Here is a 72,089-nt window from a genome sequence, read left to right on the forward strand (position 1 = left end):
CGCTATGGTCTTATTCCGAAGGACTTTATCCTTTCTATCCAGATCTCGCACCGGGCCGTTCCTCATAGGACATATCTCGATCGAAGCCGAAGGCTCTCATAACCGATTATATGAGAGGGGTCTGAAACGTATTTTCTCAACATTGAGACATGAAATACGTTGTGCACCGCTCGATAAAGCTGGAGGCAATGCTAACCGATATGCCACTTGACCTATCTTCTCGAGAATCTCGAAAGGTCCTGTAAATCTAGGGCATAACTTGCCTCTTTTCCCGAAACGTTTAATCCCCTTCATCGGAGATACTCGTAAAAACACATGGTCCCCTACTCGGAACTCAACATCTCGACGTTTCGGATCTGCGTAACTCTTCTGTCTGCTCTGGGAGGCAAGCATTCTAGCTTTAATCTTCTCTATTGCCTCATTGGTCCGCTGAACTGACTCCGGACCTAGGTATTTCCTCTCCCCTGTCTCATCCCAGTGGATAGGGGATCTGCACTTCCTACCGTACAACAGTTCATAGGGTGCCATCCCTATCGTACTCTGATAACTGTTGTTGTACGAAAACTCTATTAACGGTAGGTATTTATTCCATGAACCCTCAAAATCCATAACACAGGCTCTCAGCATATCCTCCAATATCTGAATTGTCCTTTCGGACTGACCATCTGTCTGAGGATGAAATGCTGTACTGAATTTTAGCTTCGTACCCATTGCCCGTTGCAAACTCTGCCAAAATTTGGAGGTGAATTTCGGATCCCTGTCCGAAACAATAGACTTCGGTACCCCGTGAAGTCTCACTATTTCCCTGACGTACAGTTCTGCCAACTGATCCACTGAAAATGTTGTTCTGACCGGCAGAAAATGAGCAGATTTCGTAAATCGGTCCACCACTACCCAGATGGAATCAAACATACCCGTGGTCCTAGGTAACCCGACCACAAAATCCATAGCAATATCCTCCCATTTCCATTCTGGTAGGGTTAGAGGCTGTAACAACCCTGCTGGTCTCTGATGTTCAGCCTTGATCTGCTGACACGTGAGGCATCTCGATACGAATTCTACCAAATTCTTCTTCATACCGTTCCACCAGAAGTACGGTTTCAAGTCTTGGTACATCTTGGTGGTGCCGGGATGCAGAGAATACGGGGTAGAATGAGCCTCCTCAAAGATCTCGTTCCTCAAGTCCACACTGCTCGGGACACAAACCCTGGCTTTATACAAAAGCATCCCACTATCTGACACTGAAAAGTCCTTGGCTTGACCAGCCAATACCTCATCTCGGATCTTCACTAATTCTGGATCTGTCGTCTGAGCAACCTTTATTCTTTCTAACAGATCAGATTGCAGCGTTAAGTTGTGAAGCTGACCTACCACAAACTCAATGCTGGACCTGACCATATCCTCTGCTAGCTGAGGTGAGATCTGAACCATGCTAGCCACTTGCCCGGGACCCTTTCTACTCAGGGCATCGGCCACTACATTGGCTTTTCCGGGATGATAGAGGATCTCGCAATCATAATCCTTCACTAATTCCAACCAACGCCTTTGTCTCATGTTCAAATCTTTCTGAGTAAAGAAATACTTGAGACTTTTATGGCCTGTGATAGATCTCGCACTTCTCCCCATACAAGTAATGCCGCCAAATCTTCAGTGCAAAAACCACTGCGGCCAATTCTAAGTCATGAGTCGGGTATCGCTGTTCATAATCCTTTAACTGACGGGAGGCGTAAGCGATAACCCGATCGGCCTGCATCAATACGCACCCCAAACCCTGTTTGGATGCGTCACAATAGACCACGAACTTCTCCTTGTCCGAAGGCAAAGCTAGCACCGGAGCAGTAACCAATCTCTGTTTCAGCTCCTGAAAACTAGCTTCGCATTTATCTGTCCAGATAAATCGCTGATTCTTCTTTGTAAGCTCGGTTAGGGGCATTGAAATTTTGGAGAACCCCTCCACGAACCTACGATAGTACCCAGCTAATCCCAAGAAGCTTCTGATCTCGTCACCGTCTTCGGTCTCGCCAATCCCTGACGGATTCGATCTTCCCGGGATCCACCTTGATCCCATCTTTACTCACTATGTGCCCTAGGAAGGACACCTGAGACAACCAGAACTCACATTTCTTGAACTTGGCGTAGAGTCTATGTTCTCGAAGTCGTTGCAGTACCATCTGGAGGTGTAACTCATGCTCCTCTTCTGACTGAGAGTACACGAGGATGTCGTCGATAAACACAATCACACAGATATCGAGGAAATCCTTGAATACCCTATTCATCAGGTCCATGAATGCTGCAGGAGCATTGGTTAGTCCGAATGACATAACCAGGAACTCGTAGTGTCCATACCTAGTGCGGAAAGCCGTCTTTGGAATGTCCTCCTCTCGGATCCTCAACTGATGATAACCCGAACGGAGATCAATCTTAGAAAAGACCGTCTTCCCCTGAAGCTGATCGAACAAGTCATCGATCCTAGGTAGTGGATATTTATTCTTCACCGTCAGCTTGTTCAACTCTCTGTAGTCGATGCACATCCTCATAGAGCCATCTTTCTTCTTCACGAACAAAACCGGGGCTCCCCAAGGTGATACACTGGGCCGAATGAACCCTAGGTCAAGCAACCCTTGGAGCTGAATCTTCAATTCCTTAAGTTCAGCTGGAGCCATCCTATACGGGGCTTTAGAAACCGGATCCACCCCTGGTGCCAAGTCAATCACAAAGTCAATCTCCCGATGAGGTGGTAACCCTGGAAGTTCTTCGGGAAAAACGTCCAAAAATTCCCGAACCACACTGATGTCCTCTGGCCGAATGGTGTCTGGCCGAGTGGTGTCCACCACCACGGCCAGAAACCCTAAGCACCCACCGTGCAATAATTCTCTCGCTGACATAGCCGAGATCACCGGGATCCGAGATCCCTGAACCGAACCCACAAATACGAACGGTTCTTCACTTTCTGGTTGGAAGACCACCATCTTCCTCTTGCAATCAATGCTCGCCGAATATTTAGATAGGAAATCCATTCCTAAAATAATATCAAATTCGACCAAGCTCATCTCTATCAGATCAGCGCTCAACTCTCTACCACCTATCCTGATCGGCATAGACCTAATCCACCTATTGGAGATAACCAATTCTCCGCTGTAACGTGGTTCCAAACCCCGACTCATATCTATCAAAGTGGTCTACCCAACTTACTAAAGACTCGGCCGCCACATAAGAACGTGTAGCCCCGTAATCAAACAAAGACCGAATAAAACGAGTCGTTAATAAGAATCTGACCTGTAACAACTGATGGGCTGGCATCTGCATCAGCCTGCGTGATCGCGAATACCCTAGCTGGAGTGGGCATCGCTGGAGCTCTCGGTGCCTCTGGCCGGAGCTGGGGACATTCCCTCTTGAAGTGCCCGGGCATGCCACAATGAAAGCATCCCTGCCCCTTGCACTCTCCCCGATGGTGCCTCTTGCAGCTAGGGCACTCGGGGTAGGAGAAGCGAGTCTCATTACCACCAGGACGACTCCTCTCGTTCGGTTCCCCCGAACCTCTTCGTTCGACTCGAGCCGCCGAAGCGTGGGTGCCCTCTTCCTTCCGATCAATGGCCGAACCACTACTCCCCTGCTTTGAAGCTTGATGCGGGGAGGGGCAGGAGCCCGCCACCAACCGAGTACTAGCCGACTCGACATGCACCCCACCGCGCCCTCGCCCGCAAGGCCTTCTCCACCATCCGAGCGTAGGTGGTGCCGTCGTTCTGTGGTAATCATCGTGTCATGCCCGATCTTGGGATGCAACCCGTCCGGATACTTCTCCTTTCGCCGAAGTCGGTCGGCACAATTCCCGAGGCTAACCTCGCCAACCTGGTCCCACAACCGAGTAGTATACTCAGTGACACTCATGTTCTCCCGCTGGGTCAGGTGAACGAATTCCTTTCTCTTGGCGCTTCTAACCGCCTCATTGTAGTACTTCGCGTTGAAGAGTTCCTGGAACCTCTCCCAAGTCATGGTGGTGACGTCGTGAATCTGAGACACCATGTCCCACCAAACCAGGGCATCCTCCTGGAACTGGAATGTGGCGCACACCACTCTGTCGTTACCGGTGACACCCATAAAGTTCAAGATTCTGGTGATCACCGTAAGCCACTGCTCGGCTTTCGACACATCTGGACCTCCCAGGAATACCGGAGGTGCTTGCTTCCGGAACCGCTCATATAAAGGTTCCAATCTGTGGGCCGCCACTACCATCTCGGCCCGGGCGGCGAGGGGCTGTGCCGCCGGAACTACCTAAGGCACGGAACCGGCAGGAGCACCCCGCCGTCTCAACCTCTCGAATCTCGAGGTCTTGTTCTTCGATCCCGGCTTGCATCTCCGCAAACCGCAACTCCCGATTCGGGGCTCCACCGATCGACTGGGGAGCTGGGCGCAGCCTCGTGGCGGGTTCTCATCACCCCGACCACGAGCCCTGCCTCGGGGACCTCTACCTCGGCCCCTAGCAGGTGGGGGAAACCGAGCTCCCTCTCCCTGATTCGACCCCACTGAGTTGCCTCGACTCCTGGTAGTCCGCCTGGCGTCCATCTAGTTAGAACCGCCTGCGAAACCAAGAGTTGGCATATCAGGTCGTATTCAAGGCGAGCTTACTAATGCCGCTTAATTTGGAAATTAGAAATGAAACATGCGCCTATTCTACTATCAAAGCTACTAACATGCTTCCTAACGAGGCTTTTCTTTTTCATAACCGAATAACATAAACTACTAAAGCAATAAAGGCTTACCGAACCGTGAACCGAGCTAACCTGCCGATGATGATTGTACATGTCGTGACGATCTTCTAAGACAACCCGCGGCTCGATACCAAATTGTAACACCCTAACTATCTTAGGCGTATTACGTGATTTTTAAACGTACCGTGCAGCTCGTTGCTAATCAACGAGGTTTATGGAAAAACGTGATTAATTAAAATTTTGCTTTTTCATTAAACTTATAAACCATTTTACCAAAAATTCTCGGGATCCCGATTTATAAAAATATTTACAAACGTTTTTACTGCTCAACTTTTACATCAAAATAAAGTCGTCTAACGACATTTACAAAATCTCGCCCGTCAGTCCCGAGGATCGTACGCTCCAGTGCCTAACCGCCCCGACATGTACAATCCCATAAGCTCGCTCACGGTCCATCGAGAATCGCCTTGCCTTTACCTACACATGCACATAAACCGTGAGTCGACGGACTCGGTAAGAAAAGCATAATAATATCATACATAAAACTGACTGCCGTGTCCAACACGATACTGAGTCCCGCTACTGCCATGTCCAACATGGTACTGAGCACTACTGCCATGTCCAACATGGTACTGAGTTTCGAACGTTCAGGGGACGGTACTATTGACACGTAACAACCTGATCGGTCGAACCGGTCATACTCCGGCTGCTGGTCATACTCCAGCCTGTACCGACGTGTTACTATATCCTCCTGATCGGTCGAACCGGTCATACTCCGGCTGCTGGTCATACTCCAGCCTGTACCGACGGGATACGTCAATAGCACGGAACCACCAACCAAGTGTCAGCCTGATCGGTCAAACCGGTCATACTCCGTGTCGGTCATACTCCACCGTACCGACGTGACGGGGTTGGATGGATTCGAAGCCTAAATACATATCTAATGTAATCTAGCGTGCTTCCTACATGCACGCTAAACATGTAATCTACATATGCATACCGTTATACTAATCTTACTGGATTCCGATTTCAGGTGTGCCGGTCAACCTGACTGGAACTGAAGCTGAACGGCGGATTACTGGCTCCTAAACCATAAAAACCACAACGCTATAAGCGACACGCTAAATCACTTCCCGGGGACTAAAACTTGAAACTAAAAGTTTCCCTATCGATAAAAAGCATGGCAATACCCCTAAAAACCCAAAAACGAGGAAAACTAGGGTTCTGAAAAATCCCCCATCCGGAAGTCCGGTTGCCCAACCGGAATTCCGGTTCTGGGAAAATCTGAACCCCCATCCGGAATTCCGGATGCTCAACCGGAATTCCGGTTCCTCGCAGGCAGCAACCAAAAATTCACATATCTTGACCAATTCGAACCCAATTGATCCCAAACTTTCCAGACCTCTTCCATAGGTCCCAAACAACAATTCTAGAGCATCAAACCTACCCAGAAATCCCACATGCAAAATTCACCATTGAAGACCAAGCTTTGAGTTCAAGAACTCAAACTTGGTTAAACCCACTAGCATGCACCCTAGCCTAGTTAATTCTACTTAACTAAGCATAGAAATACCTCTGCAAACTAACAAAAACACCCAGCAATTATACAGAAACAAAACATGCATTTTCTCACAAAAATCATCAATTTTCACATATAAAATAAAAGCTTGAACAACCTAGCTACTCATGCTTCAAACAACTCATTTAACATCAAAAATCATGCTTTGAATCCATAAACTAACAACAAGATTACAGCAGCAAGAACATTTCACAATCACATGCATTTTCAACACTTTTCACTTGAAATCTCAAGAAAACTAAATAGAAAAAGCAAGACAAGATTTACCTTGAAGAAAACACACTTTGATCTTGCTAAAACACTAGAAATCACCCACAAAAATCCCAGCCTTGAACCCTCCAATCTCAGCCGAAAGAGAGGAAAAGAGAGAGAGAGCTTTTCTAATTTTTTAAACTTTTAAAAATTGGCTAAGTGTAAAAATGAGAGAAAAGGATTTTCAAGCTTAAAGTATCATTTTATTTAAATCTATTTCAGCCAAAAAGATTAATTAGAAACAAACATTTAATTCATTTATTAACTCATATAAGACAAAATACTAATGGGGCAAAAAGACCATTTTGCCCCTCCACCATAAAATCACATAATTCATACTAAAGGGGGGTATTTTTGGGACATTCTAAATTCCCGGCCATTCCCGACATTCCCAATGTCTAAACCCGTCCCCAAAATACTAACATACTAAGTTGTGATTTCTACTGAGCCAAACGCCGCGTTCCAAAATACCGGACACCGGAAATGCGAAATATAAAACTGCTGATGACATAAATATGCATATCTGAATTCCGTAAATAACAATGATAAATTATTTAAATAGCTATAAATAATTTCCTGATTAACATAAATAACTGCTAATTTCCAAATTAACTAAGCGGGCTTTACAGATGAGCTCTTGTTTAACTGACTAATTATTAGATCACTAAACACCATTTACAGGTAGCTAAGTGTTTTAAGGGGCAAAATACATTGAGGGGTGAGAACGGTAAAGAAATCCCATCTCGATGTAAATCATCTATATAGAGGATCTTTAAATCACAATAAGATTATAACAATGGTTAAATGAGATAGTATATTGGTATCGTGAAACATACAATATGCTCTATATAAGTCTGAGAGTGCAATTCTAAGTTCTAAGAGTGGATTCAACGAAGAATTAATAAGTAGGAATTTACTTGGTAAATTTGGTTCACTTATTGGAAGCTCAGCATATAGATCCATGGTCCCCATTCTAGTTGAGAACATTCTGCTTGTAAGACTCATTAATTGATTCGTGATTGATCAATTATAATTCTAAAGTTAGACTATGTCTAATTTTATGAATTTTCACTAAGCAGGGGTGAAATTGTAAGGAAAAGAGTTTTCTAGGTTTATTTATTTATTAATAGACTTTATATGTCTAATTAATAATTAAATTAAATGACAATATTATTTAATAATCTATTTTAGTTATTAAATAATTAGTTTTGGCATTTAAAAGGTTAGAATTGGAAAATTGGCATTTTTGAGAAAATAGAGATAAAATTTGATAAAATTGCAAAATTAAGTGAGGCCCATTAACACCATATGACCGGCCACTTAAAAGGCTTTTTCAAATTATTATTTTCATTATTTTAATGCCAAATAAATCCTAACCTAGACCTAGTAGTTGCCTATAAATAGAAAGTGATGGCTCAATCAAAACACAAGTTTTCAACAAGCCTTTGTGACAGAAATTTCTCTCTTCAGAAAACTGAGCCTTCCCACTTTCTATCCTTGGCCGAAATACCTCTCTCTCTTTTCCCTTCATCTTTTTCGTGACCCTAGTGAAAGAGTAAGTGCCCACACACAGCAAGCAGTAACTCAATCATAGATTGGAAGACTGTGAAGGATCAAAGCTTGAAGAAGAAGGAGATTCGGGCTCAGATCTTGATTATACTCTGCTACAGAAAGGAATCAAGGGTTAGAGATCTGAGTGGAAGGAGACATTAATTCCGCTGTATCAATGTAAGGTTTTCTTAACTTTATATGTGTTTAATTTATCGTTTTAGAAAGTTCATATTTAGGGTGTTAATAAACATACTTGTGAGTAGATCTAAGATCCTGGTAAAATAATTCCCAACAACTGGCCTCAGAGCAATGGTAATTGATTTACTTACATGTAATTTGGACTTTAAAACGATTGTTTGTATGTTCTTTGGATGTATCATGTTGTATTGAGTGTTATTTGATGATTGATTGATGTTTGTGAAATTTTCGTGAAAAATAATTGTGATTTCGTTTCTGGAATTATTTTTATTGGATAGTATGGAAAAAATTAAGCAAGTTAGCCTTTTACAGAACTCAATTTGGATTTTATTTGAATTAGTTATGATTTTTTGAAGATTTGACAAAATCGGAGCTGTGCTGATATTTTCCTGCGATCGCAGAACTGTCCGTACAGTTTCGAATTTTTTCTTTTTTCTTCAATTTTTCATACTTTTTCATGGAATTAACTTCCAATTTTTTGTATGGTTTTGTATATATACTATTACTATTCCTAATTCAATTCTAACTATCATTTTGAATTAATTTAATATTTTTTAATTTTAATTCAAGATATTAGTGTAATTTCAATTCGAATAGAATTAGTATTTATCTTCTTGCTTAAATATCTATCTTATTTTTAAATTTGATTATATCTTATTTTTTTAAAATTTAAGGTCAGATTTTATAAGATATTTATAAAATCTTTTAAGATATTTTAAAATATCTTATCTTTCGAGTTATTTTAAGATATTTTTAATTATATCTTATCTTTTAAGATTTTTTTTAAATTAAATCTTCTTAGATATTTTGACCTTATTTAAAATAAATATTTATAATCATGTAATTTTAAATAGATGTAAGATATTTTGCTAACTTTTAAATTTTGTTATTTTATTTATTTAAATTAAATTTAAAATCTGAAAAGATATCTTATTTATCTTTTCTAATTTTTATTTAATTTTTATTTTTAAAATAACATTTAATTTTTAAAAGTAGTTAGCAAATTTTTGAAATGATATTTAGGTTGGTTGAAACCTAATTTTTCAAAAAGTAGGTTTAATTTTAAATATTTATTTTTGAAATAATTTCGAAATTTAAATTTATTTTTTATTTTATTTTCGAAATTAATTAAATTTTTTTTTTTAAATTTTATTTTTTCGAAATTAATTAAAATATTTTTTTTATTTAATTATTTTTTTTTCGAAATTATTTATTTAAAATTAAATAAATCCTACTTCCAACTATCCAGCTAACCTTGTTGCAGGAGTATGTGTTTTTAGCTTATGTGTAAGTTTTAAAAACCTATTATTACTTGATTGCAAATAGCCATGGTTACTTTTTGCCAGATCTAAATGATCTGATGGCTCCCTTGGTCAAGTTAATAATTTGTAACAGGTAAATTTTACAATCTTCTTTCATTTGTGTATGACCTAGCAACATGATAGGATCCATCCAAAGTGTGCCTGTGTGAGCCTATATGTTTATTTTGTTTTAATATAGATACATATAGGTTGTTGCTAAATAAAATGTCAAACTATGATAGATTTTATTTAGGTCCATTTAGTTATTGGACCTATTCAATTAATAACAGTTATTTCTTTTAAGGTTAAATTCCTCTCTTTTGGGCCTTGTGTGAGAGTTGGGAGCCATGGAAGTGGGTACGACATACTGAACCCAGCACCCCCTCACATGAACTACCCCAATTGTGAAGGCTCATTTGCCTGATTTAAATAACTGTACTAGGTTAATTATATTAGTTTGACCTAATAAAATTGAATTAGCAACATAATTAACTTTTAAAATATATGAAATTTATTTTCATTTTAATATTTTAAAGTTAATTTTAAGAAAAACACTTTTAGTTTAGATATTATTTCTAGACAAACTATTTGTATTTTTCTTGTATTTAATTAAATATAGAATTTTAACTAACTAAGATTCTTTCTGGAGCTTATTTAATTAAATATTCCTATTTAAGTTATAAATTAGTTGTATCAACTGATTTTTCTTTTCTAACTTAAATTTGAATATTTAAATTTAAATCAAGTTGAGGAATCTTAGGCATTAGTTATTAAAGATTCTTAAGATATTTTTTAAGTTAATATCTTTTCAAATATTAACTTGAAATGGAATATCTTAGATATTTTTTGGTTAATATCTTTTCAAATATTAACTTCAAATAATATCTTCAAATTAAGTGGTTACAACTTAATTTGTGATATTTAATTAAATCTAAATTTGAAATTATTTAAGTTTTAGATTTTTTCTATATAACTTAAATTAGATATTTTTTCAAATTTTGAAAAGATACTTAGTCAAATAAGATATTTTCTAGATAGTAATTTCTAGACTACTTATTATTTCTAATATTTAAATAGGAAAATCATACTTTGGTGAAATTAATTATTTAAATAATTAATTTTGGTTTTTAAGTTGCTAATTAATCCAATTTAATTCAACTTAAATTAATTTCCTTAATATTTATATTTAAGATTATTACTAAGATGGAAATAATTAATTTTATTTCAATCACCATCTAAGTATAATTTTATAAATATTATATTAAATTCTTATTTTTGAATTTTAATTCTAAATTTCGAATTTAATGAGAATTTATTTATTAGAATAATAAAGAAAATACATTTTAAAGAATGAGCTTTATTATTATTAAGAAATTCGATCTCCATTGTGGGTTTTACACCACGTTTGTTTTAGTGAGTAATCCTCCCTAATGGAGGAACGTTCATTAGCAATTTCGCACCGTTTAATCTCGAAAGATAAGTAGTTTGTAAGTGTTTTATATGGTATAGATCACCCTAATGGTGGCGACCATATTTGACTTGTAAATTGCGAAACAATGGTAGAATCTCATGAGATAGAATAGCCTTGACTCTCGCCTAAACGGGACAACGCTGGATTCCAATCTTGATCGAATAAAAGGTTGCTAGAATGTTTAACATTTTAGATGAGCTGACAACTCTATTCAATCGATGGTAACTTTGACTCTCGCCTAAACGGGACACCGATATCAGTTTGTTAAAAACCTTGGAAATTATTTTGGATTGAATTTTTAAGTATTTTCTCATATCAATCCTACTTTCTATATGCTTATAATTTCTGAATTGATTTTGTGTTAAACCATTATTAATTTCTATTTGTTGATTTCTATTATTTTGTAGTGTCCTGTATTGTCAAATTGAATCCCATGTTATCACTGTTTACTGAAAACAAGCTGAATGGATCTAACTTTAATAAGTGGAATGAGAACATTAATATTGCTCTCATAGGAGAAAGTGCCTTGTTTGTTTTAACTGAGTCGTCACCTGAAGTGCCTGGGGACAATGCTTCCAAAGCTGTGAAAGAAAAGTATGAGCGTTGGCAGAAAGCAAATGACAAAGCTCTATACTTTATGCTTTCTAGCATGGTTGACACCCTCAAAACTCGGTTTTCTAAAACCGAGAAGGCTGCTTAAGTTATGACGAAGTTAAATGAGCTATTCGGTAAGGCATCACTTTAGTCACGCTTTGACGCGACTAAGAAGTACATTAATGCACGGATGGAACCTCATCAAAACGTGCGTGACCATGTTCTCCTTATGTCAAGTTATTTCCAAGAAGCCCAGGATCATGGTGCTGAAATGGACAGTGCTACTCAAGTAAGTCTTATCTTGAATAGCCTTACTCCAGCATTTCTACCATACACATCAAATTATGTCATGAATAAGAAGGAAATTGACTTTCATGAATTAGTCAATGACCTTCAAACTTATGAAAATTTGATTGGAGGACCCAAGACGAAAGGGAGTAAACCTCATAATCCTGGGAATGGTAATGGGACGATGAAACCTGAAGCAAATGTTGCCTCTGCTTCAAAGCCCAAATCGAAGAAGAAGTGGAAGAACACCAAGAAGCGAACAAAAGCCATGAAGAATAAAAAGGTTGTTCAATCTGGTGATGCTACACTAAAAGAAAAGTGTTTCTACTGCAATGAAAAAGTTCATTGGAAACCCCAATGTCCTAAACTTCTTGCAAAGAAACAAGGTATTTCTATTTATAAAATTTAACGGTTTTAGTGAATTGTTATCCAATTGGATTTATGATTCTGGACTAACTTTGTTTATTTGTTTTCTTCTTCTTATAGGCCAAGCTACTTGAACTCAAATGAGTTGGATCGGAAAGCTGGACCAAGGGTGAAATCGTCCCGATGAAGATGAAGCTCTTCAATTTATTTATTGAATTAATTGTTTTAGTTTAAAGACAATTTTGATTTCACATTTTAGTCAGGGATATTTATCCCTGTTTTTCTCATATTGTTGCAATATTTTTTTAAAATTTATTATTAATAAAGTTTCCTTATTTTCGAATTCAACAATTGCAATTTATGAGATTGAGCTTCATTTAATTAATCTTCATCAATTATTACAACATTATATTTATATGTTTGTATGTGTAAGTGTTTTTATTATTGATGCAAATTCTATTATATTTACAACTCTTCATAGAGTTATAATAAATAAACACTAGAAACTAATTCTATGTTTATTAATAATTGTTAATTCTAATACAATTATGAAGAATTTGTTTAATAAAAGGATCTTTTGATCTGATAGGGGTGGAGAAAAGTTAAGAAAACTATGCACTTCAACGATCTTTTATATCTAATGAACTCTGGATAGTATTCAACTCCACATAAACTCTATCACACTAAGAGAATCATGATCTTTACAACCTTTAGGGGTGGATCATAATCTTTATATACTTAGGGGTGGAGGTTATCCATAGTACCCTATATGTATATTCTTAGGGGTGGAGTCCATTTCACAATTCCCTATGTAACACATATCTTCTTTAAACATAGAAGTAATATAATGAGTCAGCTATTATCAATATAAATTCTTGATCTTGATTGTATGTTCCATTACGATTTTACTGTTGTAAGTAAAAGTTTGATACTTTTGAAAGTTCTTTGATAAAGTTTCACACTACCTTAATTGAGTGGGAGAATTTTAAAATTCTATACCCATCTTCATTAAGTTGATACTTGTGATAGGTACTTAAGAACACTACTGAAAAGCAAATCTAACCATTCACATGGATAGGAATAGCTTATCAGAATTATGAGAATAAGATAAAGAACTCTAGTTCAGTCCATTCGAATGACTTGAACCTAGAATTCTGAATCCTCATAAAATTTGATGGTATCTTAATTTTGATTACTTTATCTCTGGCATGTATTTTTCACTTCAAATACTAGTCTGCTATGTTGATGACTTAGTCTTAACTTAATGATTCAGACTAATACAAAAGTCACAACTAGATAACTCTCCAAACAATCAAAGGTTAAAAGTATTATTTAACCAGACATCTGCTATTGAGTGGGAGCTATTTGAGATGTAATCAAATAGGGAACATTAGAAGATATTCAAGAAAGATTTATGAAAGTGATCTATATGTTAGATATTAAGGAACTATGTATCAGTTGTCCTGGTATCTCATCAACTCATTTTGAGATCTTTGAGATGTTGCTTACTTTGGGGGTGGAGGAATTATTGAATAATAATTCAAGCTCTAGCAGAGAAGAATTATAACTTTGTCTATTCGAAAATACCAGAAAGTTATATTGCTGAAGAAAAGTCTACACTGTATTATCTCAATTACATATTTTAAAATATGAGAGATATGTCTTCTGTTAATTCAGATGTACTTTTAAAACAATAAAGATTTCAGTATCCCTTGATGAGTAAAGCATATAGTAAAGGATGTTTCATATGTGTATTTATGAACTAGTTTCCAGAAGTTTGGGTGGATTCAAATATACTACACTTGATCTGAAGATCAAGACATCAGATTGACCTATTTGCACAGTTTGTTTTATATTAGTGCAAGTGGGAGTTTTTTGGGTTTTATGCCCTAAATAAAACTCTTTACAATCTGATTAGTTATCAATATAAGAAATTCGAAATGATTGATGTTTGCATGAATTTTACATGCTAATGGTTTAAATATGTTTATTACATTCACACACACAAAATCAGTTAAATCCAGATCATATGTGTATTCACAATTACAGTATCGTCAACACAGTGGAATGTAATTGTGATCATTTGAATCAAAAGACTTGGTCCCTGTTTCATCAGTGTTATTGGATTTACACTATTGTGATAATCAATGATGATGTGTGTAAAGCCCGCTTAGTTAATTTGGAAATTATCAGTTAATTATGATTAATTATGAAATTATTTATAGCTATTTAAATAATTTATTATACTGTTATTTATGTTATTCAGTAGCTTGCATATTTTGCATTTCCGGTGTCCGGTATTTTGGAACTCGGCGTTTGGCTCAGTAGAAATCACAACTTAGTATGTTAGTAGTTTGGGGACGGGTTTTAGACATTGGGAATGTCGGGAATGGCCGGGAATTTAGAATTTCCCAAAAATACCCCTTTAGTGATTTTTATGTGATTTTATGGTGGAGGGGCAAAATGGTCTTTTTGCCCCATTAGTGTTTTGTCTTATGTGATTTATTAAATGGATTAAATGTTTATTTTAAATGATTATCTTGGCTGAAATGAATAATGCTTGGTTAGTTTATTTCATTTTCATTTTTCACAAAAATACTAAGTTTAGAAAAAGAAAGAAAATTTCAAAAGAACTCTCTCATTCTCTCTCTCTATTTCGGCTGGTGCATGGGGTTTCAAAGGCTGGGTTTTTCCATCAATTTCTAGCTAGATTCTTCCTAACTTTGGGTACTCTTGATTGTGGTATGTATTTCCTAATTGTTCTCCTTTGTTTTCTTGAAAAAAATGGTGAAAAGTTGAGTAAAATGCATGCTTTTGTGGCTGTTGTTATTGTTGGAAATTATTTTACCAGGATCTTAGATCTACTCACAAGTATGTTTATTAACATCCTAAATATGAACTTTCTAAAACGATAAAATAAACACATATAAAGTTTAAGAAACCTTACATTGGGTGCAGCGGAATAATATGACTCCTTCCGTTCAGATATCTAGCCCTTGATTCCTTTCTGTAGCAGAGCATTATCAATATCTGAACCTGGATCTCTTTCTCTGAATCTTTGATGCTGAAACTCCTTTGCTGATGATCTTTCTTCACGATCTTCCTCACTATGATTGAGGTATCACTTGATGTGTGTGGGCACTACTCTAATCACTAAGAGAGGTTCGAAATATTGAGGAAGAAAAGAGAGAGAGAGTGGCGGCTAGAGAAGAGAGTGGAGGCTCAGGTTTTTCTGATTCAGAAAGTGTAATTTTCCTGAAGCCTTCACTATCTATTTATAGCATTCCTCTAGGGCTTGATTTGAATTATATGGCATTAAAATAATGAAAAAATCATTTAAAAAAGATGACATAAGTGGCCGGCCCTAGGCTAGGTGGACTGGGCCTTGATTTTTGCAATTTTGCAATTTTACCACTTTTGTATCTGTTTTTCTCAAAAATGCCAATTTCCTAATTCAATCATTTAAATGTCAATTCTAACTATTTAATAACTATAAATAATTATTAAATAATATTGTCATTTATCATATTTATTAATTGCACCATACAAAGTATCATAATTAACAAATATGCCCATGTTAACTCTTTCTTTACAATTTCGCCCTTACTTAGTGAAAAATTCACAAATAGACATAGTCTAATTTGAGAATTATAATTGATTAATCAAAACCAATTACATGAGTCTTACAAGCAATATTATCTCAACTAGTGGGGGGACCATGGGTCTATATAACCGAGCTTCCAATAAGTAGATCAAGAATTTAGCACTAAAATTCACTAACTTATTAATTCTTCGTTGAATCCACGCATAGAACTCAGAATTGCACTCTCAGTATATAGAATGCTCTATATGTTCCACCATATAGACACATCATTAGTTATCCATTGTTATAATCCTAATTTGATCAATGATCCTCTATATGAATGATCTACACTGTAAAGGGATTAAATTACCGTTACACCCTACAATGTATTTATTCCTTAAAACACTTGACCCCGTATAAATGATATTTCAGCTAATGTGAAATGAGTACTCCACCATTTATGTTCGTTTGGTCAAGCTCGAAGGAGATCATCCTTTGCTTACTATTCGCCGTATAGAAGCTATAGATTCCATGTTTATGCTAGCGCTCCCACTCAATTGCACTACCGTGTTCCCAAAATGTACGTATCACCCTGACCTAAAAGTAGGCTTAACTAACAAATCAAAGAACACGAATAGCCTTTCAAGATTGAGCCTAATCATATCAGGATTAAGATCATTTGATCTAGGATCAACTAGGCGACATTGACTTGAATAGATATTACGGTAAGTTTAATAAATCTAAGTCAAAGTTCAATATCGGTCCCTTCCGATGCATACTCCATGCATCCAACCTGAGCTTTACTTTAACCAATGTTCTGGAAAGAACATAGTATTTCTCCAAATACAAGTAAACTCTGTTGTAGATTATCATATCAGTAAAACCCTGTGTCTGATAAATCTAGGAAACTTTATTCACATAGTCATGTTTACTTTCCAATGTGTTGACGACACAATAAACAGGATCAAGTATGTGAAAAGGGTTTCAGATGAATTTATACATTATGTACATATAATCATGAAATAAATCATGTGAACCATGCAACATTAAATGTTATTTCTGATCTATATTAATAAGTAAATCTGATTATATTGAAATGAGTTTTATTTAGGGCATAAAACCCAACAAACTCCCACTTGCACTAATATAAAACAAAAAGTGCGTTTCAAATAATCTCAACACCTTGATATACAAATCAAGTGTAGTAGTAGTAAACTCCTCGTAATAGGATCTGAAAGGTTGAATTAAACACAACCTTTTCTCCACTATTACTCTTCCTTTAATCACAAAATCATTGATAATGTGAAATTCCTCTCTATATGTTTACTCTCTTGGGATACTGGATTCTATATCTTTGCCAACTACATTTTGGTTAATCAGGAAATTAACACTAGTAGTTTAAGGCAATTTGGAATGGTGCCAAAGATGTATAGAACTTTCCTTAGACTGAATAAGTAACTTTCCTGCAGCTTTAACATTCAGTCTCTCTGGTAGACTTAGAGAATTCAGATAGGTTTTTACACTTCTCCAAAATCACTATTCCACCCCCAGAGTAATCACCATCTTATCAGAAATATTTACTAGCACATAGGCAAATTTCGAAATCTGATATGGTGTAGTCTAAGAGTTTTAAACACACCCTTATAGACTAACATATAGTTCCTCTTCTTTATCTTAAGATTTACTTGATTGTCTTCCAATGTTCTTCTCCCCGGATTAATCTGCGATACCTACTCATTACTCCCACTCAACAGCGAGTGTCTGGTCTAAGGCATACAAAAGCATATCTAAGACCTCTCACTGTTGATATAAGAAATTCTTTCATGGCTTTATCTTTTCTGGAATAGTTAAGACTTTTCCTTAGATAAAATCTATGCCTAAGAAGTTGTGAAGCTTCTATAGATTGCCATTAGAAAGAAAATGCTTCAGCATCTTACTAAAGTAAGTTGCTTGCATTAGAGTAAGTAATTACCAGGTATACCACAAGCCATAGGTTTAGATAAACTCAAACCTATAATACTAGGAACAAGAAGTTTTGTTAAGTCCATTGAATGGACTTATTAACTAAAATTTCCTTTTATGTCCTTGTAATAGAAAACTTTAGGTTACTCCATGTGAATGGATTAAACCATAGTTCTATTGGCTTTCTTCTTAGTTTCCTATCTTGACAATCCATTACTTGTTTAAACGCACAATGGATTTTTAATCACTAGTGTCTCCCAAGTCATAAGAAGGTGAGTTCCTAGAAACTCTCCCACTACGACGAGGTACCGTGAATTATGTCGAAGAAAACTAAATGGTATTAACCTCTTTGGTTGTGACAAGACAACAGAGGCAGTGGGATCATCATATATTATATAAGATGATAGAACACTTTTGGAATCAAGAATTAAATATCTCCTTTATTTGCTACTTGTTTTCAGACTTAGTCATTATCTTAGAAAAGTAGTATTTGTTTGAACAAACACTTTCTTATCTATTGACTATGGGATGGTCCACCCCTAATCACTTAGAATAGCTAAGAAACCATGGTTAACAGTTCTAGCTTTTCTTAAGATTTTGATTAGGTCATCCATGAATCTAGTAATGATTTACATTAAGTATACAACCATTACATCATTTGGAAATTGTATTACCATAGAAGGATTTAGGCAACGACTAGTAACTAATCATCAACATGCAACTCGAAATTTCTGGGGAGGTAAGTTTGGATATAATTCAAAAATCAATGTAATGATCTTTGAACTGCATATCTACTAACTATTTCTCCACCCCTATCAGTTCGCAAGATCTTTAACCACTTACCTTAATGGTTTTAACCATTGCTAGAAATTAATGAAATTTTTCAAATATTTCAAATTTCTTGCTATAAGGTATAATCTAGAGTTATCGTTTTAAGAATACAACGAAAAACTCATATCCACCCCTGAATGTACATCCATCTGCGAATGAGATGAACTACTTTCAGTGGATATAGGCATATTAACTCTTTGCAGAGATTGATCTTGTCAAATCCACTATGAACAAGATACAAATGCCATAGATTAAAAAAAATGTGGTAGTGTCTATGATGACATAGGTTTAGTTACATCAAAGAGTTCTTAGAATACTGCAAGTGGATCCTGGTCACGTAATCACCTAACTCATATTCCATACAGTTTTAATCCATTAATAGAAGATGGATATAAACACTTGAGAAAGTGTAACTGTACTGTATTCTGGAATTAGAAATATAAGAAAATTTCTATTTGGAATCTAAAATTAAAGTCAAAGACTTAAATTTATACCAAATATAATGAGTAATTCTATCTTGGACCAGCACTACTAATATAACTCTAAGTCTGATTTGCCCATACAAGTAGGAGATTTCTAAGATTGAGGATTTATATCAATTGGGAATAGAATTTCGGGATTATAATCATAAGCGTCATTTAATTTCTTAAGAGAAAATATAGAATGACATGAAATGATTTATAGACCATTCATCCAATGATATGTTTTGAAGCTAATTCAAAATGAATAAGCTAAGAGGAATTAGGATAATTTCGTTTATAAATAAGAATCCAACGATGCTTCGATTAGCGAAAGTCAAAGTAATCTTATTTATACAATCTTCTTGTTTCATATCGTAAAAATACTAGTCTAAGGTGTCATCAATTGATGAACAGCTAGATGTCGCATATACAATATTTATCTTTCGAGATCTAACACTATTATGTATGTCTAATGGTGAAAATCCACTAGGGATTTATCTCATTAGATAAACAAGCCAAGTTAGACCAACAATGAAGATTCGAAATTAAACTACAACTTAATAACAGAAAATAACATGGTTCAATATAAATTCATACATAATTCAGAAATTATAAGCATATAGCAAGTAGGAATGACAAGTGAAAATACTAAAACTTACAATCCTAAATGATTTCCAAGGTTTTCAACAAACTGATATCAGTGTCCCGTTTAGGCGAGAGTCAAAGCTACCATTCATTGAATAGAGTTGTCAGCTCGTCTAAAATGTTAAACATTCTAGCAACCTTTTATTCGATCAAGATTGGAATTCAGCGTTGTCCCGTTTAGGCGAGAGTCAAGGCAATTCTATCTTATGAGCTTCCACCATTGTTTCATAATTTGCAAGTCAAGTATGGTCGCCACCATTAGGGTGATCCATACCATACAAAACACTTACAAACTACTTATCATGCGAGGTTAAACGGTGCGAAATTGCTAATGAACGTTCCTCCATTAGGGAGGATTACTCACTAAAACAAACGCGGTGTAAAACCCACAATGGAGATCGAATGTCTCTATAATAAAGCTCATTATTTGAAAAGAGTTGTATTTTCTTTTATTCTCTTTATTTATTCTATTTGTTTTAAATATATATTTATTTAATTAAAATTTCCAATTTAGAATGAAAAATTCTAAATTTAAATTTTAATTTAATATTTATAAATTTTACTTAGATGGATATGAAAATAATATGAATTATTTCCATCTTAGTAATAATTTCCAATAAATATTTAGAAAAAATATTTAAGTTGTTACAAAATTAATTTAAATTAATTTACAACTCAAATTTAATTTTCTATAAATATATATTGCATTTCGAAAAATTAAAGTATATAAGAATACAATTTTCGAAAAATGCATATTAAAATAAAAAATAAATCCTGGAAAAATTATTCTAATTTAATGTTGGCCCAAAATTAATTAATAAAATTAATTTACAACAAAAAATATAATTTTCCTATTTAATTAAATATATATAAGAAAAATTTCAAATATTTAAGTATGATGATGAAAATCAACTTAAATATTAATTTTCTATTTAATTAAATACACTAGAAAAATACTTCAAGCAAAAATATCACCTATCTAGATTTTCCTTTGACTAATTAATTCAATTTCTAATAATATACTTTAATTCAATTTATTTTAAATTAATCAATAAATGAAAAAATCATTGATTTAAGTTGGTCCAAAATTAATTAAAATAAATAATTAATTTACAACTTAATCTATTTTTCAAGATAAAATTCGAAATTCTAGCATTTAAGAAATACAATTTCGAAAATTGATTAATAAAATAAAGAAAAAATATATTTTGAAAATTATTTAAATTTAGTTGAAAAAAAATAAATTTCAACTAAAAATAATTTTCTATTTAATTAAATGTCATGAAAAAGAAATATTTAAGTATGATGATAAAAATCAACTTAGATATTTAATTTTCAAATTAATTAAATGTATTAAATTCAAGAAATAAATAATTAAGTGTAGAGAAGGCTTAATTATTAATCTCTAGTTTAATACTAGGAAAAAATATATTTAAAATAAATTGTACCAAAATTAATTAATAAATAATTAATTTCACAATTTATAATATTTTCCTATTTAATATTAGAAATAATAAGTAGTCTATAAATAACTATCTAGAAAATATCTTATTTGACTAAGTATCTTTTCCACAAAATTTGAAAAAATATCTAATTTAAGTTGTACTAGAAAAATCTAGAACTTAAATATTTTCAAATTTAAATTTAATTAAATATCAAAAATTAAGTTGTAACCACTTAATTTGAAAATATTCCATTTTAAGTTAATATTTGAAAAGATATTAACTTAAAAAAATATCTAAAGAATCTTAATAACCAATGCCTAAAATTCCTCAACTTAATTTTGAAATTTTGAATTCAAAAGATATTCAGATTTAAGTTGGTTAGTTGAAGATAACTAAATATCAACTTAAATAGGAATATTTAATGAAAAATTTAAATTAAGTACCAGAAAGATTCTAGATGGTTATAATTCTATATTTAATTAAATACAAGAAAATACATATAGTTTAGCTTAGAATATAAAATTCCTTAAACTATATTTTTCTTAAATTAATTTCAAAATAAATGAAATTAATTATGTTGCTAATCAATTTTATTAGGTTAAACTAGTTTAATTAACCTAGTACGATCATTCAAATCGTGCAAATGGGCCTTCACAATTGGGGTAGTTTGTGTGAGGGGGTGCTGGGTTCAGTATGTCGTACCCACTTCTATGGCTCCCAACTCTCACACAAGGCCCAAAAGAGAGGAATTTAACCTTAATAAGAACAACTGTTATTAATTGAATAGGCCCAAAAACTAAATGGGCCTAAATAAATCCTATCAAGAACTATGATATTTTATTTAGCAACATTAACCTATATGCATCTATAATAAAATTAAACACATAGGCTCACACAGGCACACTTTGGATGGGTCCTATCATGTTGCTAGGTCATACACAGATGAAAGAAGATTGTAAATATACCTGTTACAAATTATTATCTTGACCAAGGGAGCCATCAGATCATTAGATTGCGGCAAAAAGTAACCATGGCTATTTGCAATCAAGTAATAATAGGTTTTAAAAACTTACACATAAGCTAAAACACATACTCCTGCAACAAGGTTAGTTGGATAGTTGGATGTAGGATTTATTTAATTTTAAATTAAATATTTAATTTCGAAAATAATTAATTAAATAAAAAAATAATTATTGAAAAAATAATTATTAAATATTTATTAAATTTTTCGAAAAATTTAAAAAAAAAATTTGAAAAATTCGAAATTTTTAAAAAAAAATCTAAATTTAAAATTAAACCTACAATTTTTGAAAAATTAGGTTTCAACCAACCTAAATATCATTTCAAAAAAAAAATTGCTAACTACTTTTAAATTTTAAATGTTATTTTATAAATAAAAATTAAATAAAAAATTAGAAAAGATAAATAAATATCTTTTTCAAATTTTTAAATATAATTTAAATAAATAAAATAACAAAATTTAAAAAAATAGCAAAATATCTTATATCATTTAAAAATTACATGATTATTAATATCTTATTTTTAAATTTAAAATAAGATAAGATATAATCAAATTTTAAAATAAGATAGATTTTTTAAGCAAAAAGATAAATACTAATTCTATTCAAATTCAAATTACACTAATATCTTGAATTAAATTAAATAAATTAATTCAAAATGATAATTAGAATTGAATTAGGAATAGTAATAGTATATATACAAAACCATACAAAAAATTGGAAGTTAATTCCATGAAAAAGTATGAAAAATTGAAGAAAAAGGAAAAAATCCGAAACTGTACGGACAGTTCTGCGATCGCAGGAAACTATCGAAGACAAAATTTCCGATTTTGTCAAATCTTCAAAAAATCATAACTAATTCAAATAAAATCCAAATTGAGTTCTGTAAAAGGCTAACTTGCTTAATTTTTTCCATACTATCCAATAAAAATAATTCCAGAAACGAAATCACAATTATTTTTCACGAAAATTTCACAAACATCAATCAATCATCAAATAACACTCAATACAACATGATACCATCCAAAGAACATACAAACAATCGTTTTAAAGTCCAAATTACATGTAAGTAAATCAATTACCATGGCTCTGATACCAGTTGTTGGAAATTATTTTACCAGGATCTTAGATCTACTCACAAGTATGTTTATTAACATCCTAAATATGAACTTTCTAAAACGATAAAATAAACACATATAAAGTTTAAGAAACCTTACATTGGGTGCAGCGGAATAATATGACTCCTTCCGTTCAGATATCTAGCCCTTGATTCCTTTCTGTAGCAGAGCATTATCAATATCTGAACCTGGATCTCTTTCTCTGAATCTTTGATGCTGAAACTCCTTTGCTGATGATCTTTCTTCACGATCTTCCTCACTATGATTGAGGTATCACTTGATGTGTGTGGGCACTACTCTAATCACTAAGAGAGGTTCGAAATATTGAGGAAGAAAAGAGAGAGAGAGTGGCGGCTAGAGAAGAGAGTGGAGGCTCAGGTTTTTCTGATTCAGAAAGTGTAATTTTCCTGAAGCCTTCACTATCTATTTATAGCATTCCTCTAGGGCTTGATTTGAATTATATGGCATTAAAATAATGAAAAAATCATTTAAAAAAGATGACATAAGTGGCCGGCCCTAGGCTAGGTGGACTGGGCCTTGATTTTTGCAATTTTGCAATTTTACCACTTTTGTATCTGTTTTTCTCAAAAATGCCAATTTCCTAATTCAATCATTTAAATGTCAATTCTAACTATTTAATAACTATAAATAATTATTAAATAATATTGTCATTTATCATATTTATTAATTGCACCATACAAAGTATCATAATTAACAAATATGCCCATGTTAACTCTTTCTTTACAATTTCGCCCTTACTTAGTGAAAAATTCACAAATAGACATAGTCTAATTTGAGAATTATAATTGATTAATCAAAACCAATTACATGAGTCTTACAAGCAATATTATCTCAACTAGTGGGGGGACCATGGGTCTATATAACCGAGCTTCCAATAAGTAGATCAAGAATTTAGCACTAAAATTCACTAACTTATTAATTCTTCGTTGAATCCACGCATAGAACTCAGAATTGCACTCTCAGTATATAGAATGCTCTATATGTTCCACCATATAGACACATCATTAGTTATCCATTGTTATAATCCTAATTTGATCAATGATCCTCTATATGAATGATCTACACTGTAAAGGGATTAAATTACCGTTACACCCTACAATGTATTTATTCCTTAAAACACTTGACCCCGTATAAATGATATTTCAGCTAATGTGAAATGAGTACTCCACCATTTATGTTCGTTTGGTCAAGCTCGAAGGAGATCATCCTTTGCTTACTATTCGCCAGATAGAAGCTATAGATTCCATGTTTATGCTAGCGCTCCCACTCAATTGCACTACCGTGTTCCCAAAATGTACGTATCACCCTGACCTAAAAGTAGGCTTAACTAACAAATCAAAGAACACGAATAGCCTTTCAAGATTGAGCCTAATCATATCAGGATTAAGATCATTTGATCTAGGATCAACTAGGCGACATTGACTTGAATAGATATTACGGTAAGTTTAATAAATCTAAGTCAAAGTTCAATATCGGTCCCTTCCGATGCATACTCCATGCATCCAACCTGAGCTTTACTTTAACCAATGTTCTGGAAAGAACATAGTATTTCTCCAAATACAAGTAAACTCTGTTGTAGATTATCATATCAGTAAAACCCTGTGTCTGATAAATCTAGGAAACTTTATTCACATAGTCATGTTTACTTTCCAATGTGTTGACGACACAATAAACAGGATCAAGTATGTGAAAAGGGTTTCAGATGAATTTATACATTATGTACATATAATCATGAAATAAATCATGTGAACCATGCAACATTAAATGTTATTTCTGATCTATATTAATAAGTAAATCTGATTATATTGAAATGAGTTTTATTTAGGGCATAAAACCCAACAGTTATTGCTGTGTTTGGTTGTTGATTTCTGAGGTTTAAAGCATGTTTAATTGATGTTAATTGAGTTGTTTGAAGCATGTTAGTTAGGTTGTTCAAAGCTTTGAATTTTCTATGCAATATGTGATTTTTGAGAGAAAAGGTTATATTTTGTTGTTGTGATGTTGAGGATGTTTGCTTGAGTTTCCAGAGGTTATTTTGAGCTTGATTATGTAGAATTAAGTTGGTGTGATTGCTTGTTAGGTGGATTTGCTCAAGTTTGAGTTTAGAACTCAAAGCTTGAGCTCCAATGGTGATTTTTGCTTCTGTGATTTCTGGGTTAGTTTGAGGCCTTAGAAATGTTCTAGGGAAGGTATAGAACAGGTCTGGAAAGTTTGAGGAGATTTGGGGTTGAATTGTGCAAGTTATGAGAATTTGATGTTGCTGCCTGCGAGGAACCGGAATTCCGGTTGTGCATCCGGAATTCCGGATGAGGGTCCTGAATTTCCCAGAACCGGAATTCCGGTTGGGCAACCGGCCTACCGGTTGGGGAATTTTTCAGAACCCGTGTTTTCCTCGTTTTTATGTTTTTAGGGGTGTTGCCATGCTTTTTATCGATAGGGAAACTTTTAGTTCCTAGTTTTAGTCCCCGGGAAGTGATTTAGCGTGTCACTTATAACGATGTGATTTTTATGGTTTAGGAGCCAGTAATCCTCCGCTCAGCTTCAGTTCCAGTCAGGTTGACCGGCACACCTGAATTCGGAATCCATCTAAGATTAGTATAACAGTATGCATATGTAGATTACATGTTTAGCGAGCATGTAGGAAGCCTATTAGATTACATTAGTTGTATGTTGGCTTCGAACCATCAAACCCTGTCACGTCGGTACAGGTACGGGAAGTATGACCAAGAATGAGTATGACCTGGCTTGACCGATCAGCCGACACTTGGTTGGTTGTTCCGTGCTATTGACGTATCCCGTCGGTACAGCCGGAGTATGACCAGCAGCCGGAGTATGACCGGTTCGACCGATCAGGAGGATATAGTAACACGTCGGTACAGGCTGGAGTATGACCAGCAGCCGGAGTATGACCGGTTCGACCGATCAGGTTGTTACGTGTCAATAGTACCGTCCCTATGAACGTTCAGAACTCAGTACCATGTTGGACGTGGCAGTAGTGGCTCAGTACCATGTTGGACATGGCAGTAGCGGGACTCAGTATTGTGTTGGACACGGCAGTTAGTATTATGTATGAGTATTATTATGCTTTTCTTACTGAGTCTGTCGACTCACAGTTCTACATTATGTGTAGGTAAAGGCAAGGCTAAAGCTGATGGACCGTGAGCGAGCTTGAGAAGATTGTACATGTCGGGGCGGTTAGGCCTGGAGCGTACGATCATCGGGACAGCGAGGCTGATTTTTGTAACTGGTCGTTAGACGACTTTTATTTTATGTAACAGTTAAACAGTTAAATCTTTTTGTAAATGATTTTATAATCGGGATCCCGAGTCTTTTGTAATATTGTTTATAAGTTTAATTAAAAAGCAAATTTTTAATTAATCACGTTTTTCCATAAATCTCGTTGATTAGCAACGAGCTGCACAGTATGTTTAAAAATCACGTAATACGCCTATGTTAGTTAGGGTGTTACAATTAAGGCTGGGTGTTACAATGTGTACTTACACTTGGAGTAAGTGTTATGTTCTTTCCAGGACATTAGTAAAGTATACTAGTTTCGAATGTATGGAGTATACATTGGACTGGACCGATATTGCAACTAAGTTAAGATATTACAAACTTACCGTTATATATCTTTCGAAGTCAATATCAGTAGTTGATCTTAAGATCAAAAGAATCTAAATCCTGATATGCTTAGGCTCAACTCAGGAGTGCTATTCATGTTCTTTGATTTATTTGTTAAGCCTACTTTTAGGTCAGGGTGATACGTATATTTTGGGAACATGATAGTATGATTGAGTGGGAGTGCTGAACATAAATATGAAATCTATAGCTTCTACTGGTGTATAGAAGTCAACTGATGATTCCCTTCGAGCTTAGCAAATAGAAGTAAATGGATGAGCTCTTGTTTAACTAACTAATTATTAGATCATTAAACACCATTTACAGGTAGCTAAGTATTTTTAGGGGCAAAATACATTGAGGGGTGAGAACGGTAAAGAAATCCCATCTCGATGTAGATCTTCTATATAGAGGATCTTTAAATCACAATAAGATTATAACAATGGTTAAATGAGATAGCATATTGATATCGTGGAACATACGATATGCTCTATATAAGTCTGAGAGTGCAATTCTAAGTTCTAAGAGTGGATTCAACGAAGAATTAATAAGTAGGAATTTACTTGGTAAATTTGGTTCACTTATTGGAAGCTCAGCATATAGATCCATGGTCCCCATTCTAGTTGAGAACATTCTGCTTGTAAGACTCATTAATTGATTCGTGATTAATCAATTATAATTCTAAAGTTAAACTATGTCTAATTTTATGAATTTTCACTAAGTAGGGTGAAATTGTAAAGAAAAGAGTTTCTAGGTTTATTTATTTATTAATGGACTTTATATGTCTAATTAATATTTAAATTAAATGACAATATTATTTAATAATCTATTTTAGTTATTAAATAATTAGTTTTGGCATTTAAAAGGTTAGAATTGGAAAATTGGCGTTTTTGAGAAAATAGAAATAAAATTTGATAAAACTGCAAAATCAACTGGGGCCCACTATAACACCATGGCCGGCCACTTATTGAGATTTTTCAAATTAATATTTTCATTATTTTAATGCCAAATAATTCCTAACCTAAACCTAGTAGTTGCCTATAAATAGAAAGTGATGGCTCAGTCAAATCAGAAGTTTTCATTAGCTTTCTGACAAAAATTTCTCTTTTCAGAAAAACTGAGCCTTCCCCACTTTCTATACCTGGCCGAAACTCTCTCTTTTTTTTTCCTTCATCAATTTCGACCCTAGTGAAAGAGTAAGTGTCCACACACAGCAAGCGGTAACTCAATCATTGATTGGAAGACTTTGAAGGATCAAACTTGAAGAAGAAGGACATTCGGGCTCAGATCTTGATTATACTCTGCTACAGAAAGGATACAAGGGTTAGAGATCTGAGCGGAAGGAGACATTAATTCCGCTGCATCAATGTAAGGTTTTCGTAACTTTATATGTGTTTAATTTATCGTTTTAGAAAGTTCATATTTAGGGTGTTTAAACAACATACTTGTGAGTAGATCTAAGATCCTGGTAAAATAAATTCCAACAGCAACCCTGATGTGATTTATGTAATCCTTGAAGTATTCCCGAAGAGGGAGGATGCCCCTACACAAATATGCTCAATGCTCCAAGCGCCCATACTAGTTGAACCACTAGTACTTGTCTCACCACTAGTTCCTGGGTTACTACTGGCAAAGCATCCAGGGGGTAGCAACTAAATTCACCCTCTCGTACTGACCGAACCTGACATGATTACCTAAGTGCAATTCCACAAGTCTTCAGCGTGTCGCCTATGTAGCCTAAGATAGATCGCACCCTCGCCTATGTAGCCTAAGGTGATGCTAGGATCTTAAGGAGTTTTGGACGTACGTGGTTTGGGAGGCATAATTTCAAAATCCAAGTAACCTGGTTCAAAATCAATTGTGACGGTGGGTAAAAACAAAGGATTTTCCACATGAATAAAGGACACAGTGGGTGATTCTGGCCATGCTGCTTCTCGCAAGAACCAGCGTCTGCCTTCACGCTGTGGTGACTAGAAATATCTTCCAATTTGGTTCTCACTGTGTGTTCCCTAGCCCTAGCATAATGTAGCTCTAATTTTGCTGTGGGTTTTGAGGGATTGTGTTTATATGGGATGGCCAATTCTGTAGGAAAATCAAACTCTAAAGCTTCTGGATGACAAACTCTTGAACTAGAGTGGGACATTGCTACCAGCAAAAAGCAGTCCTAATCCCTGGAGAGATTTTTATCAAACCAGAAGATAATGAGTTGGAGATCTTAAAACAACCTACATATTTCCTGAACACTAGTATGAACAATTTTAACACTAAAAAGCTACCAAAACCAAATGAGATGATAATGATACAAGTGAATCAAGCAACTGATCCACACTATGTAATAAACATGAGGAAGAAGAAAATAACTTACCGTTTGAAGTTAGGGCTTGGGGCAACGCCTGGGAAATCCGTCTGCAAACCTTCGAACGAAGCAAGGATTGCCTTGAAAAAATGAAGTCGGAGGAAACTTGTACGAAAAAAGGTTAGAGCCAAGGAAGGCATGCAAATCTTCAGACTAATTTAATGGTGATCCTTAATGAAGAAGTTAAGGGTATTTTTCAAACTTTCTAAAATGGTGCAAAGGTTGTTCCTTTTCCTTAATTTTGACTCATGATAATTACTTCAAAAAAGATTTGATCCAATGGACGTGATTCAAAGTGGAAGTGGAAAAGATGGTCATTTAATTCTAATGTACCTCGAAACTGCACAACTGCCAAAATCAGAACGAATGTATCTTTTCAAAACCACAGGAGCGTGACAAAAATACCCTTGGTATCATTAAAAAGCTCTTTTTAATTAAAAAGAACTAAGAACTTTTTAAATAAAAAAAACTTTTTAAGGGGCAATAGTTATACTCGAAGTTCGGTAAGCACATCAAAGGAGGACACGTGTCGAGCTGGAAAGAACTCAAACACACAAACGACAAGTATGCTTATCATGGAACAACTTGTTGGAAATATAATTCGTAGGGTAGGTTTATAACTCGGCTGGCTAAATAGCCTTCTGCGAGACAGAAACATACAAATTGCTAATTTATGTATTGATGAGAAACCATGTGAGTGCATACGCTCATGATGAGGCCTCAACCTCGCTACGTGAAAGAGAAAGCAACAACACTTAAAATACTTAGCGTATATTATGCGATATACAAACTGAGTATAGATCGTATGGCGAGCCAAGATAACAGACAGCGAGGCGTTTATCTCGCTAAAAGATGTTTTGCATGCAAGGAAGATCTTCTCGACCCCAGAGAGTATAACCATCAAGGTTAAGACAATATTAGTCTCGAGAAGCTAAAATGACAAGCAATTGCTCGCTATCAAAGTGATCTTGGCTCCCTCCTTGGTGAGGCATCCCTATGTGATATGACTTACAATATATCTTTAATTATGCGCTCATCTCGGCCCTTTAAAGGCGGGATATTCATAGTTGTGTAAAAACCTCCTTTATTTCGCTTGATTCGTAATCAAATCCCACAATTTTAGGAATAATAGTCGTAAATGTATTTTGGTCAGCTTTGTAATTAACTGCCACTATGCAATTATAAATAGTGGTAGATAGGATCTAAAAGGAGGATGAAAAAAACTCTTATACGAGAGGCCCTGAAAATCCATAAATCTGAATAAGATTGACTCGTGGACTATGCAGAATTTTAACTACAAAACCACGTAAAAATTCGGTGTTCATATTTTTATTTTTCTATAGTTTTTCTGTGTTGAATCATATTTGTGAGGCTCAAATTTGGTTAACGAAAATGTGCGTTAACACTAATTATATTTTCTAATATTTAATTAATTGAAAAAATATATTTAAGTTAAAAATTAATTAATTTTGGATCAACTTAAATTAGAATATTTTTCTTAGATATTAAATTAGAATTAATAATTAAGTTTATTTTATTCGAGATACTTAATTATTTGATTCTTTTATTTAATACATTTAATTAAATAGAAAATTAAATATTTAAGTTGATTTTATTCTAGACACTTAAATATTAGTTATTTTCAAAGATATTTAATTAAATAGAAAATTATATTTCAGTTAGAAATTTTAATTTCAGAACAACTTAAATTAGAATAATTTTCGAAATATATTTTATTTTATTTTTTTAATCATTTTCCCAACAATTTTGAAATTACATTATTTAATGTAGATAATTTTGATTTTTTTTTTCTAAAAATAGATTACATTTGAAAATTAATTATTAATTTTAGATCAACTTAAATCAAGTAAATTTTACATTAATGATTTATTAAAATAAATAGAGTAAAATATATTATATTTTAATTAGAAAATAAGTAATTAATTAGTGAAATGTCTAGATAGTTATTTTCTGTATTCTTGAAGTATTTTTTTAGTTATATCTAATTAAATTGAGAATTAATATTTAAATTAATGTTATTCAAGATACTTAAATATTTGATATTTTTCTTAAAGATTTAGTTAAATAGGAAAATTATATTTGTGTTGAAAATAAATTTATTAATTTTAGACCAACATAAATTAGAATAATATTTCAGGATTTAATTTATTTTATTTTAGGAAAATTTAGAAAATGTATTTATTTTAAATACACTGGATTTTGAATTTTCCTATTTATATTTATAGAAAGTTAAATTTGAGTTGAAAATGAATTTTAATTAATTTTTGATCAATTCAAATTGAATAATTTTCAAAATATTTATTGAGAATTATTACTCAGATGAAAAATAATTTTATTTATTTTCAAATCTATCTATGTATAATTTTATAAATATTAAATTAAAATTTATATTAAGAGTTATCTAAATTGGTTATTTTAATTTAATAAATATATATATATAAAATTAATATATTAAAATAAATATTAGATGAAAAATACACTTTAAATAATGAGCTTTACAATAAGGATATTCGATCTGCATTGTTGGTTCTACATAGTGCCTACTTTAGTGAGTAATCATCCCTAATGGATGAACGTTCATTAGAAATTTGATGCCGTAGAATCTCGAAAGTTAAGTATTATTTGTAAGTGGTTTATTCTTAGTAACGATCACCCTAATGGTGGTTGCTAAGAGTAAGACTTACAAAAGTATGAAATAATGGTGGAAGCTCATAAGATAGAATGGCCATGACTCTCCCCTAAACGGAACAACGCTGGATTCTCATCTTGATCGAATAAAAGGTTGCTAGAATGTTTTTCATTTTAGATGTGCTGACTACTCTATTCAATAAATGATATCTTTGACTCTCGCCTGAACAAGACACTGGTATCAATTTGTTGGAAACCATGGAAATTATTTAGGTTGTTTGTTTTAGTATTTTCACTTGTCATTCATACTTGCTAAGTGCTAATAATTTCTGAATGTGTATTATTTTGTGTTAAACCTTACCTGTTTTCTTTTTATTGATGCTTGTAGTACTCAATATAACTATGAACAATCCCATGGTGTCACTGTGGACCGACAACAAGATCTTTGGAGCTAACTTTGTCAAATGGAAAGAGAATATTAATATTGCTCTCATTGGTCAAAATGCCCTGTTTGTGTTGACTGAAGAGGCTCATGAGTAGCCAAGTGAGAATGCGACCAAGGTAGTTAAAGAAAAGTTCGAGTGTTGGCAGAATGCTAACAACAAAGCTCGATACTTTATGCTTTCTAGGATGGTCGACACCTTGAAAACAAGGTTTGCCAATACTCTCATGGCTGCAGATATCATGAACCAGTTGACTGAACTATTTGGGATGGCTTCAATTCAAGCTCGCTTTGAGGCGACAAAGAATTTTATCAATCCACGGATGAAACCTCATCAGAATGTGCATGATCACCTGCTCTAGATGACTAGTTACTCCCGATAGGCTGAGAATCATGGAGCTGCTATAGATCAAACAACTCAAGTGAGTTTAATATTGAATAGTTTGACTCCAGCTTTTCTACCTTATACATCAAATTATGTCATGAAAAAGTTGGAGTTTAACTTCCACGAGTTGATCAACCACCTTAAGACATTTGAAAATTTGATTGGAGGACCACATAAAGGAGGAACTAAAGCTCCTAGTTCTGGCACTGCTAATGGTACGACCAAGGCTGAGACAAACATTGCCTCTACTTCGAAACCCAGCAACAAGAAGAATCGGAAGAATAGCAAGAAGCCTCTTAATTAAAGCTGTTAAAATGCCTAATAAGAAAAAGGTTGCTAATCCCAATGCAAAGCAAAAAGGAAAGGGCTTCTATTGCAACGAAAAGGGTCACTAGAAACCCAGTGTTCTAAGTTTTCGGCAAAGAATCAAAGTATTTCTATCTATGCTATTAATTCATGTGTTTTAGAGAATTACTATCCCCTTGGGTTATTAATTCTAGATCTAATAACAAAGTTCATTTTCTTCTTATTTCAGCTCCAGCTACTTAAACTGGGATGTCTATCCTAGCGAGTTGAGTCAGATGGTTGGACAGAAGGGTGGAGATTGTCCAAGTGAAGATGAAGCTCGGATCTTCTTTATTTTTAATTTAATTGTTTCAGTTTATGAAAAATTTAGTTTCAATTATTAGTTTTAGATTATTTTCCCTATTTCATATTTATGCAAACAATTCATTATGACAATTTTGAGATTATTAATAAAATTTTCCCTTTAAGAAATTTTTCTATGAATTCCATTTATGAGATTGAGCTTCATTTTTCTTTAACTTGTATGCAAACAACAATTATATTTTATGTTTATCATGTTTGTATGTGTTTGTATTTTATTATTGATACAAAATCTATGGTATTTTATTCTCTGCAAAGAGATAATACACTATAAACACATAGAATTTAAATTCAATGTTTATGAATAATTGTTAATTCTTACGCAATTATTAAGATTTTGTTTAATAAAAAGATCTTTTGATCTGATAGGGGTGGAAGAAGTTAAGAAGTAATATATCCAGTTTAACGATCTTTTATATTATATTCATAATTCCACAGGATCTCTATAACACTTAGGGGTGGAAGAAGCTATTAACATATGCAGTTCAAATACTTTTGATTTTGAACTCTAGATTATACTCAATAAGCCACAGTATCTCTATGACACACATATTTTTATTAGACATGGATGTAATATAATGAAAAAATTAGGAAATTATTAGAACTTATTCTTGATCCTAATATTGTTCCAATTAATATGTTACGGTAGTAATAGAAATTGACACCAATAAAGTTCTTGGACATAGTATCACAACACCTTATTTGAGTGGGAGAATTTCAAAACCCCAAGCCCATCTTTATTTGGATGACACTAGTGATAGATTACTATGTTAGGATCATGATGGGAACTTTAAATGTAACAGAGAAAGTAAATCTAACCATTCATATGGATAGAAATAACTTATCATCATTTTGAGGATAAGATAGGAGAATTTTGCTAAGTCTATTCGAATGACTTCGACAAAAATACCTAATCCTCATGAAATGTTTTATGGTATCTCTAATGATTACTTAATCTTAAGCAAGTATTTTACATTAATGTTATTACTAGAACGCTATGTTGATGACTTAGTCTAGAAGGAACTTATAGTTTCAGACTAAGACAATATGTCACAACAAGATGTCCCTGAGAACCAATAGTAAGAGGTTAAATGTACTTATATACATGAATTTAACCAGACTCCTACTGTTGAGTGGGAGCCATCTAAGATGTAATCAAACAAGGAACATTAGGAGACAATCAAGGAAAGATTTATGAAAGTGACTTATATGTTAGATGATAGGGGTGTATATTAGAATCCTTATATCTACACCAACTCATAACCTATTAGAGATGGTGGTTACTCTGGCGGTGGAGGAATTATTCTAGAAGGATGTAAAAAAACCCATCTATAATAATTTAAGCTCCATCAGTGAAGATACATAACTTAGTTGCTTTCGAAAAGCACTGAAAAGTTGTTCAACTGAAGAAAGTTCTTAACTGGTTTATCTCTATTCAATCTAGGATAGAATTAGAGATTTGTCTTTTGTTTATTCAGATGCACTTAATAAACAGTAAAGAATTTAGCATCCCTAGATGAGTAATGCATATAGAAAATGATGTGGCATACTGTTTTATGAACACAAAGGAAGTAATGGTGGAGAAAGTAGTAGCTTACCACAAACTTACAGTTCCTGTAATTTGGGTTTAGTCAAATACACTACACTTGCTCTGGATATCAAGAAAATTGATTAATTGAAATGCACTACTTGTTTTATGTTAGTGCAAGTGGGAGTTTGTTCGGATTTTATGCCCTAAAGAAAACCCATATCAATTTAATCTGACTTGTTATCAATAGAAGATTAGAAGTCATTTATGTTTACATGTAGTTTCCATGTTTATGGTTTAATGTGTACAAAATCTGTTAAATCCAAAACAAATAGTTATTCACAATTACAGTGATGTCAACACAATGGAAGATAATTGTGATTATATGGTTCAAAAGATAATGTGCCTTGATACATCAGTGTACTAGATTTACACTGATGTCATAGTGAGCGATAAAGTATACTTACACCTTGGATAAGTGTTATGTTCTTTCCAGAACATTTGAAAAGTATGCTAGTTTCGGATGTATGGAGTATACATTAGACTAGGACCGATACTGATCGTGGTAAAGATATTATAATCTGACCGTTGTATCTTTCTAAGTCAATATCACTGTTTGATCTTAGATCAAAAGAACTTAATCCTGACATGGTTAGGTTCAATCTCAAGAGTGTTATTTGTGCTCTTTGATTTGTTAGTTAAGCCTACCTTTTGGTCCGGGTAATACGTATATTTTTGGGAACATGATAGTACAATTGAGTGGGAGCACTAAACATAGATATGGAATCTATAGCTTCTATCTGGACATAGAAGTGAAATGATGATTTCCTTCGAGCTTGGCTTAAAAGAGATAAATGGAAGAGCTCTTATTTTAGTGATTATATTAGTTTACTGAAATATCATTTATAGGAAGCTAAGTATTTTAAGGATAAAATACATTGAGGGGTAAAATGGTAAATTTGTCCCTACTCAGTCTAAATCATCTATAGAGGATCTTTGATTATTGGGATTAGAATGATTGTTCAATATTTATAGCGTATCTATATCGTGGAACATATAGAGCGTTCTATATAACTGAGAGTGCAATTCTAAGTTCTATAGTGGTTCAATGAGGAATTAATATGTTAGGGAATATACTTGGTAAATTCTAGATCTACTTATTGGAAGCTCGGTTATATAGGCCCATGGTCTCCATACTAGTTGAGACAATACTACTTATAAGACTTAGTTAATTGATTTTAATTCTAAAATTAGACTATGTCTAGTTTATGAACTTTCACTAAGTTAGGGCTTAATTGTAAAGAAAAGAGATTCTAGGGTTTATTTGTTAATTAAGAGACTTTATTAAGTCTAATTAATAAATATATGAAATGGCAATTTTATTTGATAATTAATTTTAATTATTAAATAAATAATTTTGGCATGTAAGTGGTTGAATTGGAAAATATAGCATTTTTGAGAAAAATAAGATAAATAATTGAAAAATGGCAAAATTGCAAGTGGTGGGCCCACATCCTATGGCCAGTCACTTGAGGTCTATTTTACCATTTATTTTATCAAATTCTAAATTAATTCAAACCTAAACCTAGAAGGTTTCCTATGAATAGAAAGTCATGGACTCAACATTTGAAGCTTAATAATTCACTTGCCTCACTCAAATTTTGAGCCTTCTCTTCTCTATCTATTTCGAATCCTTCCTCTCTCTTTCTCTCTTCTATTTTCAAACCCTATAGTGATTGAGTGCATGCCCACACATTACAAGTTGGTACTCAATCATAGTGTGTAAGACTGTGAAGAATCCAATTCAAGTGAAGGAGAATAGGGCTCAAATCTTGGTGATACTCTACTATAGAAACGATACAAGGGTCAGAGATCTGAGCGGAAGGAGTCATTTAATTTCACTGCAACCAATGTAAGGTTTCTTGAACTTTATATGTGTTTAAATTAAATTGTTTTAGAAATTCATATTTAGGATGTGAAATAACATACATGGTAGTAAATCTAGATCTTGGTAAAAACAATTCCCAACATATCTTCCTTCACAATTTGTTACATGGACATTGTTTGTTTATTTATTTGTTTATTCAAAACTTTTTTTTAACAAACCTATTATTTATTTTATTTAAATTGCTTTGATTAACTTGTTGATAGATCCAATGATCTAATTTTAATCATAGTCTAATTGTCAATAGATCCTATAAATAATTTGTAACAGGAAAATTTTGAATTTCTTTCATTTGTGTAAACCTAAAAACATGATAGGGCCCATCCAAATCAATTTGACATGTGTGAGCCTATATGTTTGCTTTTAGGCTTAGATGCATATAGGAAGCCCATTTATTTCTAGATACTTAAATGGACTAGGTTGCTAAAATAAACTTTCACTATTGATAGTTTTATTTAGGCCCAATTAGTATAGGGCTTATTCAATGAATAACTATTGTTTAATGAAAGGTTAATGTAACACCCTAACTATCTTAGGCGTATTACGTGATTTTTAAACGTACTGTGTAGCTCGTTGCTAGTCAACGAGGTTTAAGGAAAAACGTGATTAATTAAAATTTTGCTTTTTCATTAAACTTATAAACCATTTTGCAAAAAGTCTCGGGATCCCGATTTATAAAAAAATATTTACAAACGTTTTTACTGTTCAACTTTTACATCAAAATAAAGTCGTCTAACGACAGTTACAAAATCTCAGCCCTGCTGTCCCGAGGATCGTACGCTCCAGGCCTAACCGCCCCGACATGTACAATCTCATATGCTCGGTCACGGTCCATCAGCTACAGCCTTGCCTTTACCTACACATGAACATAAACTGTGAGTCGACAGACTCAGTAAGAAAAGCATAATAATATCATACATAAAACTGACTGCCGTGTCCAACACGATACTGAGTCCCGCTACTGCCATGTCCAACATGGTACTGAGCACTACTGCCATGTCCAACATGGTACTGAGTTTTGAACGTTCAGGGGACGGTACTATTGACAAGTATCCTCCTGATCGGTCGAACCGGTCATACTCCGGCTGCTGGTCATACTCCGGCTGTCTGCAGACGGGATAGGTCAATAGCACTGAACCACCAACCAAGTGTCAGCCTGATCGGTCGGACCGGTCATACTCCGGCTGCTGGTCATACTCCAGCCTGTACCGACGTGACAGGGTTGGGTGGTTCGAAGCCTAAATACATATCTAATGTAATCTAGCAGGCTTCCTACATGCACGCTAAACATGTAATCTACATATGCATACTGTTATACTAATCTTACCTGGATTCCGATTTCAGGTGTGCCGGTCAACCTGACTGGAACTGAAGCTGAACGGCGGATTACTGGCTCCTAAACCATAAAAATCACAACGCTATAAGTGACACGCTAAATCACTTCCCGGGGACTAAAACTTGAAACTAAAAGTTTCCCTATCGATAAAAAGCATGGCAATACCCCTAAAAACCCAAAAACGAGGAAAACTAGGGTTCTGAAAAATCCCCCAACCGTGAATAGGTTGCCCAACCGGAATTCCGGTTCTGGGAAAATCTGAACCCCCATCCGGAATTCCGGATGCTCAACCGGAATTCCGGTTCCTCGCAGGCAGCAACATCAAAAATTCATAACTTGCATAATTCAACCCCAAATCACATGAAACCTTCCAGACCTGTTCTATACCTCCCCTAGAACATTTCTAAGGCAACAAAACCACCCAGATTGCCCGAATTCAAAAACCACCATTAAAGCTCAAGCTTTGAGTTCTAAACTCAAACTTGAGCAAACCTAGCTAGCATGCAACCAAACCCATCTAAACCTACTTAGACAAGCTTAACTAAGCCTCTGAAAACAAACCAAAACATCAACAATAACACAGCAACAGAACATAACCATTTCATTCAAGAATTCACATATTTTGCATAGAAAACCAAAGCTTAACTCAATCTAACATTCATGCTTCAAAACAACCTAAATAACCTCACATAAACATGCTTGAATCACACAAAATAAACACAAAACACAGCAGCCAACAACATCCCAAAACAACATGCATTAATCATCTTTTCATCAATTTTTTCCAAGAAAACAAGTAAGAGATTAAAGCCAAGAATTACCTTAAAGAAAATACACTTTGATCTTGCTAAAACACTAGAAATCACCAACCAAAATCCCAGCTTTGAACCCCCCAAGCTCAGCCGAAAAAGAGAGGAAAAGAGAGAAAAAGAGTTTTCTATTTTTTTTCTTAAATTTGACTAAGTGTTGGAAAAGAGAGGAAAAGGATTTTTCAAGCATAATATACCATTTATTAAATCCATTTCAGCCAAAAAGATTATTTAAGAATAAACATTTAATTCATTTATTAAATCATATAAGACAAAACACTAATGGGGCAAAAAGACCATTTTGCCCCTCCACCATAAAATCACATAAATCATACTAAGGGGGTATTTTTGGGACATTCTAAATTCCCGGCCATTCCCGACATTCCCAATGTCTAAAACCCGTCCCCAAAGTACTAACATACTAAGTTGTGATTTCTACTGAGCCAAACGCCGCGTTCCAAAATACCGGACACCGGAAATGCGAAATATAAAAACTGCTGATGACATAATTATGCATATCTGAATTCCATAAATAACAATGATAAATTATTTAAATAGCTATAAATAATTTCCTGATTAACATAAATAACTGCTAATTTCCAAATTAACTAAGCGGGCTTTACAACTATCCCCCCCTTAAAAGGATTTCGTCCCCGAAATCTAACCTGAATAACTCTGGAAATTGAGCTCGCATATCTGATTCTAGCTCCCAGGTGGCTTCTTCCACCTTACTGTTTCTCCAGAGGACCTTGACCAACGCTATGGTCTTATTCCGAAGGACTTTATCCTTTCTATCCAGGATCTGCACTGGCTGTTCCTCATAAGACATATCTGACTGAAGCTGAAGGCCCTCATAACTGAGTATATGAGAGGGGTCTGAAACGTATTTTCTCAACATTGAGACATGAAATACGTTGTGCACTGCTGATAAAGCTGGAGGCAATGCTAACCGATATGCCACTTGACCTATCTTCTCGAGAATCTCGAAAGGTCCTGTAAACCTAGGGCATAACTTGCCTCTTTTCCCGAAACGTTTAATCCCCTTCATCGGAGATACTCGCAAAAACACATGGTCCCCTACTCGGAACTCAACATCCCTACGTTTCGGATCTGCGTAACTCTTCTGTCTGCTCTGTGAGGCAAGCATTCTAGCTTTTATCTTTTCTATTGCCTCATTGGTCCGCTGAACTGACTCTGGACCTAGGTATTTCCTCTCCCCTGTCTCATCCCAGTGGATAGGGGATCTACACTTTCTACCGTACAACAGTTCGTAGGGTGCCATCCCTATCGTACTCTGGTAACTGTTGTTGTACGAGAACTCTATTAACGGTAGGTATTTATTCCATGAACCCTCAAAGTCCATAACACAGGCTCTCAGCATATCCTCCAATATCTGAATTGTCCTTTCGGACTGACCATCTGTCTGAGGATGGAATGCTGTACTGAATTTCAGCTTCGTACCCATTGCCCGTTGCAAACTTTGCCAAAATTTGGAGGTGAATTTCGGATCCCTGTCCGAAACTATAGACTTCGGTACCCCGTGAAGTCTCACTATCTCCCTGACATACAGTTCTGCCAACTGATCCACTGAAAATGTTGTTCTGACCGGCAGAAAATGAGCAGATTTCGTAAATCGGTCCACCACTACCCAGATGGAATCATGCATACCCGTGGTCCTAGGTAACCCGACCACAAAATCCATCGTAATATCCTCCCATTTCCATTCTGGTAGGGTTAGAGGCTGCAACAACCCTGCTGGTCTCTGATGTTCAGCCTTGATCTGCTGACACGTGAGGCATCTCGAAACGAATTCTACCAAATTCTTCTTCATACCGTTCCACCAGAAGTACGGTTTCAAGTCTTGGTACATCTTGGTGGTGCCGGGATGCAGAGAATATGGAGTAGAATGAGCCTCCTCAAAAATCTCATTCCTCAGTTCCACACTGCTCGGAACACAAACCCTGGCTTTATACAAAAGCATCCCACTGTCTGACACTGAAAAGTCTTTGGCTTGACCAGCCAATACCTCATCTCGGATCTTCACTAACTCCGGATCTGTTGTCTGAGCAACCTTTATTCTTTCTAACAGATCAGATTGCAGCGTTAAGTTGTGAAGCTGACCTACCACAAACTCAATGCTGGATCTAACCATATCCTCTGCTAGCTGAGGTGAGATCTGAACCATGCTAGCCACTTGCCCGGGACCCTTTCTGCTCAGGGCATCGGCCACTACATTGGCTTTCCCGGGATGGTAAAGGATCTCACAATCATAATCCTTTACTAGTTCCAACCAACGCCTTTGTCTCATGTTCAAATCTTTCTGAGTAAAGAAATACTTGAGACTTTTATGGTCGGTATAGATCTCGCACTTCTCCCCATACAGGTAATGCCGCCAAATCTTCAGCGCAAAAACCACTGCGGCCAATTCTAAATCATGAGTCGGGTATCGCTGTTCATAATCCTTTAACTGACGGGAGGCGTAAGCGATAACCCGATCGGCTTGCATCAATACGCACCCCAAACCCTGTTTGGATGCGTCACAATAGACCACGAACTTCTCCTCGTCCGAAGGCAAAGCTAGTACCGGAGCAGTAATCAACCTCTGTTTCAGCTCTTGAAAACTAGCTTCGCATTTATCTGACCAGATAAATCGCTGATTCTTCTTTGTAAGCTCGGTTAGGGGCATTGAAATTTTGGAGAACCCCTCCACGAACCTACGGTAGTACCCAGCTAATCCCAAAAAGCTTCTGATCTCTGTCACTGTCTTCGGTCTCGGCCAATCCCTGACGGATTCGATCTTCCCGGGATCCACCTTGATCCCGTCCTTACCCACAATGTGTCCTAGGAAGGACACCTGAGACAACCAGAACTCACATTTCTTGAACTTGGCGTAGAGTCTATGTTCTCGAAGTCGTTGCAGTACCATCTGAAGATGTAACTCATGCTCCTCTTCTGACTGAGAGTACACGAGGATGTCGTCGATAAACACAATCACACAGATATCGAGGAAATCCTTGAATACTCTATTCATCAGGTCCATGAATGCTGCAGGAGCATTGGTTAGTCCGAATGACATAACCAGAAATTCGTAGTGTCCATACCTAGTGCGGAAAGCCGTCTGTGGAATGTCCTCCTCTCGGATTCTCAACTGATGATAACCCGAACGGAGATCAATCTTAGAAAAGACCGTCTTCCCCTGAAGCTGATCGAACAAGTCATCGATCCTAGGTAATGGATATTTATTCTTCACCGTCAGCTTGTTCAACTCTCTGTAGTCGATGCACATCCTCATAGATCCATCCTTCTTCTTCACGAACAAAACCGGGGCTCCCCAGGGTGACACACTGGGCCGAATGAACCCTATGTCAAGCAACCCTTGGAGCTGAATCTTCAATTCCTTAAGTTCAGCTGGAGCCATCCTATACGGGGCTTTAGAAACCGGATCCACCCCTGGTGCCAAGTCAATAACGAAGTCAATCTCCCGCTGAGGTGGTAACCCTGGAAGTTCTTCGGGAAAAACGTCCAAAAATTCCCGAACCACTCTGATGTCCTACGGCGAATGGTGTCTGGCCGAGTGGTGTCCACCACCACGGCCAGAAACCCTAAGCACCCACCGTGCAATAATTCTCTCGCTGACATAGCCGAGATCACCGGGATCCGAGATCCCTGAACCGAACCCACAAACACGAACGGTTCTTCACTTTCCGGTTGAAAGACCACCATCTTCCTCTTACAGTCAATGCTCGCCGAATATTTAGATAGGAAATCCATTCCTAAAATAATATCGAATTCGACTAAGCTCATCTCTATCAGATCAGCGCTTAACTCTCTACCATCTATCCTGATCGGCATAGACCTAATCCACCTATTGGAGATAACCAATTCTCAGCGAGGTAACGGGGTTCCAAACCACGATTCATATCTATCAAAGGGTCTACCCAACTTACTAAAGACTGCGGCCGCCACATAAGAACGTGTAGCCCCGAGAATCAAACGGACCTTTGAATAAAGCGAGTTGTTAATAAAAAGCTGACCTGTAACAACTGATGGGCTGGCATCTGCATCAGCCTGCGTGATCGCGAATACCCTGGCTGGAGTGGGTACTGCTGGAGCTCTCGGTGTCTCTGGCCGGAGCTGGGGACATTCCCTCTTGAAGTGCCCGGGCATGCCACAATGAAAGCATCCCTGCCCCTTGCACTCTCCCCGATGATGCCTCTTGCAGCTAGGGCACTCGGGGTAGGAGAATCGGGTCTCATTACCACCAGGACGACTCCCTCTGTTCTGGTTCCCCCGGAACCTCTTGTTCTGGCTCGAGCCGCCGGAAGCAGTGGGTGCCCTCTTCCTCTGATCAATGGCCGAACCACTACTCCCCCTGCTGAAGCCTGATGCAGGAGGGGTAGGAGCTCCGCCACCAACCGCAGTACTGGCTGAATCTGACATACACCCCACTGCGCCCTCAGCTCGCAGTGCCTTCTCCACCATCTGAGCATAGGTGGTGCTGTCGTCAGTGGTAATCATCAGGTCATGCCTGATCTTGGGATTCAACCTGTCCAGATACTTCTCCTTCCTGCTGAAGTCGGTCGGCACAATTCCCGAGGCTATCCTCGCCAACCGGTCAAACTGAGTAGTATACTCAGTGACGCTCATGTTCTCCCGCTGGGTCAGGTGAACGAACTCTTTCCTCTTGGCGCTTCTGACCGCCTCATTATAGTATTTCGCGTTGAAGAGTTCCTGGAACCTTTCCCAGGTCATGGTGGTGACATCATGAATAATCTGAGACACCATGTCCCACCATACCAGGGCATCCTCCTGGAACTGGAATGTGGCGCACACCACTCTGTCATTACCGGTGACACCCATGAAATTCAGGATTCGGGTAATCACCGTCAGCCACTGCTCGGCTTTCGACACATTTGGACCTCCCAGGAATACCGGAGGTGCTTGCTTCCGGAACCGCTCATACAATGGTTCCAATCTGTGGGCCGCCACCACTATCTCGGCACAGGCGGCGGGCGGTGCCACTTTGGAACTGCGCCTGGAACTGCAGGAGCACCCTGCTGTCTCAACCTCTGGATCTCGAGGTCTTGTTCTTCGATCCGGGCTTGCATCTCCGCAAACCGCAACTCCCAATTCGGGGCTCCCTGATCGGGCGGGAGCACAGGCGGCTGTGGCGGGTTCTCATCACCCCGACCACGAGCCCTGCCTCGGGGACCTCTACCTCGGCCCCTGGCGGTGGGGGAAACCGAGCTCCCTCTCCACGATTCGACCCCACGGAGTTGCCCGGAGCTCACAGTAGTCGCGGCGTCCATCTAATTAGAACCGCCTGCGAAACCAAGAGTTGGCATATCAGGTCGTATTCAAGGCGAGCTTACTAATGCCGCTTAATTTGGAAATTAGAAATGAAACATGTGCCTATTCTACTATCAGGCTACTAACATGCTTCCTAGCAGGCTTTTCTTTTTCATAACTGAATAAAATAAACTACTAAAGCAATAAAGGCTTGCGGAAGCCGTGAGCAGGAGCTAGCTGTGATGATGATTGTACATGTCGTGACGATCTTCGGAAGACAACACAGCGGCTACGATACCAAATTGTAACACCCTAACTATCTTAGGCGTATTACGTGATTTTTAAACGTACTGTGCAGCTCGTTGCTAGTCAACGAGGTTTAAGGAAAAACGTGATTAATTAAAATTTTGCTTTTTCATTAAACTTATAAACCATTTTGCAAAAAGTCTCGGGATCCCGATTTATAAAAAAATATTTACAAACGTTTTTACTGTTCAACTTTTACATCAAAATAAAGTCGTCTAACGACAGTTACAAAATCTCAGCCCTGCTGTCCCGAGGATCGTACGCTCCAGGCCTAACCGCCCCGAGCATGTACAATCTCATATGCTCGGTCACGGTCCATCGGCTACGACCTTGCCTTTACCTACACATGAACATAAGCGTGAGTCGACAGACTCAGTAAGAAAAGCATAATAATATCATACATAAAGCCGATTGCCGTGTCCAACACGATGCGGAGTCCCGCTTGCCATGTCCAACATGGTGCGAGCACTCTTGCCATGTCCAACATGGTGCGAGTTTTGAACGTTCGGGGGACGGTACTATTGACAAGTATCCTCCTGATCGGTCGAACCGGTCATACTCCGGCTTGGTCATACTCCGGCTGTACCGACGGGATAGGTCAATAGCCGAACCACCAACCAAGTGTCGGCTGATCGGTCGGACCGGTCATACTCCGGCTTGGTCATACTCCGGCTGTCTGACGTGACGGGGTTGGGTGGTTCGAAGCCTAAATACATATCTAATGTAATCTAGCGGGCTTCCTACATGCATGCTAAACATGTAATCTACATATGCATACGTTATACTAATCTTACGGATTAGATTTCGGGTGTGCGGTCAACCTGACTGGAACTGAAGCTGAACGGCGGATTACTGGCTCCTAAACCATAAAAATCACAACGCTATAAGTGACACGCTAAATCACTTCCCGGGGACTAAAACTTGAAACTAAAAGTTTCCCTATCGATAAAAAGCATGGCAATACCCCTAAAAACCCAAAAACGAGGAAAACTAGGGTTCTGAAAAATCCCCCAACCGTGAGCCCAGGTTGCCCAACCGGAATTCGGTTACGGGAAAATACGAACCCCCATCCGAATTCCGGATGCTCAACCGGAATTCGGTTCCTCGCGAGCGACAACATCAAAAATTCATAACTTGCATAATTCAACCCCAAATCACATGAAACCTTCCGGACACATTCTATACCTCCCCTAGAACATTTCTAAGGCAACAAAACCACCCAGTTGCCCGAATTCAAAAACCACCATTAAAGCTCAAGCTTTGAGTTCTAAACTCAAACTTGAGCAAACCTAACTAGCATGCAACCAAACCCATCTAAACCTACTTAGACAAGCTTAACTAAGCCTCTGAAAACAAACCAAAACATCAACAATAACACAGCAACAGAACATAACCATTTCATTCAAGAATTCACATATTTTGCATAGAAAACCAAAGCTTAACTCAATCTAACATTCATGCTTCAAAACAACCTAAATAACCTCACATAAACATGCTTGAATCACACAAAATAAACACAAAACACAGCAGCCAACAACATCCCAAAACAACATGCATTAATCATCTTTTCATCAATTTTTTCCAAGAAAACAAGTAAGAGATTAAAGCCAAGAATTACCTTAAAGAAAATACACTTTGATCTTGCTAAAACACTAGAAATCACCAACCAAAATCCCAGCTTTGAACCCCAAGCTCGGTAGAAAAAGAGAGGAAAAGAGAGAAAAAGAGTTTTCTATTTTTTTTCTTAAATTTGACTAAGTGTTGGAAAAGAGAGGAAAAGGATTTTTCAAGCATAATATACCATTTATTAAATCCATTTCAGCCAAAAAGATTATTTAAGAATAAACATTTAATTCATTTATTAAATCATATAAGACAAAACACTAATGGGGCAAAAAGACCATTTTGCCCCTCCACCATAAAATCACATAAATCATACTAAGGGGGTATTTTTGGGACATTCTAAATTCCCGGCCATTCCCGACATTCCCAATGTCTAAAACCCGTCCCCAAAGTACTAACATACTAAGTTGTGATTTCTACTGAGCCAAACGCCGCGTTCCAAAATACCGGACACCGGAAATGCGAAATATAAAAACTGCTGATGACATAATTATACATATCTGAATTCCATAAATAACAATGATAAATTATTTAAATAGCTATAAATAATTTCCTGATTAACATAAATAACTGCTAATTTCCAAATTAACTAAGCGGGCTTTACAATTAAGTTATTCTCCATTGGGCCTTGTGTGGCAGTTAATTACAAGGCTGACCAAAATGTGTTTACAGTCATTATCCCTTAAATCGTGGGATTTGATTACATATCACGAAATGTAAATGCGATGTATGATTCTAAAAATCACTTAGCTGTAATTTTCCCGCATTTACTGGGTCAAGAATATCGTGTATTAAACACGTCTTTAATTGTTGAATCTGGAGATGTCTCAACAAAAACTTGATTGAACAGATCCCAATTGCGAGCTGGAACCATTCTTCTTTCTGGGGTCGACAAGACATGTTTTACGTCGATTGCGGGTACATGGAAATCTTCTGACTTGCCAGGGATATGAGTCTCGCTTTCGTTAGTCGGAGGAGACTATAGGAAGTTTCCTCGTAGCAAGACGGCCATCTCGCATTCTTGTGCTTCGAGCCCATCTGACTTTTACACTTAGTTTACTTATTCCAAGCTAAGGTATATGTTACTCTTCTCCAGTGCCTCGCTATTCTCCTTTAGCGACATATGGTTTCTCCTTAATACACTAAGTACCAGTTCGTACATTGATTCCTCGCAATTAATGAGTTATTCCAAAAAAGATATGGCACCGATTACCATTCCCTTTATCTTGACACGTGTCCTCCAACCGAATTTCAGGTATAATAAACCCAGCCCTCCCTCACATGAGTTAGGGGGCCATTAGTAGTCGGTAAGACATACTGAACCCAGCCCTCCCTCACATGAACAACCCCAATTGTGAAGGCCCATTTGCCTTATTTAAATAATTGTATTATGCTAATTATACTACTTTAACCTAATTAAAATTGAATTAGCAACATAATTAATTTTGAAATAAATGGAATTATTTTTTCATTGGATTATTTTAAAATTAATTTAGAAAAACACATTTAGTTTAATGAAATATTCTAGATAGAAAATTCTAGTAACTAATTTATATTTTCTAATATGTAATTAAGTAGAAAGATATATTTAATTTGAAAATTAATTTATTAATTAATTTTAGACCAATTTAAATTAGGATATTTTTCTTAGAACTTAAATTAGAATTTATAATTAAGTTTATTTTATTAAAGATACTTAATTATTTGTTTCTATTTCATAAAATTTAATTAATTAGAAATTATGTTTAAGTTGAAAATTAATTTTTTAATTAATTTTCGACCAACTTAAATTAGATTATTTTTTTTAAATATTAAATTAGAATTAATAATTAAATTTATTTCATTCTGGATACTTAATTATTTCTATTTTAATAAATTTAATTAAATTAGAAAATTATTTAAGTTGGAAATTTTTCAATTTCAGATCAACTTAAATTAGAATAATTTTCAGAATATATTATATTTTATTTTAATAATTAATTTTATATATAATTTCAAAATACATTTTTAAAGTAGATATTTTGATTTTTTTTTTAATTTTGAAAATTAAATTAAAGCTGAAAATTAATTTAATTAATTTATGTGAACTTCAATAAAGTAATTTTCATTAATGATTTATCTAAAATAAAAAGAGTAAAATATATTTTTTTAAGTAGAAAATCAATAATTAGTTTATGAATTATCTAGATATATATTTTCTGGGTAGACTTTTTTTTTTATATTTTCTATATATATTTAATTAAATAAAAAAATTAACATTTATGTTGATTTGTTGAAGAGACTTAAATATTTGATATTTTTCTTAAGAGATTTAATTAAATAGGAAAATTATATTTATGTTGAAAATTTATTTATTTAATTTTAGACCAACATAAATTAGAATAATTTTTCGAGTTTTATTTTATTTTATTTTTGTACGATTTAGAAAATGTATTTTTTTATAAGATATTGGATTTCGAATCCAGTTATATATTATAGAAAATTTAATTTGGGTTGAAAATTAATTGCTTAACTAATTTTGGACCAACTTAAGTTAAGTAATTTTCGTAATATATATATTGTAAAATTAATACTAAGGATGGAAAATAGATTATTATTTTTTAGATCTTCCTAGGGTATAATTTTATAACTATTAAATTAAAATTTATATTTAGATTTATCTAAATTAGTAATTTTAATTAAATAAATAGATTAAAATAAGTATCCAAAAAAAATACAACTCTTTATAATAATGAGCTTTAGTTATAAGGACATTCGTTCTCAATTCTTGGTCCTACATGGTTAATTGTTTTGAATATAACCTCGGGATGCTAGACTTTGCTCCCTTATGGATGGTTACTCGTTAAAGCATTTAAAACTGTAACGATCTCTTATGATATGTATTTTGTAAGTTTTCGTCTCTATTAGACTTTCGCCTACAGTGACTACTTAGAGATAAATTTACGAAGTATGAAATGTTTGTGGAAGCTCATAAAATAAGAATAACCTTGACTCTCCCCTACCGGGACAACGTTAAATTCTTATTTTGATCGAATAAAAGGTTGCTAGAATGGTGTCCATTTTAGATGAGCTCACAACTCTATTCAATGAATGATATCTGTGACTCTCGCCAACCGGGACATTGTACCAGTTTGTTCAAAACCTTGGAAATTATTTAAGATATGATAGTTTTGTATTTTCACATGTCTTTGTTACTTGCTAAATGCTTAATAATTTTTGAATTATGTGTGAATTTATATTGAACCATGTCGTTTTCAGTTATTAATTGTAGTTGAACATTTCGTGTAAAATAAGAATAACTTTAACTCTCGCCTGTCGGGATATTATTGGATTCTTATTTTAATCGAAATTATCCTAATTTTTCCTCTTAACTTATTCATTTAGAATTTGCTTAAATAGTATATCATTGGATGAATGGTTTATAAATCATCTACTTATGATGTCATTCTACTTTCTCTTATGAAATTTAATGGCGCAAATGACTATATTCCTGACATTCTATCATAAAACCTCGATATTAGAAATCTTTTACTTGTATATGCTTACTATAGGCAATTTAAACTTAGAGTTAGATTAGTAGTTGTTGTCCGAGCTAGAATAAAACTCATTGTACAAACTTATAATTTATAAATAATTAAATATTTATCAAAATAACAAATTTTGAATTTGAAAATATTATGGTAAGTGTATCTATAAAAATATCTATGTTAATTTCAAATTTATTAATTATTTAATTTGTCATATAAGATAATTTTAATATAATATTTTAAATAAAAAGACAAGTTTATCTTTTAATTTAAAATATGTTAAATATCAAAATATCTAATCTTATAATTAAATAATATATAAATATTAAAGAAGTTAACATATTTTTAAATCTTACCTTAATTGGAAATATTTCAAAAAGGAAAATATTTCAAATTGGAAAAATTTAAAATTGGAAAAATAGAATTTTGGGAAACAATCCCATAAAAATTCGAATTTTGGGGAAAAATCCCACAAAATTCGGTTTAGGAGTGAACTAGCAGCTACGCTGCACGCGGCAGCCCCAGGAGGCTGTACATTCCTCGGACGCGTGCGCTGAGGGAAGGAATGCAGCCCTTGCTGAAAATTATTTTACCAGGATCTTAGATCTACTCACAAGTATGTTGATTAACACCCTAAATATGAACTTTCTAAAACGATGAAATAAACACATATAAAGTTTAGGAAACCTTACATTGGGTGCAGCGGAATTAAATGACTCCTTCCGTTCAGATCTCTAACCCTTGTATCCTTTCTGTCGCAGAGTATTATCAAGATCTGAACCTGGATATCTTTCTGTGAATCTTTGATGCTGAAACTCATTTTGCTGAAAACCTTTCTTCATGATCTTCCTATGATTGAGGTATTGCTTGCTGTGTGTGGGCACTACTCTAATCACTAAGGGGTTTCGAAATATGAAGTAAGAAGAGAGAGAGAGAGAGTGGCGGCCAAAGGTAGAGAGAGAGGCTCAGGTTTTTCTGAATGAAAAGTGTGTAATTTTCCTGAAGCCTTAACTACCTATTTATAGCATTTCAATAGGGTTAGGTTTGAATTATTTGGCATTAAAATAATGAAAATATCAGATGTAAAACTCCTGTAAAAGTGGCCGGCCATGGCTGATTGGATTTAAGCCTCACTTTTGGAATTTTGCAGTTTTATCACTTTTGTATCTGATTTTCTCAAAAACGCCAATTTTCTAATTCAAGCATTTAAATGCCAATTCTAACTATTTAATAACTATAAATAATTATTAAATAATATTGTCATTTATCATATTCATTAATTGAACCATACAAAGTATCATAATTAATAAATATGCCCCTAATAATTCTTTCTTTACAATTTCGTCCTTACTTAGGGAAAAAATTCACAAATAGACATAGTCTAATTTGAGAATTATAATCGATTAATCAAAACCAATTACATGAGTCTTACAAGCAATATTATTTCAACTAGTGCGGGGACCATGGGTCTATATAACTGAGCTTCTAATAAGTAGATCAAGAAACTATCACTAAAATTTACTAACTTATTAATTCTTCGTTGAATCCACAGATAGAACTTAGAATTGCACTCTCAGTATATAGAATGCTCTATATGTTCCACCACATAGATGCATCATTAGTTATCCATTGTTATAATCCTAATTTGATCAATGATCCTCTATATGAATGATCTACATTGTAAAGGGATTAGATTACCGTTACACCCTACTATGTATTTTATCTTTAAGACACTTGACCCCGTATTAATGATATTTCAGCCTATGTGAAATGAGTACTCCACCATTTATGTTCGTTTGGTCAAGCTCGAAGGAGATCATCCTTTGCTTACTATTCGCCAGATAGAAGCTATAGATTCCATGTTTATGTTAGCGCTCCCACTAAATTGCACTACCGTGTTCCCAAAATGTACATATCAAAGAACATGAATAGCCTTTCAAGATTGAGCCTAATCATAACCGGATTAAGAACATTTGATCTAGGATCAACTAGGCGATATTGACTTGAATAGATTTTACGGTAAGTTTAATAAATCTAAGTCAAAGTTCAATATCGGTCCCTTCCGATGCATACTCCATGCATCCAACCTGAGCTTTACTTTAACCAATGTTCTGGAAAGAACATAGCATTTCTCCAAATGCAAGTAAACTCTTTTTGTAGATTATCATATCAGTAAAACCCCGTGTCAGATAAATCTAGGAAACTTTATTCACAGAGTCATGTTTACTTTCCAAAGTGATGATAACACAATAAACAGGATCAAGTATGTGAAAAGGATTTAAGATGAATTTATAAATCAAATAGACAAGCAATTGATAAAGTGAACCAAAACATACACAAATGAATGAAAAATACTTCTGTTTCTTTATTGATGTTAAATAAAATAGATTACATTGAAATGGAGTTTTATTTAGAGCTTAAAACCAAACAGCCCCATCTGCCGAGAAATCTCGGCGGGCTGTAGGATTCCTTGGGCGAGACGCACGGGCGGATGCAGGGTGCACACGGATGTGTCATGCACGCGGATGGAGGCTTCCAGCCCGAGTGCCTGGTGCTCACGAGCACCCACTCGACAGCCTTGAATCCCGATTTTTCATCATGATACTTAAATATTGTTATTTTCATGTTATTTAATTAAAGTTGAAAATTATCTTAACTTTGGAATCTTATTTCAAAATAACTTAAATCTGAATAATTTTAAAAATATATTTATTTTATTTTATTAATATTTTTCCCACAATTTCGAAATTGCATTTCTTTAATGCAGAAATTTCAAATTTAATTTGAAAAATAGATTAAAGTTGAAAATTATTTATTTTAATTTTGGACCAACTTAAATCCATGATTTTTTTCATTTAATGATTAATTAAAATAAATGAACTAAAATATATTATAATTAGAAATTGAATTAATTAGTCAATGAAAGTCTAGATATATATTATCTGTTTGCTTGCAGTATTTTTCTAATGTATTTAATTAAATAGAAAATTAATATTTAAGTTGATTTTAATCATGATACTTAAATATTTGAAATTTTTCTTTAATAATAAAATAGGAAAATTATATTTTTGTTGTAAATTAATTTTTATTAATTTTGGGCCAACATAAAATTAAGATAATTTTTCCAGGATTTATTTTTATTTTATTTTAACAAGCATTTTCGAAAATTGTATTCTTATACACTTTATTTTTCGAAATGCAATATATATTTATAGAAAATTAAATTTTAGTTCTAAATTAATTTAAATTAATTTTGAAACAACTTAAATTGAATAATTTTCTAAATATTTATTGGGAATTATTACTAAGATGGAAATAATTCACGTTATTTTCATATCCATCTAAGTATAGTTTATAAATATTAAATTAAAATTTATATTTAGAATTTTTTATTCTAAGTTGGAAATTTTAATAAAAGAAAAATACATTTAAAATAAGTTGATTAAAATAAATATTAGCAGAAAATACAACTTTCATTAAATAATGAGCTTTATTATTATTAGGACATTCAATCTCCATTGTTGGTTTGGTTGGAAATATTTTACCAGGATCTAGATTTACTACCAAGAATGTTTCATTAACATCCTAATATGAATTCTAAAACGATGAAATAAACACATAAGAGTTTAAGAAAACCTTACATTGGGTGCAGCGGAATATAATGACTCCTTCCATTCAGATCTCTAGCCCTTGATTCCTTTCTGTAGCGGAGCATAATCAAGATCTGAATTTGGATCTCTTTCTCTCCTTCTTTGATGCTGATTTTCCATAGTCTTACATACTATGATTGAGGTATCACTTGATGTGTGTGGGCACTACTCATTCACTCAAGAATTTTTCGAAATTATAGGGAAGAAAACAGAGAGAGAGAGAGGTGCGTGGCTTTTCTGAAAGAAACCAATGTTCAAAGTCATGAGTTTCCCGAAGCCAACACTTTCTATTTATAGAATGCCCTCTAGGTTTAGGTTAGAATTGTCTGGCATTAAAATAATGAGAAAATAAATGGTAAAATCTGATGCATAGTGGGTGGCCAGAATAGGAAATTGGGCCTCACTTTGCAACTTTCCCATTTTGTTATTTTTCATTCCCATTTTCTAAAAAATGCCAATTTTCCAATTTAACCATTCAAATGCCAATTCTAATTATTTAATAACTTAAAAATAATTATTAAGTAATATTGCCATTTAATATATTTATTAATTTAGACATATAAAGTATCTTAATTAATAAATAAACCTAGAATCTCTTTTCTTTACAATTTCACCCTTGCTTAGTGAAAATTCATAAAGTAGACATAGTCTAACTTTTAGAATTATAATTGATTAATCAAAATCAATTAACTGAGTCTTACAAGCAGTATGGTCTCAACTAGTATGGGGACCATGGGTCTATATAACCGAGCTTCCAATAAGTCTAACAGAATTTACCAAGTAAATTCCCTAACTTATTAATTCCTTATTGAATCCACTCTTAGAACTTGGAATTGCACTCTCAGTTATATAAAACGCTCTATATGTTCCACGATATAGACACGTCATTAGTTATCCATTGTTATAATCCTAATTTGATCACTGATCCTCTATATAGATGATTTACGCTGTAAAGGGATTAAATTACCGTAACACCCTACAATGTATTTTATCCTTAAAACACTTAACCCTGTATAAATGATATTTCAGCTAAGTGAAATGAGTACTCCACCATTTATATTCGTTTGGTTAAGCTCGAAGGAAATCATCCTTTACTTTCTATTCGCCAGATAGAAGCTATAGATTCCATATTTACGTTAGCGCTCCCACTCAATTGCACTACCGTGTTCCCAAAATGTACGTATCACCCTGACCAAAAAGTAGGCTTAATTAACAAATCAAAGAACACGAATAACACTCTTGAGTTTGAACCTAATCATATCAGGATTAAGATCATTTGATCTGGGATCAACAGGTGATATTGAATTGAATAGATATTACGGTAAATTCTAATATATCTAATCAAAGTTCAATATCGGTCCCTTCCAATGTATACTCCATACATCCGATACTGGTAAACTTTGACAATGTCCTGGAAAGGACAGAACACTTTTCGAAGGTGTAAGAATACCTATCGCTGATTATTCCATGACAGTCTAAATCCAGTGTTCTGACAAATCAGGAAATAAACTTTCGAACATATAATTAAGATTATATTCCACTGTGCTGACAACACTATCATCATTAACAAATTCATATGTTCTGGACTTAAATGGAATTCATACATTATATATATAATCATGAAATAAATCATGTGAACCATGCAACATATAATGTTATTTCTGATCTTTATTAATAAGTAAATCTGTTATATTGAAATGCGTTTTATTTAGGGGACAAAACCCAACAAACTCCCACTTGCACTAATATAAAACAAAATGTGCATTTCAAATAATCTCATCACCTTGATATACAAATCAAGTGTAATAGTAGTAAACTCCTCGTAATAGGATCTGACAGGTTTAATTAAACACACCCTCTTCTTCAAAATTACTCTTCCTCAATCACAAAATCCTTGATAATGTGAAATTCCTCTTTATATGCTTACTCTCTTGGGATACTAGATTCTATACTTTTGGCAACTACTCTTTGGTTATTCAGGAAGTAAAACTAGTAGTTAAGGCAAGTTGGAACGGTGCCACAAAAGTATAGAACTTTCCTTAGACTGAATAAGTACCTTTCCTGCAACTTTAACAGTTAGTCTCTTTCGGGTAGACTAAGAGACTTCACATAGGTTTTTACACTTATCCAAAATCACTACTCCACCCCCAAAGTAATCACCATTTTATCAGTAGACTTTTTACCACAAAGGCAAGTCTTGAAATCTTATGTGGTGTAGTCTAAGAGTTTTAAACACACCCTTATCGACTAACATAAAGTTCATCTTCTTAATCTTAAGATTTACTTGATTGTCTTCCAATGTTCCTTTCCTTGATTAATCTGATACCAACTCATTACTCCGACTCAACAGCAGGTGTCTGGTCTAAGGCATACTAAAGCATATCTGAGACCTCTCATTGTTGATCACTGATCCTCTATATAGATGATTTACGCTGTAAAGGGATTAAATTACCGTAACACCCTACAATGTATTTTATCCTTAAAACACTTAACCCTGTATAAATGATATTTCACCTAAGTGAAATGAGTACTCCACCATTTATATTCGTTTGGTTAAGCTCGAAGGAAATCATCCTTTACGTTCTATTCGCCAGATAGAAGCTATAGATTCCATATTTACGTTAGCGCTCCCACTCAATTCCACTACCGTGTTCCCAAAATGTACGTATCACCCTGACCAAAAAGTAGGCTTAATTAACAAATCAAAGAACACGAATAACACTCTTGAGTTTGAACCTAATCATATCAGGATTAAGATCATTTGATCTGGGATCAACAGGTGATATTGAATTGAATAGATATTACGGTAAATTCTAATATATCTAATCAAAGTTCAATATCGGTCCCTTCCGATGTATACTCCATACATCCGATACTCGTAAACTTTGACAATGTCCTGGAAAGGACAGAACACTTTTCTAAGGTGTAAGAATACCTATCGCTGATTATTCCATGACAGTCTAAATCCAGTGTTCTGACAAATCAGGAAATAAACTTTCGAACATATAATTAAGATTATATTCCACTGTGCTGACAACACTATCATCATTAACAAATTCATATGTTCTGGACTTAAATGGAATTCATACATTATATATATAATCATGAAATAAATCATGTGAACCATGCAACATATAATGTTATTTCTGATCTTTATTAATAAGTAAATCTGATTATATTGAAATGAGTTTTATTTAGGGCACAAAACCCAACAAACTCCCACTTGCACTAATATAAAACAAAATGTGCATTTCAAATAATCTCATCACCTTGATATACAAATCAAGTGTAATAGTAGTAAACTCCTCGTAATAGGATCTGACAGGTTTAATTAAACACACCCTCTTCTTCAAAATTACTCTTCCTCAATCACAAAATCCTTGATAATGTGAAATTCCTCTTTATATGCTTACTCTCTTGGGATACTAGATTCTATACTTTTGGCAACTACTCTTTGGTTATTCAGGAAGTAAAACTAGTAGTTAAGGCAAGTTGGAACGGTGCCACAAAAGTATAGAACTTTCCTTAGACTGAATAAGTACCTTTCCTGCAACTTTAACATTTAGTCTCTTTCGGGTAGACTAAGAGACTTCAAATAGGTTTTTACACTTATCCAAAATCACTACTCCACCCCCAGAGTAACCACCATTTTATCAGCAGACTTTTTACCACAAAGGCAAGTCTTGAAATCTTATGTGGTGTAGTCTAAGAGTTTTAAACACACCCTTATCGACTAACATAAAGTTCATATTCTTAATCTTAAGATTTACTTGATTGTCTTCCAATGTTCCTTTCCTTGATTAATCTGATACCTACTCATTACTCCGACTCAACAGTAGGTGTCTGGTCTAAGGCATACTAAAGCATATCTGAGACCTCTCATTGTTGATTTAATAAATTCTTCCATGGCTTTATCTTTGCTTGCATTAGAGTAAGTAATTACCAGGTATACCAGAAGCCATAGGTTTAGATAAAATCAAACCTATAATACTAGGAATAGGAGGTTTTGTTAAGTCCATTGAATAGACTTATTAACGAAAATTTCCTTTTATGTCCTTGTAATAGAAAACTTTAGGTTACTCCATGTGAATGGATCAAACTATAGTTCTCTTGGCATTTCTTCTTAGTTTCTTATCTTGAAAATCCATTACTTGTTTAAACTCACAATGGATTTTAATCACTAGTGTCTTCCAAGTCATAAGAAGAGTGAGTTCCTAGAAACTCTCCCACTACGACAAGGTACCGTGAATTATCTAAGAAAACTAAATGGTATTGACCTCTTCGATTGTGTTAAGACAACAGAGGCAGTGGGCTCATCCTGTTTATTTTAGACTTAGTCATTTTCTTAGAAAAGTAGTATCTGTTTAAACAAACACTTTCTTTTCTAATGACTATGGGATGGTCCACCCCTAATCACTTAAAATAGCTAACAAATATGCAAACCAGGGTTAGCATTTCTAGCTTTTCTTAAGATCTCGATTAGGTCATCCATGAATCTAGTAATGATTTACATTAAGTATACAACCATTGCATCATTCTGAAATTATATTACCATGGAAAGATTTAGGCCACGACTAGTAACTAATCATCAATATGCAAAATGAATTTTCTGGGGAGGTAAGTTTGGATATAATTCACAAATCAAATTAATTGAACTGCATATCTACTAACTATTTCTCCACCCCTATTAGTTCGCAAGATCTTTAACCACTTACCTTAATAGTTTTCACCTTTGCTAGAAATTCATGAAATTTTTCAAACATTTCAAATTTCTTTTGCTTAAGGTAAAATCTAGAGTGATCGTTTTAAGAATACAACGAAGACTCATATCCACCCCTGAATGTACATCCATCTGCGAATGAGATGAACTTAATTTCAGTGGATATAGGCATATTAAGTCTTTGCAGAGAATGATCTTGTCAAAACACTATGAACAACATACAAATGCCATAGATTTATAAAATATGTGCTTGTATCTTTTTATGACTTAGGTTTAGTTACATCAAAGAGTTCTTAGAATAGTGAAAGTGGATTCTGGTCACACAATACTAAACTCATACAGTTTGAATCCATTGATGCAAAATGGTTATTAAACACTTATGAAAGTGTAACTATATAATGAGTAATTCTTTCTTGGACCACCACTACTAATTTAACTCTTAGTTGATTTGCCCATACAAGTAGGAGATTTCTAAGATTGAGGATTTATATCATTTCGGGATAGAATTTCGGGAATATAATCATATTCGTCATTTAATTTTTTTAAGAGAAAATATATGACTTTATATGATTTACAAACCATTCATCCAATGATATGTCATTGAGGTAATTGGAAATGAATAAGCTAAGAGGAATTAGGATAATTTCATTTTAAATAAGAATCCAACGATGCTCCGATTAGCGAGAGTCAAAGTAATCTTATTTATACAATCTTCTTGTTTAATATTGTAAATACTAGTCTAAGGTGTCATCAATTTATGAACAGCTAGATGTTGCATTTACAATATTTATCTTTCGAGATCTAACACTATTATGTTTGTCTAATGGTGAAAATCCATTAGGCATTTATCTCATTAGAAAAACAAACAAAGTTAGACCAACAAAGAAGATTTGAAATTAAACTACAATTTAATAACAGAAAATAACATGGTTCAATATAAATTGATACACAATTCAGAAATTATTAAACATATAGCAAGTAGGAATGACAAGTGAAAATACTAAAACATACAATCCTAAATAATTTCTAAGGTCTTCAACAAACTGATACAGTGTCCCGGTAGTGGAGAGTCAAAATATGACATTGAATAGAGTTTTCAGCTCATCTAAAATGCAAACCATTCTAGCAACCTTTAATTCGATCAAAATAAGAATCCAACATTGTCCCGGTAGGCGAGAGTCAAGGTTATTCTCATTTTATTAGCTTCCACCATTGTTTCATGTCTTATAAGTTTATCTCTAAGTAGTCACCGTAGGGGAGAGTCTAATAGAGACGAAAACTTACAAAAGACTTATCAAATGAGATCTTACGGTGTTAAATGCGTTCAACAAATAACCATCCATAAGGGGGACGAAGTCTAGCGTCTCGAGGTTATATTGAAAACATTTAATTATTGTAAGACCAACAATGGAGATCGAATATCCTTATAACTAAAAGCACATTATTTTAAAGAGTTGTATTTTCTTCTAATATTTATTTTAAATATATATTTATTTAATTAAAATTTCCAATTTAGAATGAAAAATTCTAAATATAAATTTTAATGTAATATTTATAAATTATACTTAGATGGATATGAAAATAACGTGAATTATTTCCATCTTAGTAATAATTTCCATAAATATTTAGAAAAATTATTCAATTTAAGTTGTTTCAAAATTAATTGAAATTAATTTACAACTCAAGTTTAATTTTCTATAAATATATATTGCATTTCGAAAAAATGAAGTGTATAAGAATACTTTTTTCGAAAAATGCTTTAAAATAAAATAAAAATAAATCTTGGTAAAATTATCTTAATTTTATGTTGACCCAAAATTAATTAATAAAATTAATTTACAACAAAAATATAATTTTCCTATTTAATTAAATATTAAAGGAAAATTTCAAATATTTAAGTATCATGATGAAAATCAACTTAAATATTAATTTTCTATTTAATTAAATACACCAGAAAAATACTTTAAGCAAAACAGATAATAACTATCTAGACTTTCATGGACTAATTAATTCAATTTCTAATTATAATATATTTTAGTTCATTTATTTTAATTAATCATTAAATGAAAAAATCATTGATTTAAGTTGGTCCAAAATAAAAAATTTTCAACTTTAATCTATTTTTCAAATAAAATTCGAAATTTCTGCATTAAAGAAATTCAATTTCAAAATTGTGGGAAAAAGATTAAAAAAATAAAATAAAATATATTTTGAAAATTATTCAGATTTAAGTTATTCTGAAATAAGATTCCAAACTTAAGATAATTTTCAACTTTAATTAAATAACATGAAAATAACAATATTTAAGTATCATGATGAAAATCAACTTAGATATTGAAATTTTCAATTTAATTAAATGTATTAAATTCAAGAAATAAATAATTAAGTATAAAGGAAACTTAATTATTAATTCTAGTTTAATACTAGGAAAATATACTAAACTTAGATTGTACCAAAATTAATTATCATACAATTAATTTCACAATCTATGATATTTTCCTATTTAATATTAGAAATAATAATTAGTACTAGAAATAACTATCTAGAATATATATCATTAACTAAGTGTTTTTCTAAAATTAACTTTAAAATATTAAATTTCATATACTTTAAAAGTTAATTATGTTGCTAATTCAATTTTAATTAGGTTAGACTAATATAATTAACCTAATGCAATTATTTAAATGAGGCAAATGGGCCTTCACAATTGGGGTAGCTCAAGTGAGGGGGAGCACGGTTCAGTATGTCGTACCCACTTCTATTGGCCCCCAACTCTCACACAACGCCTAAAAGAGATGAATTTAACCTTTAAATAAACAATTGTTATTCATTGAATAAGCCCAAATCTAATTGGGCCTAAATAAAATTACTTATGTCTAATTTTATTTTAGCAACCTAGTCCATTTACTTAGTAAAACTTAAATGGGCTTCCAAATAGAAAACATAAAGGCTCACACATGTCAAATGATTTGGATGGGCCCTATTATGTTACTAGGTTTACACAGATGAAAGAAGTACAAAATTTACCTGTTACAAATTATTTATAAGATCTATTGACAATTGGACTATGATTAAAATCAGATCATTGGATCTGTCAACAAGTTAATCATAGAAATTTAGATCAAATAAATAATAGGTTTGTTAAAAAGAATTTTGAATAAACAATATAAATAAACAAACAAACATTGTCCATATAACAGATGTGAAATAAGATATTAATATAATTAAATGATTATTCTTAAACTAACCAAATAAATTTTGAAAATTTAGGGTTGTTAAAACAAACCTTAAAATCCCAAAATAAAAGAAACCAATTTTAAAATATCTAGCTTTATTTGAATAAAATTAAATTAAATATAAAATAAGATCAATGATTTGAAAAGGAAAGAATCTTCAAAATCACTTTCAAATCTTATAATTTAATAAAATAAACTAATTTTCAAATAGATTTGGTTAGATAATTATTATTTTAGGAATAAAATAATAAATAAATAATAATTACCATAATTATATGTCAAAATATCTTAAATTAAGCAATATTCAAATTTCTACAAAATATCTAAGTTATTTAAATATTCAAGATATGATTTATAAATTTCCAATAAGAAAAAAAAAAGGATATATATAGAAAAATATCATTTTTAAACTCATAATTTATAAATAATTAAATATTTAACAAAATAATAAATTTTGAATTTGAAAATATTATGGTAAGTGTATCTATAAAAATATCTATGTTAATTTCAAATTTATTAATTATTTAATTTGTCATATAAGATAATTTTAATATAATATTTCAAATAAAAAGACAAAGTTATCTTTTAATTTAAAATATGTTAAATATCAAAATTTCTAATCTTATAATTAAATAATAAATAAATATTAAAGAAGTTAACAAATTTTTAAATCTGACCATAATAGATAATATTTAAAATTGAAAATATTCAAAAATGGAAATATTTAAAATTGGAAAAAATTCCAAATTGACAATATTTTAAAATTGAAAATATTTCAAATTGGAAATATTTAAAATTGGAAAAATGAATTTTGGGAAACAATCCCATGAAAAATTAGATTTTTTGGGGAAAAAACCTAAAAAATCGCAATTTGTGGGGACACCATTGAACCCCGATTTTCCAAAAATCATAACTCTTTCAATTTTTATCGGAATCGAGTTCCGTAAAAACAAAAAATTGCTTAATTTTTCACAAAGAATCCAAATAAAATATTTTCAAAAATAGAAAAATTATTTTTTATGGAAAAATTCCGTACAACACATATATTCATCACATAAGCACATAAACCAACATGAAACCATCAAAATCAACACAAAACATATAAAATATCGTTTTAATTCATATTACATGAAAGTAAATAATTACCATGGCTCTGGTGCCATTTGTTGGAAATATTTTACAAGGATCTAGATTTACTACCAAGTATGTTTCATTAACATCCTAATATGAATTATAAAACAATGAAATAAACACATAAGAGTTTAAGAAAACCTTACATTGGGTGCGGCGAAATATAATGACTCCTTCCATTCAGATCTCTAGCCCTTGATTCCTTTCTGTAGCAGAGCATAATCAAGATCTGAATCTGGATCTCTTTCTCTCCTTCTTTGATGCTGATTTTCCATAGTTTTACATACTATGATTGAGGTACCACTTGATGTGTGTGGGCACTACTCATTCACTCAAGAAATTTTCGAAATTTTAGAGAAGAAAAGAGAGAGAGAGAGAGAGAGAGAGAGAGAGAGAGAGAGAGAGAGAGAGAGAGAGGCGCATGGCTTTTCTGAAAGAAACCAATGTTCAAAGTCATGAGTTTCCTCTAGCCAACACTTTCTATTTATAGAATGCCCTCTAGGTTTAGGTTAGAATTGTATGGCATTAAAATAAAGAAAAAATAATTGGTAAAATCCTATGCATAGTGGGCGGCCAGAATAGGAAATTGGGCCTTACTTTGCAACTTTCCCATTTTGTTATTTTTCATTCCCATTTTCTCAAAAATGCCAATTTTCCAATTTAACCATTCAAATGCCGATTCTAATTATTTAATAACTTAAAAATAATTATTAAATAATATTGCCATTTAATATATTTATTAATTTAGACATATAAAGTATCTTAATTAATAAATAAACATAGAATATCTTTTCTTTACAATTTCGCCCTTGCTTAGTGAAAATTCATAAAGTAGACATAGTCTAACTTTTAGAATTATAATTGATTAATCAAAATCAATTAACTGAGTCTTACAAGCAGTATGGTCTCAACTAGTATGGGGACCATGGATCTATATAACTGAGCTTCCAATAAGTCGAACCGAATTTACCAAGTAAATTCCCTAACTTATTAATTCCTTAGTGAATCCACTCTTAGAACTTGGGATTCCACTCTCAGTAATATTGAACGCTTTATATGTTCCACGATATAGACACGTCATTAGTTATCCATTGTTATAATCCTAATTTGATCAATGATCCTCTATATAGATGACTTACACTATAAAGGTATTAAATTACCGTAACACCATATAATGTATTTTATCCTTAAAACACTTAACCCTGTATAAATGATATTTAAGCTAAGTGAAATGAGTACTCCACCATTTATTTTCGTTTGGTTAAGCTCAAAGGAAATCATCCTTTACTTTCTATTCGCCAGATAGAAGCTATAGATTCCATATTTATGTTAGCGCTCCCACTCAATTGCACTACCGTGTTCCCAAAATGTACGTATCTGTAAAGCCCGCTTAGTTAATTTGGAAATTAGCAGTTGTTCATGATTAATTATGAAATTATTTATAGCTATTTAAATAATTTATTATACTGTTATTTATGTTATTCAGTAGCTTGCATATTCTGCATTTCCGGTGTCCGGTATTTTGGAACTCGGCGTTTGGCTCAGTAGAAATCACAACTTAGTATGTTAGTAGTTTGGGGACGGGTTTTAGACATTGGGAATGTCGGGATTGGCCGGGAATTTAGAATTTCCCAAAAATACCCCTTTAGTATGATTTATGTGATTTTATGGTGGAGGGGCAAAATGGTCTTTTTGCCCCATTAGTGTTTTGTCTTATGTGATTTATTAAATGGATTAAATGTTTATTTTAAATGATTATTTTGGCTGAAATGAATAGTGCTTGGTTAGTTATTTCATTTTCATTTTCACAAAATATTAAGTTTGGAAAAAGAAAGAAAATTTCAAAGGAAAACACTCTCTTTTCTCTCTCTCTTTTTCGGCTGAAACTTGGGGTTCAAGAGCTGGAATTTTTGTGGTGATTCAAGCTTGGGTTGCAAGCTCTAGTAATCCTTTGTTGAGGTATTTCTTTATGTGATTTCTCTACCTTGTTTTCTTGAGTTTGTTTGATGAAAAAGTTGAGAAAATGCATGTTAATTTGAAGTTCTTGCTGCTGTGAATTGTTGTTGTTTGCTAAAGTTAATCTTGCTATTTTTTAAGTAATTTAGAGCTAGTGTATGCATGATGGTTACTTGGAATCAAGTTTTGGGAGTTTTTAGTTCAAGAGAATGAATTTTGAAAATATATGTTGAATCTGTAAATTACTTGCTGTGGTTGATTATTTTCATTTTCAGAGGCTTAGTTATGCATATTTATGTAGGTTTGATCTAGCTTGATTGCATGTTAGTGGATTTTAACCAAGTTTGAGTTTTGGAACTCAAAGCTTGGTCTTTAATGGTGTTTTGTGATTCTGTGAGTTCTGGGTGAATTTTTTGCCTTTAAATGGTTATTTGGGGTATTTAGAGCAGGTCTGGAAGGTTTGGATTGATTTGGGTTAGAATTGTTCAAGTTAGGAATTTTTGAAAAATTCCTGCGAGGAACCGGAATTCCGGTTGTGCAACCGGAATTACGGATGGGTGTCCAGTAATTCCCGAACCGGAATTAGGTTGGGCAAGCTGATCTAGGTTGGGGAATTTTTCCGAACCCGTGTTTTCCTCGTTTTTATGTTTTTAGGGGTATTGCCATGCTTTTTATCAATAGGGAAACTGTTAGTTCCTAGTTTTAGTCCGGGAAGTGATTTAGTGTGTCAACTTATAGCGTTGTGATTTTTATGGTTTAGGAGCCGATGTCCGTAGCTCGGCTTCGGTTCCGGTCGGGTTGACCGGCACACACGAAATCGGAATCCGAGTAAGATTAGTATAACGGTATGCATATGTAGATTACATGTTTAGCGTGCATGTAGGAAGCCTGCTAGATTACATTAGTTATGTATATAGGCTTCGAACCATCCAACCCTGTCACGTCGGTACGAGGTGGAGTATGACCGGCGGCTGGAGTATGGCCAGGTTCGACCGATCAGTGACATTTGGTTGGGGGTTCGGTGCATTGACCTATCCGTCGGTACGAGTGGAGTATGACCGGCGGCGGAGTATGACCGGTTCGACCGATCAGGAGGATACTTGTCAATAGTACCGTCCCTATGAACGTTCAAAACTCAGTACCATGTTGGACATGGCAGTAGTGGCTCAGTACCATGTTGGACATGGCAGTAGCGGGACTCAGTATCGTGTTGGACAAGGCAAGGCTATAGCTGATGGACCGTGAGCGAGCTTATGAGATTGTACATGTCGGGGCGGTTAGGCCTGGAGCGTACGATCCTCGGGACAGCAAGGCTGAGTTTTTGTAACTAGTCGTTAGACGACTTTTATTTTGATGTAACAGTTAAACAGTTAAACTTTTTGTAAATATTTTTATAATTGGGATCCCGAGTCTTTTGTAATATGGTTTATAAGTTTAATTAAAAAGCAAAATTTTAATTAATCACGTTTTTCCATAAACCTCGTTGATTAGCAACGAGCTGCACAGTACGTTTAAAAATCACGTAATACGCCTAAGTTAGTTAGGGTGTTACAGTATCACCCTGACCCAAAAGTAGGCTTAACTAACAAATCAAAGAACACGAATAACACTCTTGAGATTGAACCTAATCACATTAGGTTTAAGATCATTTGATCTTCGATCAACAGGTGATATTGAATTGAATAGATATTACGATAAATTCTAATATATCAAATCAAAGTTCAATATCGGTCCCTTCTGATGTATACTCCATACATCCGATATTGGTAAACCTTGCCAATGTCCTGGAAAGTAGATAACACTTTTCCAAGGTGTAAGAATACCTATCGCTGATTATACCATGTCAGTCTAAATCCAGTGTTCTGAAAAATTAGGGAATAAACTTTTGAACATATAATTAAGATTATATTCCACTGTGCTGACAACACTATAATCATTAACAAATTCATATGTTCTGGACTTAAATGGAATTCATACATTATATATATAATCATGAAATAAATCATGTGAACCATGCAACATAAAATGTTATTTCTGATCTTTATTAATAAGTAAATCTGATTATATTGAAATGGGTTTTATTTAGGGCACAAAACCCAACAAGTTTTACATAGCTATTGTTTTAGTGAGTAATCCTCCCTAATGGAGGAACGGTCATTAGCAAGTTAGCATCGTTTAATCTCGAAAGATAAGTATTTTTGTAAGTTTTTTATATAGTATAGATCACCCTAAAGGTGGCGACTGTATAAGACTTGCAAGAGTATGAAACAATGGTGGAAGCTCATAAGATAGAATAGCCTTGACTCTCACCTAAACATGACAACGCGGATTCCAATCTTAGATGAGCTGACAACTCTATTCAATGGATGGTAGCTTTGACTCTCGCCTAAACAGGACACTGATATCAGTTTGCTGAAGACCTTGGAAATTATTTAGGATTGTATGTTTTAGTATTTTCACTTGTCATTCCTACTTGCTATATGATTAATAATTTTTGAATTGTGTACGAATTTATATTGAACCATGTTATTTTCTGTTATTAAATTGTAGTTTAATTTCGAATCTTCATTGTTGGTCTAACTTGGTTTGTTCTTCTAATGAGATAAATCCCTAATGGATTTTCACCATTAGACAAACATAATAGTGTTAGATCTTGAAAGATAAATATTGTAAATGCGACATCTAGTTGTTCATCAATTGATGACACCTTAGACTAGTATTTACAATATGAAACAAGAAGATTGTATAAATAAGATTACTTTGACTCTCGAAGCATCGTTGGATTCTTATTTAAATACGAAATTATCCTAAATTCCTCTTAGCTTATTCATTTCGAATTAGCTCAATAAAATATCATTGGATGAATGGTCTATAAATCATATAGTGTCATTATATTTTCTCTTAAGATATTAAATGACGCATATGATTATATTCCCGAAATTCTATCCCAAAATGATATTAATCCTCAATCTTATAAATCTCTTACTTGTATGGGCAAATCAAACTTAGAGTTAGATTAGTAGCGGTGGTCCAAGAAAGAATTACTCATTATACAGTTACACTTTCACAGGTGTTTAATAACCATTTTCTTTCAATGGATTCGAACTGTATGAGTTAGGTATTCTGTGACCAGAATGCACTTACACTATTCTAAGAACTCTTTGATGTAACTAAACCTAAGTCATCAAAAGACTAGAACCATTTTTTTTTAATCTATGGCATTTGTATCTTGTTCATAGTGGTTTTGACAAGATCATTCTCTGCAAAGAGTTAATATGCCTATATCCACTAAAATTAAGTTCATCTCATTCGCAGATGGATGTACATTCAGGGGTGGATATGAGTTTTAGTTGTATTCTTAAAACGATCACTCTAGATTTTACCTTATGCAAAAGAAATTTGAAATGTTTGAAAAATTTCATGAATTTTTAGCAATGGTGAAAAACCATTAAGGTAAGTGGTTAAAGATCTTGCGAACTGATAGGGGTAGAGAAATAGTTAGTAGATATGCATTTCAAAGATCATTAAATTGATTTTTTGAATTATATCAAAACTTACCTCCCCAAAAATTCGATTTGCATGTTGATGATTAGTTACTAGTTGTTGCCTAAATCCTTCTATGGTAATATAATTTCAAAATGATGCAATGGTTGTATACTTAATGTAAATCATTACTAGATTCATGGATGACCAAATCGAAATCTTAAGAAAAGCTAGAACTGTTAACCTTGGTTGCATGTTTGTTAGCTATTCTAAGTGATTAGGGGTGGAACATCCGATAGTCAATAGATAAGAAAGTATTTGTTTAAACAAATACTACTTTTCTAAGAAAATGACTAAGTCTGAAAATAAAGTAGCAAATAAAGGAGCTATTTTTTCTTGATTCCAAAAGTGTTCTATCATCTTATGATGATCCCACTGCCTCAGTTGTCTTGAGACAACCGAAGAGGTTAAATACCATTTAGTTTACTTAGACATAATTCATGGTACCTTGTCGTAGTATGAGGGTTTCTAGGAACTCACCTTATTATGACTTGGAAGACACTAGTGATTAAAATCCATTGTGAGTTTAAACAAGTAATAGATTGTCAAGATAAGAAACTAAGAAGAAAGCCAAGAGAGCTATGATTTAATCCATTCACATGAAGTAACTTAAAGTTTTCTATTACAAGGACATAAAAGGAAATTTTCATTAATAAGTCTATTCAATTGACTTAACAAAACTTCCTGTTCCTAATATTATAGGTTTGAGTTTATCTAAACCTATGGCTTGTGGTATACCTGGTAATTACTTATTCTAATGCAAGCAACTTACTCTAGTAAGATGCTGAAGCATTTTCTTTCCAATGGCAATCTATAGAAGCTTCACAACTTCTAGACATAGATTTTATTTATCTAAGGAAAAGTCTCAACCATTCCAGAAAAGATAAAGCCATGAAAGAATTTCTTAAATCAACAGTGAGAGGTCTCAGATATGCTTTAGTATGCCTTAGACCAGACACCTGCTGTTGAGTGAGGGTAATGAGTAGGTATCAGATTAATCCAGGAGAAGAACATTGGAAGACAATCAAGTAAATCTTAAGATTAAGGAGAGGAACTAAATGTTAGTCAATAAGGGTGTATTTAAAACTCTTAGACTACACAACATTAGATTTCGAGACTTACCTTTGTGCTAGAAAGTCTGCTGATAAGATGGTGATTACTCTGGGGTGGAGTAGAGATTTTGGAGAAGTGTCAAAACCTATCTGAAGTCTCTAGGTCTACCAGAGAGAGACTGAATGTTAAAGTTGCAAGAAATGTACTTATTCAGTCTAAGGAAAGTTCTATACATTTGTGGCACCACTCCAACTTGTCTTGACTACAAGTGTTACTTCCTGAATAACCAAAAAGTAGTTGCCAAAAGTATAGAATCTAGTGTCCTAAGAGAGTAGAAATATAGAGAGGAATTTCACAATATCAAGGATTTTGTGATTAAGGGAAAGTAATGGTGGAGAAAAGGTTGTTATTAATTCAACCTGTCAGATCCTATTACGAGGAGTTTACTAATACTACACTTGATTTGTATATCAAGGTGTTGAGATTATTTGAAATGCACATTTTGTTTTATATTAGTGCAAGTGGGAGTCTGTTGGGTTTTGTGCCCTAAATAAAAACCCATTTCAATATAATCAGATTTACTTATTAATAAGGATCAGAAATAACATTTTATGTTGCATGGTTCACATGATTTATTTCATGATTATATATATAATGTATGAATTCTATTTAATTCCAGAACTTATGAATTTGTTAATGATTATAGTTTTGTCAGCACAGTGGAATATAATTTTAATTATATGTTCGAACGTTTATTCCCTGATTTGTCAGAACACTGGACTTAGACTGACATGGTATAATCAGCGATAGGTATTCTTACAACTTGGAAAAGTTTTATGTCCTTTCCAGGACATTGGCAAAGTTTACCAGTATCGGATGTATGGAGTATACATTGGAAGGGACCGATATTGAACTTTGATTAGATATATTAAAATTTACCGTAATATCTACTCAATTCAATATCACCCGTTGATCCTAGATCAAATGATCTTAATCCTAATATGTTTAGGTTCGATCTCAAGAGTACTATACATGTTCTTTGATTTGTTAGTTAAGCCTACTTTTGGGTCAGGGTGATACGTACATTTTGGGAACATGATAGTATAATTGAGTGGGAGGGCTAACATAAATATGGAGTCTATAACTTCTATAGGAATTTAGAAGTGAAACGATGATATCCTTCGAGCTTGGCTAAACAGAGATAAATGGTAGAGATCTCATTTCACTTCGCTGATATATCATTTATACGGAGCTAAGTATTTTAAGGATAAAATACATTGAAGGTGTAACGGTAACTTAGTGCCTATTCAATGTAGATCATCTATTAGAGGGTCATTGATTACATTAGGATTATAACAATGGATAACTAATGAGGTATCTATATCATGGAACATATAGAGCGTTCTATATGACTGAGAGTGCAATTCCAAGTTCTAAGTGTGGATTCAATAAGGAATTAAAAAGTTAGGGAATTTACTTGGTAAATTCGGTTCGACTTATTGGAAGCTCAGAAATATAGGCCCATGGTCCCCATACTAGTTGAGACCATACTGCTTGTAAGACTCAGTTAAATGATTTTAATTAATCAATTATAATTCTAAAGTTAGACTATGTCTACTTTATGAATTTTCACTAAGCAAGGGCGAAATTGTAAAGAAAAGATATTCTAGGTTTGTTTATTAATTAAGATACTTTATATGTCTAAATTAATAAATATATTAAATGGCAATATTATTTAATAATTATTTTTTAAGTTATTAAATAATTAGAATTGGCATTTAAAAGGTTAAATTGAAAAATTGGCATTTTTGAGAAAATGGGAATGAAAAATAACAAAATGGGAAAGTTGCAAAGTGAGACCCAATTTCCTTATATGGCCGCCCAATATGCAAACCCTTTACCATTTTTTTTTTCATTATTTTAATGCCATACAATTCTAACCTAAACCTAGAAGGCATTCTATAAATAGAAAGTATTGGCTTTAGGAAACTCATGACTTTGCACATTGTTTCTTTCAGAGAAAGCCATAGCCACTTTCCTCTCTCTTTTCTTCTCTTCAAATTTCAAAAATTCCTTGAGTGATAGAGTAGTGCCCACACACATCAAGTGGTATATCAATCATAGTGTGTAAGACTGTAGGAGATCCAAACAACAAGAAGGAGAATCAGCATCAAAGGAAGGAGAGAAAGAGATCCAGATTCAGATCTTGATAATGCTCTGCTACAGAAAGGAATCAAGGGCTAGAGATCTGAATGGAAGGAGTAATTATATTCCGCTGCACCCAATCTAAGGTTTCTTAAACTCTTATGTGTTTATTTTATTGTTTTAGAATTCATATTAGGATGTTAATGATGTTGGAAATATTTTACCAAGATCTTAGATCTACTCACAAGTATGTTTATTAACACCCTAAATATGAACTTTCTAAAACGATGAAATAAACACATATAAAGTTTAGGAAACCTTACATTGGTGGAGCGGAATAATATGACTCCTTCCGTTCAGATATCTAGCCCTTGATTCCTTTCTGTAGCAGAGCATTATCAATATCTGAACCTGGATCTCTTTCTCTGAATTTTTGATGCTGAAACCTCCTTCTTGCTGAAAGTCTTTCTTCACGATCTTCCTCACTATGATTGAGGTATCACTTGCTGTGTGTGGGCACTACTCATACACTAAGAATTTCGAAATCTCAATGAGAAAGAGAGAGAGAGTGGGTTCAGCCAAAGATTGGGAGAGAGAAGGCTCAGGTTTTTCTGATTCAGAAGTGTCAGAAGAAAGTGTGATTTTCTTGAAGCCTTCACTATCTATTTATAGCATTCCACTAGGGTTAGGTTTGAATTATTTGGCATTAAAATAATGAAAATATCAGAGGGAAAAACCCTACAAAAGTGGCCGGCCCTATATAAGTGGATTTGGGCCTCACT

This window comes from Cannabis sativa, unplaced genomic scaffold (genome assembly GCF_029168945.1).
Source record: "Cannabis sativa cultivar Pink pepper isolate KNU-18-1 unplaced genomic scaffold, ASM2916894v1 Contig7, whole genome shotgun sequence".
NCBI lineage: Eukaryota > Viridiplantae > Streptophyta > Magnoliopsida > Rosales > Cannabaceae > Cannabis > Cannabis sativa.